Source organism: Branchiostoma belcheri, unplaced genomic scaffold (assembly GCF_001625305.1).
Source record: "Branchiostoma belcheri isolate BF01 breed outbred unplaced genomic scaffold, Haploidv18h27 scaffold55, whole genome shotgun sequence".
Lineage (NCBI taxonomy): Eukaryota > Metazoa > Chordata > Leptocardii > Amphioxiformes > Branchiostomatidae > Branchiostoma > Branchiostoma belcheri.
In genome coordinates this window covers 2,027,264-2,098,209 of record NW_017804187.1, presented here as the reverse complement: position 1 = coordinate 2,098,209, position 70,946 = coordinate 2,027,264, and the positions used below count along the sequence as shown (strand labels likewise).

Below are 70,946 nucleotides of genomic sequence, written 5' to 3'. Positions count from 1 at the left end.
TTGAATGTAGGAGTCATAATATAACGCTTCCACTCGCCACAGACACAGTCACCAAAAGGACACGAAAGAGAGGCTCTGATTTCGACACCTATTATAGGAATGCTTTAGGCTATTTCATAATATACACTTCTGTTTTTGGCATGCATGACGGAAGACCTACTAATAGTACTCAATACATACTCAATACAGTTGCTATACTAGAAATGCAGCAGCGAATAAATATACACATGCCCATAAATCCAGTACTTATATGCATTGCTTGTATAGCACTATGACGCGAAGTTTTCGAAAGACAAAGTTTATTTAGTATTAGTCGTGTCAAAAGATTATCTGTTGCCATCCTTATTAAAATGTCACTAGATGACGCACCCTTAACTCATTGCTGTTGATATCTATCACAACGCCAGTTGGCACAATCTCGGTGCAGAAACCGTTGTACTTTCGCTGTATAAACATCACGAGACCAAATCAACGGAAAGGTTCGTCAATACGGCGGTTAATGTTACCACCCAGGGACGCATTTGGCTAATTTCCAACTTGGATACTAGCCAATGCAACTGCGTACAAACATCTTTCTTTCAGAGAATGGCTGTAGTTGGTTAGACCTTTTACTTGTTGGCCAATGGCGTGTGGGCCATAGTGTGTGCACGCACTGACCACATGCACAAATTGGGGAATCCCCCACCTCCAACGGGCGCTTTTGGGGGAGTGTTGAAGGCGCGCAGCCGCAGCATGTCAGTTAGTTGAGTTACCAAAGATTAAGATTTGAACGGTTGTAACGGTCACCTAGCCTTTACCGTGTTCACCACCAGTACCATACGTCAATGGCGCGAACTAAGGTGTTCTGACACTTGCTGCGGTATAGACGACGATAAAAGGAACGCTTTCGCAGGTGTGGTCTACCTGCACAAGTAACTACAGCAGTTAAGGTGAGTACGTTTATCCAATGTTGTCTTACGAGGAACTAAACTTTGTGATTCTAAAAAAATGTTCTTTTGTTGGACTGCATGTAACTTTACAGAAGTGCGCAGCGTCGTCGTTTGTTAGTTTGTGAGAGGTCAGTCGGTCCTCCTTTTCTTCGGGTGGGTCAGCTTTTTTCCGCGTTTTCGAAAGGTTTCAAGCTATACAGCGAACTTCTGGGGTTCGGTCTTACATATTGTAATGTTCTTGATTCTTCATGTGGATATGAAGGAAAATTAGGGGGCACAAATGGCGTTTTGTTACGTTGTACGCTTACGTCCGCTTCTGGGTACGTATAGACAAGCATTGGACGACTCACATGACTCATGGCGGGTAGCATTCACAATGAATGTCGTCTAAAGTAAAGTATAGGCGCGGCGTTGTTACTTAAGATTTAGCGAGGAACTTTGTGGGCAACTGTTAAGATTTGATCCATTAAATGCGTAATGTTTTCTTAGAAGATACTGAGCTTTTTCTGAGTAGGGCGAGAGGACATTGCTTCGAGGTGACGTCATTCCTACATTGCGTTTGTTGCGTTGTAATACGACGCGGCCACATACGCGTCGTAAGTCGACGTATGATTTTGTTGACGTTAGGTTTTCAGTCAAGCTATGACAGATCAATCCACCGACAAGGATCTTAGACAGTTTCTTTCCGCAACAAGACAGACGGACGACACATTGACGATTGCTCCATGAATATCATCAATTTAATTTGCAATCGTGGGGCGGATGTGACTTGGTCATTACACGTGACCATACGTAGCCACACCTTTTTCTTATGTAGGGGAGCATGTTTAGATAACACTGGTTTATACTCGACACAAATCGTTACTTGGAAAGATAGAAGGATAGATTTAGTAGCATGTAACAGCCTCCCCTTCCAAGACTTCTGCCTTTGTTATAACGTTACTACTTGGGCAACTACTGAAAACATAATGTTCTTTTAGCTTGTAAACTCTGTAACATTTATAGTCTTGAAAAGTTGCTTAGTAAAATGGCCTTAAGTTGCTTCCTAACAGAACTGAACACAGAGACTGAGCTTGAAAACTGGAAATACTTTATTATACATGTGTATATCTTTAGGCAAGGAAAGCTCTCTGCACTTTAAGGATACGGGCCCTACAAATTGGGCACTTTCTACCTCTAGATCTCATAGAATGAGCACAGCCTTCACAGCAGCACAAATGCCCACATGGGATAAAAACCATTGTGGCGTCGTTAGACATACAGATTTTGCACATACGCTCCTCTTTCATTCGCCTGAGTCTTTGCTGTAGTTCTTCCATTGAAGCTGGGGTTTCTGCAAGAAATAGAAAATCACAATATCAATCCACATGCCAAAGAAATCATAACTATTATGCAAGTAAATGTAGTACAAAAAGGAAAAAATTTTTGCTTCATGTACAAAATGTGTCTAGGGCTGCTTCCACCTTAATTATTGACCAAATAGACAGATGGCATGCCAGGGGAGTTAGTCAACTAAAGGAGTATGGTTTTCCTCTCCTTTAGAGGCCCAACTCCCTGACATGTTATCTGTCTATTTCGCCAATTTCTACTCCAGCCACCTCTGAAGCCTGGTAGAGGATACTTTTAATGTATCATATGACTAGAGCTGGTTGGCTCTGCCAGGCAATTGGCCTGCCATAGTAGCATGAAAGTTCATCTGAGCTGATAAAATACATAATGAGAATTCAAGTCAATTTTCTTGAGTTTACTTCTCGATAGGCTGGCCATATATATAGTGCTAGTACTATAGTGTTAGTAGTAGTAACATAGTACTATATAGTGTTAGTACTCGAGTCAAACCTACCTTCTTCTGGTTCTTCTTCCATCTGCTCTGCAGCTGCCTCCTCTGCAGCTGGCTCCTGATTTCCAGTGGGTGTTGGCCCCTCTACATTTCTGTCCTCTTCATCCTCAGCATCGGGGTTGTCTCCCTGTCCATCTGGGTGTTCATCCATGGCTAGTAAAGACTCCACCAGGTCTGTCATGGTGGTGAAGGGTCCTCTACGAGCGCGAAGCCTCCTCCGTACCACTGTTTCTACGTTCTGTTGACCGAAGCCCATCTCTACCACGTTTCGCACCACTCTAGAGTCCATGGCGTCCAGCACGCGCTCTTCGAATTCGTCTTCTGGGTCGAGGTTTCCGACTTGGACTGTTACGTTTGCGGAGCCCACAATGAAGTCTTGGACAAAGTCTTGCTGTGAGTGGTGATGGGCCACCTAAAAAATACGACAAAAAAAAAAACAGATTTAAAAACAAATCATACACTTCAACTGTTCTTATCAAGTGGTATACATGTACTTGATTCATCAATGGTTAGACATCCAGGTTATGAAAACTGTTACTCAAGCAAGTGGATAGATTTTGATAATCTTGAAAAGCAAAACAGCTTCAAATGAAAGCGGTGCATGACTGGCATATAGTCTCATGAGTTAAACTTGCTATTTGTTTTGCTTCTTTGGTTGTTTCCATAACGGTTTGAAATGATGATTGTCACAACATGCATTTTCTTACTGATACTGATCATTGGCATTTGTACATTCTTGTCTATGAAATGACATTGCAATACGATTTATACATAGGAGATCATGAAATTGGAAGATTGTTTTTCCATTCGCAACACCAGGAGCTACATTGTATCATACACCATCTTTTAAACCTGTATTTTTGGAGTGCAAAGTATATACAGTCATCTTTAAAATCTGTAAAATCTGTACTTACTTGTACGAGAGAGGGGAAGGTGTTCTTAATCTGCCTGACGTAGCCGATGCCACGTTCCCGTAGCACAAACCCACACTCCTCCCCGTACCAACGCGCGTGTTCGGTCCATGGGTCATCCCCTGCCTGCCAGTCTTTCAGCCCTCCCTCACACCAATAACATTTCACCTGGTCATCTATGTCTGGGGGGAAGCAAGGGGGAACAAGGTTAGAACTCACAACTGAAACATTTAGCTGAAGATGCTTTTAGAAGACCTTCAGCTATGAAGGAATAGAATTCATTGAACTATTAGTATCCCAAAGCTTTGTGTGCTTTTTCCTGATATTCAGAAAGCCTTCAGGTGAAGTCAAATACATGTAGCATGTGTGGGATATACATTGTTTTGTACATGTATAGGGCTCTTATCATTTTATCTGCCTCTTAACCTGGATGATTTCTTGTTTCAAAAGTCTCTTTTTTGATTCAACATTTGAAAATTTTGAAGCATCAATCAATATGGGAAAGCAAAACAAAGTTAATGTCCCTCCTGTTTATGCTATTTTGCCCATGTTACTTACATGCCCACATAGAGGTAGAAACGGCCAGATAAAATAACTACTCACATGTGTAGTAAAACCCGGCCTGTGCGAGCTTGCGAGGTGAGATGGGGCTGTACAGGGGCCAGCGGAAGAATGTGGACAGACGGTCTTCTTCTGATGACAGCTCCGGATGCTTCGGACAGTCAGTACCCCCAGGAGGTGGTGGTGGTTCACTCTCTGTGTGTCCACGTCTTTAAAAAAGCAAAAATATGCTCTTAACTCTAAAAATATGCTATTAAACATACTTGTCTGTTGTTTTAGACTGCACAGTATACTTTCAGTAACTACAAACAAAAGCTTTTAAAAGAAAGAAAGAAAAAAATGCTTTTTGCTTTTAAACATACATGTATCTGTTGTTTTAGACTGCACAGCATAATTTCAGTAACTGGAAACAAAATCTGTGAGCATGCCATAGCTGAATAAAAATGACATTTTTGCATATTTATGCTTCTTCTTGGTTTGTTTAGTGGCATGCTGCAGTGTAGACCATGCTGCAGTTATGTTTCCAAACAGATTCTATGAAATTCAAAGATATCATCTTGGACTGTGCCACATATTTTCAGTTGCCGGAAATAAAAGTGTGCATCTAGCCTTTAATAATACTGTAGGTCAGAAAAATGGTTTTCTTATCACACTAAGAGGTTGGATCTCTGTTTCTGGGCTAATGCAAGTTCTGGAAGGTAAAATAGTGCATAAAGTAAAGGTGCATAAGGTAAAGAACAGCAGGAAGTGAAGACTTCAAGATACCTTTCAGATTGTCCGTCGGATGAATCTCCATCAGGTGAGTCCAGGGGTACATTAGAAGTGGCACAGTTCCGTATGAAGGGACAGTGGGGGTAATGTCTCTCATGTTCTCTCTTTGGATCATCTCCCTCTTCCCATTGGTGGAGCACCCCTCCGCAAAACGCGCACTCAACTTTATCTCGAACTCCAAGGTAGAAGAAACCAAGTTTCGCCAAGTGTTCCGGTCGAACAGGGGTGCTTTCTGGCCATCCGTAGAAGGTATGGATCCTGTGGAGCTCAGTGTTCAAGTCTTTTGGACAGTGTTCACCACAATGTTTTACATTCCTTGCAGTTGCGGCTGTGTCGTATGCGTAATAGTCAGATGCTGTGTTACTACTTGCAGTGTTAACATTACTACTACTTGTATTTACATTGTGTATGGATAATCTTTGCATTGATTGTAAGCAAGAAGAGTCAGGAGCATCGTGTCCATTGCTAGACGATTGTTGTGCAACGATGTTAGATGTTGCATTGTCTGGTACGTCAATACCTCTATGCTGCGAAGAGGTGTTGTTTTGAGATCGTTGAGCTTCATTGTCCTTCATGTACAGTTCTCTAGCAAATAGACAGTCTGAGCTTTCTTGGTGATGTCTTTGAATTGGTATGTCACCATCTAGCCATCCACTAAACGTCCTACTACATTGATAGCATTGTACCGTATCGCCTTGTCCGGTGTAGAATAGTCCAGCTTTTGCAAATTTGCGAGGGTTTATATCTGCACTTGAGCTAAGCCAATTCTGAAACGATCCTAGTCGAATGATTTCCATGCTATACATGGGATTTACACTTGGTTCTGCCTCAACCTCTGCACTACTAGTCATGAAGCAAGCACTACTAGACTCTACATGCTCTACAGCAGAAGCTTCTGTGCTGGAAGTCAGCAGTGCTGACTCCCCAACGTGCATGGGCGTGGCCGTATCCCCGGCAACCGTTTGTTGCCATGGATACTGGCCACGCCCAGGCGGTGCAGAGGTTGAAGCGGAACCTTGTGACATCGACAGACATCCACCACTGTTTAGACTTTCTATCACCTGATTTTGAACACTCATTGTTGCGATACTCATTTTTACCACTTCTGGAATGGAATTCACTTGTTGTATGTTGTTGCTGGGGTTTTTGATGTTGACCTACGAACAAAAAAGACAAAAAATGTTTTAGTAAACGTAGACTGTGTAGATATAGATACAAATACAGCACGATTTTCGTACCCTTCCACTTATCTAAATTAATGCATTTAGCCTATACTGGGCATGAATATGCAACAAAGCTTGAGCTTGATGTGCTTGTGATAGTGCATCTATTTTCTCATTCATTTTTTCATTTTCAAATAAAGTACGACTATTATATGCATATATATATATATATATAGATATGAACATTAATGTGTGGGTATGAAATATAAAATTTAGTCTTCTATCATGACAATAAATGGAATAAAAGATATTTCACCTTGATATTTCCAAGTGGGTTGTCGGCTGTCACCAAGTTCTACTTCAGCCTCTGCACCAACTAGAGTTTACGCTGTAAAAAAATGGAAAAGAAAAAAAAAGTCAGTCAGAGATCTGTCTCTTTCTGATCTGAAAAAAGGCCTTTAGTCAAGTGGACTGCATACGTATACCATGCACCATTTCCAGCAACATTCCAGAATGCATTGGCAAACAAAATTATTGATATTGTGCCAAATTTTTTATATCAGATACATGTATTCCTGTATTAGACTCCAATTTCATAGTTCAAGACTTCTAAGCAGTGTAGTGTTATAGTTAGAGGGACAAATGGTATTGCTTCTTACAAAACTAGATCATAATTTTGATCAGAACAAAGTCTTTATTAAAGGGGATCTTAATGCAAAAGCTGAGAATACAGCCATGCTAAATTCACTGCTCCAAAACTCATTATATGAGACACTTACGTCTCCTGCAGGCAATATAGAATGGAAACTGGGTTTGCAAGAAGCAGCCTTCACACAAAAATTTCCATGCAAAGACCAACTTGCGGTGGTAATTCAAAATCTAACCAGGTCGTCATAACTATGGTTCAACTTTCCCAAAAGGGTCTTGAAAAGGAGTGATCTTGTTTGTTACCCCTGTCCAGTTACATGTTCTTAAACTTTTGCAACAGAGCTGAAAAAGTACATATAATCATTATCACATTCAATGTATGACCAAAATGGACAACCAAAACTAAATAACAATTTGGATCAACACAAGATTGTCATATTCAGTCAGTTACACAAAGTGGACTCTGACAGCTGATGCCAAACTTGTCGGACAACTATTGACTTCATTTTGAAAACTGCATTTTTGTTGTCAGTTGGAAGGTGGCGCTTTTACACCATGTGTATTTTACTTACAAAGCAAACCAAAGATCGTCGTAATTATAAAGTCAATACATGTCTATACATGTCTGAAACTGTAAAAGTAACAACATCATAACATTTTTTTCAAGGTGTAGGCTTCAGATGATGATTTATTTCAGCAATGTCCTACTCAGCATTTTTAAGTACATATGGAGAAAATACTAAATTACTAAAATAGCTTTTTTTCTTTCATTTCAGATTGCCATTGTCAGTCTGGTGCCTATTTTCCGTTGAAATATCAAAATGCTGAACAGAGCCTGCAATGGAGGCTACAGGCTAAGTACATGTAAGTAATACTTGTATGGCCATACATGAGGCTTATCATTGTTGACACAACTAACAGCTTTAACGTTTGGACAAAAGATTGTAACCACGGGAATGGTGGTGACGCAAGTACATTGTACGAACAAAAGTTTAGTACATGTGCTAGTGGGGGAAAGTGACGTTTTTTGTTAGCTTAAAACTCAAAAGTACAACTAAAAGTGTAATAGACCTGGGATCCAACACATTCCAAATGGAATTTCAACCCAGACATGCCCAAACAGGACAAAACTCAGTTTATCTAGTTCTGCTAGAACTGTGGTCTATAACATAAAACTTACTTAAAGTAACATGTTGGACAGCTAACATTATGGATTATCATATGTTAATGTTATGACTAGTCAGTTAGTTTTTAAGGTCAACATAAGACATTACGACATTTATGTTACCTGAGAGCTGAGAGTTTGCCGATGTGGCTGCTTATCAGGGGAGTCCAAAGTGACTGGTAACGTTACTCAGCTGATCATGAGTCTTTCTATTATCACATGACACAGCACAAAGTACAGACAGTGATAAAATCCATAGTAAAATCTTCCGATAATCAGGTGATTAATATAATCCACTCTTCTTTTGAACAGAAGTGGAAAAAAACTTCTTAAATCTGGGTACTGGGGACGCTATTAAGTAATAGTATTACATCATTGCTGGAAAACCCCCAAAAACTTTGTCACAACAGCTTGCAATCACATGAATCATGTTTTTTAAGATACATTGTAAGAAAAATACGTGGGAGTTTCACTAGGTAACTTGTAAGTGTTGATTCTAATAACTCATAATTTGATACTAACTTCTGGACGTGACCGGAAAAGCGCACCTTTCATCTTCGCAGAACAGGTGCGGTCTTGTTTACATAATGAACATGTACCTACATGTCAAGTTACCTATGTTACAGGTACCGTGAAGCATACAACTTTTTTTGAAAACCCTTTATTGTATACAGCTTGCTAGATGGACTTTCAAACTTCCGAAGAACTTTTAAAAGTGGTCACGCAAGCAACTTGAGACGTAAGACCCACTGTCACGCTATCCAGGCTCAACGAAGCATGCATGATCTCACTGAGTAGTATGTTTGACCAACGCAGCTAGCAGCTCATGGTAACTTTAAAACACACAGAAGCTGCATTCACAAACTCGCCGGGCGAATCTGTTGTAAAATTACAAATAAAGCGAATGTTGTCGGTCTAAATCACACAAAAGACGCTGAGTCGTTACCAAGCACACAAATACACTTGGAAGACGTCGTGCAAAAAGGGCTATTCAAAATGGCGGACTGACTCACTAAACTCGACAAACAACATGTAATGGATACGTGGCGGTTGTCGACGCCATTTTGTTTCACTTTTATAAGGCGCCGCAACAGTACGACATTTTACCTTGGTTTCACTAAGTAAACATTTGTAGGATAGCGACTATATTCTCTATCTATTCCATAAAAGACATGAAATTCAAGAGAAAAGGTTCGTTGCACCACTCACCATGTTGGGGGCCGATCTCCAACGCTATGGACTATTCCATTTTTGGGAACCAGGGGGGTGTTCAGTGATTTACGGTATTGTTTTTTTAGATCAGAAAGGAAGGAAGTAGGACAAGAAAGCACTGGGTGATAAAAATTAGGATTTCAAATGTATATTTGTCGATAAAAATCATATATAACCAAATATGAAGTTGAAATTTGGCCCATAAAAAAGTCGTTTAACCCATGGAAAGTTCCACATTCACGCATCAATGCCCTTAGACATTAGACAAACACCTATTATATTGCAAAGGGGAATCCCCTGAATGCCTGCTGAATGAGTCATCGTATGAGTCATCAAATAGTCCCGGGTTTCGGACTCCTGATGATTACCAAGAAGGGCAACAGGGACCGAACATATCATGCAAAGTTCTGTCCCCTGGAATGGGTTTACGGAAAAAGGAGTCCAGTCCGATTGGCGGAAAAAGCAGTTCAGTCCGATTTTGGGGTGGAAAAAGCAGTCCGGTGGTTTCTACGAAATTTTACGAAAGACCATAGGCACAATTTTTTCTTGTGTGTGTACTTCTAGTTTCTATGGGTACTTTGAGTTTCTATGAGTACTTCGAGTTTCTATGGGTACTTCGAGTTTCTATGACTATTTAGAGTTTGTATGGGAACTTGAATTAGCATATATGTGACTCACTATATGCCGCCTTAACCCGTAATTCAGGCAGCCTTGGGTGAGGAGTAGCGGACAACCGATTTACACCTCTTGGGACCACCGAAAAGTAGTTTCTATACATACAGGTCACCTATCCACAATAAACAAAAGTTAATTATTAAGGGATTCTTTCTTACAATTGTACTTCCGGTACTTACATGCTTGTCGGTGTAATGCAAAGTCTGCCATATGTGGCTTTAGCAGGGGCCGACTGGATGTTGGGCAGCTGGCAACCGTAAAGCGATTTAATCAGGCTACTTGCAAGCAGGATCGGCCCTGGAAATCTCGTCAGTTGACCGCTTCATCTTTTGACTAATTATTATTACTTATATGTATTAAGTAATAATCCGGAGGCATGATGATGATATGTAAGTTACAAACTCTAAGTTCCCATACAAACTCTAAGTACTCATAGAAACTCTAAGTACCCATAGAAACTCGAAGTACTTATAGAAACTCGAAGTACTCATAGAAACTCAAAGTGCCCATAGAAACTAGAAGTACACACACAAGAAAAAATTGTGCCTATGGTCTTTCGTAAAATTTCGTAGAAACCACCGGACTGCTTTTTCCACCCTAAAATCGGACTGGACTGCTTTTTCCGCCAATCGGACTGGACTCCTTTTTCCGTAAACCCCCCCTGGAATAACGATCTAACGATGTATTTCTCATCATGATGAGGACAATTTTGTAACTCATAAATGATATTGTATATTATTTGAAACAACGCCTTGATATAGGTATTGCATTCCCAGTCTTGGACCAATTTGACATTGAACGGTTACGTTTTCATTAATACATGTTGCATGATCAGGTCAAGTATCAATCTACAGGATATATGGAAAGTGCAACTTTTAAACGTTATTATATCCGTTATTAGATGTCTGGTATCAAAGATATGTGCATGGTACAATTATTATTTTTCAAATACAAGTGCTGTTTCACTATCGGCGCCATGTTTCTGGTCAAAGTTCAGTGCTAGTAGCGAACCGCGTGCGGGGAAAAAAAGAATACACGGAAAATCTGTACAGATTCCGTCTCCTTACCTTCTTTATTCAGGCAATAGCCTAACGCTGGTGACAGGTGTGCGTGTGGAAGGCAAAAAGAAAGAAACTTTGTTGAAAGTGTATATATAAAGACTATGACAGTGTTTCCCCACTACCTTATCATACTATTTATAGTATGGCCAGTACCATGACTCATAGGTCATATCTGAGTGTGTTTGTGAGTAAGTAAGTGAGTCAGTGATTGTGTGTGGGCTTGAACTTCTTTCTCGATGTTTCTCAAGTTACGACATCTACCCACTACAAGTTTACCTTGCATGATTGAACTTGTAGTTGACAAGTCTCCAAGCAGTTTCAGGTTAAACAATCTGGCCTGGCCAGCCTGAGGCTGACACTTCAGAAGTAGCAGAGGATTGCAGACTTCACTAATCTCGAAGCAGATCCCTTTCGGTGGCAAAACAGTATCAAATTGTCCAGGCAGTATCCTTTTTTATTAGCCAGAGAAGGTCCGCGGCCACCGACGGGCTAAACTCCTATGGCTAATGGATACTGTCTTTTGCCACCGATAGGGATCTGCTTGGAGATTAGACTCACGGATGTCAGGCTGAAATCTCCGATCAAAAATTTCCATGATTCATAGTAAAGCGACTTTCTGTCTTTTGCGCTGGTGTTAAGGCATACGCAATTTACTAGTAGTTTTCTGCATAAAATATACAGACACTTGTTCACTGAGCACGTCGACAGAACGTACTGCACCTGCGCGAAACCCGTAATGTATTATGCATAGGACTTCGGCAGAACGTATCATATAAGGTCATATTCGCGCATATAAGGTTAACATCCCGTCTGTAGTTTCCAAATGTTGTAAGTCACGGGAAAATCGAAGATGACCGTCTGTAACAGGCAACGTTGACCAAGCATCCAACGCCCAAGAAAACGTGAAAAAACTCAGGGTTTCGCACAGGCGCAGTACGTGCTTACGTGCTTTTTCCAACGTGCTTACTGTTCAGTGTTGTGTAGTAAGTTGCCCGAACGTGCAAGGCAGACCTGTGGGTCAGTGTACTTTCTGATCTACCGGCGCCGGTGAGGCGTTACGCCAAAAAGTTCTGACTGCTTGATTGCTTTATCGGTAGTAATGAAATATGGTTCACGTCCTAAATTTTCTCGCCCTTCTGGATTGAAGTGGAAACACAAGTCTTCTAGACGAACTATAGGCTCTGGGATACTTAGGTCACACTGCAAAAGTACCGGGCGCTATATCCGCGAGTAGTGTTAGTTTTTTTTTTTTTACTTGATTCCAACAATTCATGACATGGCGACGACACACTCAAGTTATATCAACTTATTTTATGCCACCACCAACACACCAACACAGAGTACAAATACAGGACAGGACAATACTCATTCACTTGAGATAAGTAAGGAAAGTCGTGTTAAGTGCCTTTCCCAAGGGCACAAGATTGGTGGCATGTCAGGACTCGAACCCGGGACGCCTTGGTTAGTTTTTTATTACTGGGTACTGTAAGCTGCGTAGCCGGTTTCATTCGAAAGCTGTGCAGAAGTTTTTGTGAAGTCTTTTTTGTTCATGTTTGTCAACCTTATCAGAAGGAAAACATAGTGACTTTGTTCCTCTTCTTCTTTGTTCTTCCTCTTCTTCTTCCGTTCCCGATAACGTAGTAAGGTCGATAACCCAATGACCTGAACCAGACGTCTGTCACCATGGTAACTGGTGCTGTAGCAGACATCCTGTTACATCATGAGGCAAATGACAGATCAGAGTTGGAGAGGCCGGTCACCATATATACATTGTACAAATAATAAATAGAGCAGAATTTTGTTGAGCTAGACCATGTGATGGTAAACATCATGCATTTGCATTGCAAATGTTACCTTTCTACTTTGTTTTTAATCAAAGTAGTCACGGTAGAGGTGCGCTTGTGGGGAGGGCCAATATTTGACGCACCAGTATTGTCTTGTCAAGACGATATCTCAAGACTAGAATGTACCCTGGACTTGACACTTAACACTGTACAGTCGCTTTTCGTCCGTCTTTAACAAGTTATTGTCAGTCGGCGAGCGTCCCTCGCATAGTCTGATCAATAAAGTTTCATCAAGAAGTGGGAGCATATTCAACATCTAAGTGTCAGAAAAATAATAAAATGATTGATGTAATACTTTTCTTTAGAAATGAAACATAATTTTATTTTATATGTTGCACCCCAAAATCTTTTTGTACACCCAACCTTTTTAGCTTGATTCATATACTTAAGTCTTGTTTTACACAACTTTTAATCAAAGAAAGTAAAAAAAAAAATGCACAACACTATTGATGAATTACATGGGATCTAAAGATCAACTTCGTAGAATGTTAGATTGAGATCCTAATGGTTTATATGTACACATTGCAATCGAACCTTTATACACATATATACATATGGTCATTTATACACACATATATACATGTACATGCAGTATATACAACAATGATCTGATCTTACATGTGTAAGATGTACAGTGGTCTTCGATGGTCTTTGCTGCAATATACAGTGCTCGATTCAGCCAGTGATATGTATGTACATATGCCACACTAGTATACATCATATTCAACTCGTGTCAATGACAATGTAACGCTGCCGTCACAATGCAGCAAGTGTTGAAATGATCAATGATCGTCCATCTTCGTCAACTTCAGTTTTTTCAGGCTTTCTTCAGGTTTTTTTTGAGTTGGCACTCAATATCACATTTTCGTGAATGTGTTGCTATTGTCTTTGATATCTGGCAATATGTAATTGCCCTTAAAATTCCTTTAAGCCACTCTGATAGCTAAACAAGCATTAACTGCAAACACCATTGCTATGGTTTTTACTCATTTTGTACACACCATGTACAGAGTTTTCACCGAGCTTCTTGAACTTCGATGATCTTTGAGTCAATATCACGTATTGTCTCCAATTAGACAAGTGTTCAGGAGACCTTAAATGCTCATTGGTAAGTGCAATAATGTCCTTGGTAAGTGGGAGATCCTGTGTGACTTCCCGGATACTAGAATACATTGTAGCAGCGTGGTCAGTCATTTGAGCTGTCATCACACTTAAACCTCACGTTAGCTGAGGGTCGATTTTGTAACGCTGCGGAACGTTTGTCAACTTGACTTTGACGACTTGATCACGATTCTTCTGTCAACCGAGATCCGGTCCGGATCTACCCTTAGATCCTGCTTAAGTCATTTGGAATCATACCACCGTGGATTGTCAAAATAAGGCCCGGCAGAATCCTGTTCAAAATCCGATCTGCAGACCCAAGATTAATGCTGCAGTTTTTGCAGTTCCTTCCTATCTTCCCACGGCCTTTCTGTACTTTGCCTTGAAGTTCATGTCACCCGAAACAAGTACCATTTTCACTTACAAGTGGACAATTGTGGTCACCATGTTCCACTTATAAGTGGGCCAAGAGACGTCTCTTGGCTCTTGAGAGACACCGTTTCCACTTACTACTGGCCGGGAGAGATGGGCCGGGTATGGTTCATGTTCTCTATTCCTTCGAGGAATGGATGTACAATAAAGGTTTTTCATTCATTCATCTATTTTCCCATGGCACTGGTCGGCAGTCTTCGTGGACCCATGATCTGCCATCTTCTGGTTGCCAAGTTCCTGGCAAATGTGTTTGTTTCTTTACAAGCCTCCAAGCTTATTCTTGTTCTCTTGAGCCCCAAACAGGAAGCCTGAGTGGTCTCTTCTGGAGACCAGGTAGTTTATTCCATTGTAGGAAAAGTCCCAAAATTGGAAGTATAAATGTGCAAAACAAACTTTGAGGCTTGGAGTCTTTGGCGGGAGTTTGCACATGCCGGGCCCGGATGCTGACCCTGTGAACCCGGGAGTATGGCGTCTGGTCCCGACCGCGGATCCAGATATATGCGAAGCCTGTTGCGGTACAGTTGTTTTGATTTTTCCTTTGATGCCCGCGATCATCACAATGATCATTATGGCATACCCATTTTCACCTGAGCGAAGTGAGGAAAGTCGTGTAAAGTGCCGTTCCCAAGGGCACAAGGTCGGTGACTTGGCAGGATTCGAACCAGGGACCTCTATGTTCCGAGTCGAGCACTCTGCCGCTACGCCACACGACCCCACTAACTGTACACTGTCCTTGTAACTGTACACTTTGCAGTACAGTTGGTTTGGTTTTTCCTTTGATGCCCACAATCATGATAATGATCATTCTGGCATACCCATTTTTACCTGAGCGAAGTAAGGAAAGTCGTGTAAAGTGCCTTTCCCAAGGGCACAAGGTCGGTGACATGGCAGGATTCGAACTAAGGACCCCTCGGTTCTTAGGCGAAAGCTCTGCCCATTACGCCACACAACCTCACAACATTTCCACCTCGCTTCAACTTCAAACCTTTTTGAACCCGTTTTAGGCCACGCGTGGGATTAAAAAAAAGGTCTAGCACTTCCACGGCTAGACCTGAGTATGACACGTTTGACGTTTAAAAATTTGAAAAGTTTAGCTAAGGAAAGCCCGTTGGACATGCCTTATACGAGCCCTGCAAAGAGGACATGTGGATCCTCTCTTACGCATGGTGTTTGCGCAACTGTTGCAGCAGCAAAGGTGTCCACACGGGATGAACACCATGCAGGCATCGTTTGTCATGCAGATTTTGCAGGTGCGCTCCTCTTTCATTTGCTGCAGTTTTCTCCGGAGCAGTTCGACTGATTGTGGTTCTCCTGGAGATTTAAAAAAAATTGAAAGAAAAAAAAACTGTCATTGAACAATTCCGCGTGGTAGTGGTTAGTGGTAGCATTAACCCTGAAATGTTATATTGAGCACCAAGTAAAGCTAGTTGACTTGAATTTCTTTATTTTAGGTACACTGACACATAACAACACATTGCAGAGTCTGACATAAAACACAAATGCACAGAAAGGCTAATACAAAAGCGAAGTATGCTGAGTAACTTAAAGATGAAACGAAGAGATGAAACATGGTGGTCTTTAGAAGGACTCAACTCTGTCGTACCAGGTTCTTGATGTTCCTCTGGGTCGGAGTTAGGAGGTTCCTCAGCAGCTTGTGCTGACGCCTGTTCATCTTTTCCTTCATCTTTTCCTTTCTCATCTGTGCCGCGTGGTTGGTTACTGTCGTCATTGCCTCCATTCTCTTCTAGCGCTATGAGACTTTCGACAAGACTGGTCATTGTGGTGAAAGGCTGGCCATTGGACTTGAGTTGTCTATGGACAACCTTTTCTACATCTGACTGAGCAAACCCCATTTCCAGAACGTTTTGAACTACTCTGGATTCCATGGCGTCGAGGAAAAGCTTGTCGTACTGGTTCTGGTCGTTGCTGTTGTTCTGGTTCTGTTGATTCACTCCCATCGACACTGGGACGCCTCCAACGTACTGGTGTTGCCAGGACTGCTCCGATGTGTGGTGTTCAACCTACCCAATCAATGATGAGATGTTTAGTTGTCATTATACGAATTTGTCAGTTTGATTTTATCCTATAACAAGTACCATTGATTAAGGAAAAAGCTGTAGATGATTTAAGGATCTTAAATTAACAAAAAAGAGAAGCTTGCAACATCCTTGTTTATACGCCGGTGAAGGTTAGACACCCAGGTAAGAAAATACGCTAAAACAGTTACTCAAGCAACTGGATATGATTTTGGAAATTTTTCGAAAAAAAAAAAGTTTGCACGTAAAGTGAATGTGAATTAGCTGGTTCCTGCAGTGGATAGTTTGAGGTCCCAGCTATGAATATCCTTACCGCAGAACCTACCTGTGGTACGAGTGTTGGGAAACCGTCCTTGATGGAACGAACATAATGGGCACCCTTCGTGTTCAGGACGAAGTCACACTCTTCGCCATACCACCGGGCATGTTCTGTCCAAGGTTCGTCGCCTGCCATCCAGTCTTTTAGACCTCCGTCACACCAAAAGCATCTCACCTGGTCGTCTATGTCTGGGAGAAAACAGTCAATGAGAAACGTTACAACTCTTGCGATCTCAGCAAAATTAGTATCGAACCGGTCCTAACAGTGCATAGTCGATATGTCGAAACATTGGGACACACCCGTCCTTGGTGCTGAAAACCACACACCTCTCAACACACACACACACACACACCCTCCACACACACACACACACACACACACACACACACACACACACACACACACACACACATACCTGTCCTTGGTGCTGAACATCCTAACACAAATGTGACAAAGAGGACACTGCTTTTGTCGTGCTTTTGCTAGTTTTTATTTTGCCCTTCCCTGCCTTATTTTGACCTTCTAAATATTTCAAATAATATATCGCCAGTAACTACCAATAGAATTTGAAACATTCATACAATTGATAATCAAAGACCGCTATGCCAACTGTAAGATGTTGTGTCCAGCAGGAGACAAAACTTACATGTGTAGAAGAAACCGGCTTGAGCCAGCTTCCTCGGTGATATGGGGGAGTAGAGCGGCCACCTGAAGTACGTGGAGTACCTCGTCTCTTCTGATGCCAGCTCCGGGTGTTTCGGACCCTGCCGTCCTCTGGGTTCGGTGGTGACACCCTCTGACCGGCCATAGCTGGAAATGTAGTTCAGTAACAGCAACATGGTAAGGCATCCGATGCAATTTTAGGGCGGCAAAAAAAAAAAGATCGCATTCTTGCCTCACAGATATCAGTATGCTATGGGGCAGGATAGATTGAAATTACTACATTGAAAGAATGACCAAACAATTGACTTTGAAAATCCAGTTTTGCCACCCTGAAATTGCAATAGATGCCGTTGAATATATGGCCATCAATGGCACCCCCATGTATTGCTAGAACCTTTTACTTTGAAAGCTTTGGTTTAATGTTATACATAGTATTTGATACAGGAGGTCCAAGGAAGGATTATTTTGAGTCTTACGGGGCAGACACGTTTTGCTGTTGTCCATGTCCCGCAAAGTTGTTCCACTGCAGGTTGTGTTGGGTTTGGAACGGTCCGGAGCCGAGAGGCACATTGGACGTGGCCCAATTCTTCATGAGGGGGCAGTGCGGGTAGTGTCTTCTGTGTTCCACCTCAGGGTCGTCTCCCTTCTCCCATTGATGCAGCACTCCTCCACAAAATGCGCACTCCACTTTGTCTCTCACGCCCAGGTAGAAGAACCCTAGTCTAGCCAGGTGTGCAGGTGTGACAGGGACGTTGTCTGGCCACCCGAAGAAGGTGTGAATTCGGTGTATCTCAGTGTTCAAATCTTTGGGACATTTCGGCCCACAAGGCTGAATAGAAAGTTTACCTGCACCTGTCCATGTTTTCTGGCCTGATAGGTTGTTAGTGTGTATGTAGGAAACGTTCACATTATCTTGTTTGGATAGGCTAGGAGATGGTTGTACGTAGGCAGTATTATCTACAGTGTCCTGTCCATATTGCATTGACGTGCTTCGGGGATTTTCATTAAATGTGCGAATGAATTGATGATTCTTTTTGTCATCTATTGGTGGAGGAGAAACGCTTTCTCTTTCAAAAGGCGATACAGAAGAGTCGTTACAGCTAAGGTTCTCAGTACCTCGTATTACTGAATCGGTATCGTACAAAGAATCTTTATTTTCCCTCTCTTTTTCAAAAAGATTTCTGGCAAATTCACAGTCCCGGTGCTCTCGAATATGCCTTTCTGCGGGGGTCTCTGTACCATCCCAACCACTAAACTTTCCATGACAACTAAAGCACTCGACTTCATCGCTTTCTCCGCTGTAATAAAACCCAGCTTTTACTAATGTTCTCGGATTGATAGGATGATTCTCTGGCCACGAATAAAATGACCCTAACCTGACTAGCTCTACAGTATACGGGGATGGTGCGGTGTCAACTGCGTCGTAGGCTGGTGTACATTGCGTGTCGTCGGAACCTGGCACAGATGCTCTGACTAAGAGAGTATCTGCACCAGGGCTCGATGACACGCGATGCCCATCAGCCTACGACGCAGCTGACATCACACTAGCGGTTGACCCATCCTGGTCAACCGCCCGCCGGTCAGCCATCCTTTGCATCTACCTGTTTTGAGCTTTAAGTTAATTTCTTCAGAAGAGTCGACGACACCAATGTCAATTAAGGCTACAAAGCATACTACTATTAGTACAAACTTTCCGTCAGAAGTTTTCGCTCCTAAAACGATAATACATTTGGACAACTTGTGGATATAATGGAGCATTATATGCGAAAAGATGGACAGTGCAGATCTTTTTACCTATTCATTCTAAATGAATGAACAGAGAATCGTTTAGAAATGTAATACAACAGTACGGACACTGGAGAACTGGTAGCAGCGGAGCTTCCTGGAAAAAATAAAGATAAGGGACTCGTTACACAACAGTGCATCAAACCCACATCCATTCAAATTTATTTTCCATATTTGCAACATACAAATCCAACACACGCCACATACAAAACAAACATAGGCCATGGCATATGGACGCCATGTTCGTTGTGTTCGACTTTAAAAGAGATTGATACGCAAAACGATGCGAATGACATCATGATATCACAACAACATCAAAAACGCATCTATTATTCAACTCATCAGCACTAATTTTCCCCAGTCTAAAGCGCACGTAAATAGGGCTATGTAATCAAGTCTTGGCTATCATCATTCGACCGAAACTGAAACGACATCAGTTCTAGCGTGAAGTTGCTTTCACTTTTGGAGAATCAATAGGCTTCAATGTGAGCGTATTCAAGCATGCATTCAGTAAACCGTGAGTGCCAAGCTACAATGTAATCACTAATACCCCCTACCAAGGACTTTATGCCCACACCAAGCAAACAATTGACTTGACTGTGGTGGTAACCGTGGTGAACTTATCTATGCTCTGACGCACGTACATGCCACCTGTTTGCTGCTACATGCTTTGAAGCGTAATGCAGGTATTAGTTGCCAAGCAGCGTTAGGAAGTTAGAATTTCAGGCCACGTCATTAGAAAACTAAGTCTGGCATGTATTGCCTAGCTCGAGCTTACTCCCCTGCATAAAAAGTTGATTTCCAAATGATGGTAAAGCAGTGCTTTACCATCATTTATATTATAAGAGTCAACTTTGTTGTTCAGTGCCTTGGGTCCGACTCGCTTACCGTGAATACTGATTCGGCAGGTGACACCTCATATTCTTTCGACAAAACCAGAAAATGTTGCTATCTGCAATTATCTCTACTAAATAAACAATTCTTGCTCTTATTTCTCCGATCTAAGACTAAGTATAGTAAATGTGCACTTTAAAGGACCTGTGTAGTCTTTTTCGTATCCATTTCCTCATGTTTGCCATATTTTTCTGGCCATTTCCTCATGCTATGCGTGCCATATATTTTTCTTATCCATTTCCTCGTTGTCAGCGTTATTTGGAATATAGTAAATTAGGTTGCCTACTACTTGTAGGCTCTACAAAACGTGACGAAAAGACTTACCTGTCTTTTTTCGTAGAACGAAGTCCTTTTAAGTAACACTGGGTCAAAGACACACACGATTCAAACCCAGGTCATTAATGTTGACCGCAAGCTATCTTCTGTCTATGACTTAAATTTGCAAAAATACAATACTGCACAATCGTACGTTCTTGCTGCAGGCTCTAACTTGTTTTTGTCCAGATGTGCCTACCGCTGCATATATACAGCTACAGTGTTAGGCAATGGGAACCCCCAGTTGTAAATATTTAACCTATAGTCACGCGTATCAGGTACACAGGGCTCTAGAGCTTTAATACAATACATTGATTTATGGCCTGTTCCATTGTTTTCAACCCCAGTGACTTGAAATAATTTGATCTTTCAAATGTATGGCTTTAAATTTTGCAATAGTTCGGTTTACGGTTTCAAGCACGGCCTATGAAATACCTTGAAATAATCTGTAGTCACTGCCACAATACTCATCGGCTTGCGAAATGTTGAAAATAAAGGATAACAATGAGGCAACGACTATTTCACAATATAATGTTGTGTGTTCTGTTCAACACCAAATTATGCTTCCATTCAATATATATGTTTCCACGACAATGGTACACTGTTTTACTCAAAACAACAAGAATTCCAAAAGCCTGGACACCTGTTTGACCTCGACCCGTAGCATTTACTAGTAGATAACTGGACAAAAAACAAATACAGATACTGTTATCAGACAAAGTAAAAATTTACAGCTGCTGTTAATCTGTTGCGCCCAAGGGCGTCGACGTTCACCTGTCATGTTGTCTAACTAGAGTGCAACCCGCCCAGTTGAAATACTATCTATCAGCAAATATGTCACCTCCGTCTGCTGCGAAAGCTTCTTATTACTGCAGAGCCAAGGCCTACATTCAGACTGGAAACCCTGGCCATGTCTTGTTTCGTGTTTAAAACCTTATTTGTCAAACCTTTTCAGCAGGTGAACATAACATGAAAAGCACGAACAATATGGCTAATATAGTTTTGCATGCATGGCAGCCCCTTTAGAATGCCTCCCGTATACAGGCTGTTGCCATGGTCTGTTGGTCTGTTTGGTTCGTCTCAACGTCGCGACACCCTCCGGCATAGCCTCATGTACAATGTAGGGAAAATATAGTTCATGCTATCCTAGTACTCTCCTATTTATACCATGTGTGTCACTACCTTAATAGGTGGCAGTTATTATGGCGCTAACACATGGCAACAGTACCTGCCGTTGTTTACATACACTGACGTCACGTCCAGAATACATGTCGGTTACAATATTACATGTACACAATGTAGTTGTATCAAATAAGGCCTTTACGTAAGGCCTTTACATTTACATACTTATCACAGAACATAGAAAATCTTACCAATTGTGAGCTTGGGGTGCGGGCCAGGAGTTCGGTATCGGTGGCCAAGACGATTTGGAAGCTTCTAGACTGAGCTGCGAAAGTTACACGCCCTGACTTAGGGTATTCCCCGTCTGATCATGCAGTGAGCACGTGCACTTCATCTGTCAGTCATGAGACGGCCAGGTCGCGATAAAAAGCTTTTGGGATTGTTGACTTTCTTTGCTTCACTGATTATTAACATTTTTGCGTTATACTAAAAACATGACTACAACGGTGTTTTGTTTAGCTAATCCCATTTAAGCAGCTGAACTTTGCGTTTGAATCATTGCCTTCAGATTAAAATTTCAAAACAAACCATACATATAGATTACGGTTTGACAGTCAGACATTACACTTTGAAATAAAATAGACAAACAATCAATACGAATCAACCAGTCAGCAATTATGTATCTCTCAATGATCAGTTGATTCTGAGTCCCGTGATAGGTCGGTACGTGCAAAGTGGGCGTTGCTCTTGTGTTGACTGCTAGGATTTAATTCTACTACGCCAGTGGTTTGGCAACCATCCATGGTGAACTGTACATACACATGTAACCTTGTGACACTCATGCCCCCAGGCCTGCACTAGCTCGATCAATTATACGTCTAACTCTCCGAATCAACAAATTGTGGAACAGCGCTGATGTAGTGGTTAGCGTACGCGTTTGCAAAGATGTCGTTGCTTTGTGCATTTGAGACTTCCCTAAATTTACTTCTCCAGTGTGGTATGGTAATATATGGCCTTCATACAGTTGTCAATAGAAGCAGTATTTTATGTGTACATGCACTGACATTAATGTCATTAATCGTTAACCATGTAATATGTAATTTGTCAGGTCTGTGAAGTCAACACTAAGCAGACCCCCTTGTTATGTGCTTGAAAGCCTCACAAGTACGTTTATCTGAAGGCCAGACCCTACCCATCCGGTTTTTACTTCCTTTAGGCGGAACACATCAAAGTTTGGTGGGACAGGTACAAAAACACACTTACTGATAAGATTTAATGATTTATTGATTTGTTTGCACGAAACCTCAGTGATTTAACGGCAAAAAATTGTGCTTTGCCGTAAACATGTTTTCGTCGTGCTGGTCATAAAGGAGAAATGTGACACTGTTGACATTCTCAGGTGCGGATATTTGAGCAGGTACAGTCAGGGGAATCCCCTTCTACGAAAACACACAGGCTCCGAGACTGGGTATTGTACATAGTCTATAATCATGGCTTCTCTCTGTCGTCCTGATTCTTCTGTTCCACTGCACAGTGTATTTGCCTTTTTCTGCAGCTTGACAGCACACAAAACGCACTAAAGGCCTAGTCTGCTAATCTCCCAGCAGATCCTACTAGGGTGGCAAAAGACAACATCAAATTGGCCAGGCAGTATCCATTAGCCAGATCAGAGGGTCACCTAGGGTGCCGTATTGGACCCTCTCTGGCGAATGGATACTGCCTGGCCAATTTGATGCTGTATTTCGCCACCCTATAGGATCTGCTTGGAGATTTATAGTCTGGTAGGTCCTTTGGGGGAAAACCATGAATTTGGGGATTCTATAGCCAGAACAATGGTCCCCACTGGGGGATTTTTACAGGTGGAAAGTACCGTTCACGCAATGCGGGGAATAACGTGGAAGGGGAATCCCATGATCAAGCCGTCTAAGATTACAACTTGGTATTTCCCTTTCAACAATTGTGGCATTTTTATTTCTAATGCTGGGTTTCAGTAGCACTTCTCTGATCATAATACGTATTTTGAGTAGGCTTACACTTTTGTGTAAATCATGACTGAGACACTTCTCGTTTCAGCAGTCCTGTGTCTGATCGTCTTTGCACTCGGAGAGTGGGCAACACTTGTGCTAGCCGGACCAGTCGGTTTGCCTTCTCAGTGCCACCGCGGCACCTACTGGGACCAGCACACACGAGGGTGCGAGCCGTGCTCTCAGCTTTGCGACGCCGTCCGAGACAGCCAGGATGACTGCAGGCAGAAGTGCTCAGGTACCGTATAGTCCTGTAGTCAGCTAGTTTACAGAGTGGGGTGTCTCTTTTCCGTTTGACCTACCAATTCACCTTGTCTGCTTGTTTACAGATGCCTTTGTACTCAGTGAGTCACACAGGGTCGTTCACGTTTAATCGGAAAGGTTACCGTGGATTGTATCAACTTCTGCTTTCAGAAAGTAGGAAGCTTGCGTCACGAAAATATTACCTTACCTGTAATACTCCCATTATATTGTTTGCCCAGTGGTGATTCGTGATGAGACTCTATATTTGTTTTACGAATGTTGGACGTTACGAAGCCAAATAAGACTTTAAAAAATTATTACAAGAGGCAGTGAAAACTGTAACAGTAGTGGAATCCTTGATCAGTGTGTGTCACGGTGCTTAAGTGTACCCTCCGATGTTATAATACCGTGTATTTTTAAAATCAGGATCGTCCCTTCAAGGATTACAGTCTTTTCCGTTCACCTTTGAACTATATACATGTAAACAATATGGCGGCTCAGGAACAAGTGGCCAGTGCTCGATTTGCTATTCAGATTAATAATATCTTTTGATACAGGGGATGTCTAACAAAAAAGTCAAACAGAATAGTGGTTTAAAAAATCATGTCATACTTTACCTTTACTTGCCCTCCTTTTTATTGTAAAGTCACAGAATCTCATGTATGTACACTTGAACTTTATTGCTCAACAATCGTACTTGGTACAATGTGTAGCAGTAATACAACAATACTACAAAACTAAACTATCTTATTACATTTCTTACTACAAACTACTACTCGTATCTAAACAGTATATGAGATACAATATGGTCATGTATTGATGATATGGTCTCGCTTATGGAATAAAGTGTACGAGTAAGACAATACATATATAAGACAACAGTTACAACTTGACTGTATCTCTCTCTCGTTCTATCTATGCAGACTGGCTTGAAAGCAGAGCTGAGGCAAAACAGAACATTGCCGTATGGGCTGTAGGAGGAGTCGGGTGGCTGATTGCCATTATTCTGATAGTGTCACTGGCCATAGGACACTGCAAGCTGCCCATGTGTAAGAAGAAAAAGGTATGGGTACAACCTTTTCCGCTTAGAAATAATTTTCCTGCCTAATTTTGAACTTAAATGGGGAAGAATGACAAGAGGCCAAAGATGTCATAATCTGACTTGGGGGAATTCATGAAGCGGAAACTCTCTCAAAGAGATAGGGTAAATTTCACATCCATCTAGGACGCCAGAAGGTCGTTGGTGTCAATATGCACGCTTTTATTTACAGGATTATTAGCCATTTTCATTTTATGTCCACTGTACGTTTTGCTTTTGTCACCCCAACTTTGTGATTATGTTCTTCATGTTTTATGAGCAAAGGATCCTTATAAACACATTATGTGCTTTCTGTCCAATGGTCTCAAATCTATGTGAATACAATAAATTTTACAGGCCCAAAAACCCAACAAGGAACAACATAACGAGCCCAGGACACGATGTCATCCCAAGGACCTGACTGCCGACCTCCAGATGCATATGACTGGACAGCAAAATGGACCCCCCAGTCCAGTTCAAGGTATTGGACTTTCATTTCGACTCCCCACTTTGAACCCTTGATTATCGACCTTGTTTTTAAGTTAAAATTGAAAAGGGAGCTACAATGAAACAAACATGAGAGTAGCACAAATAGCACTCATGGATCAGTCAGGGCACTATTTGTGTATATTCTTGGTTTTGTGTATATCCTTGATATGAATTGTTCATATTTCATGTAAACGGCCCAGCCGGGCCCGATTTGGAAAAGTGGCCCCTACTCTTCTCGATATTAAAGTGGGTTCTTTTACGTTCAGGCGTTTGAGACTTCCCCATACCTGGTTTTATGTCGCCATCATCCAATATCCAAATCACGTGTAAAATATTTAAACAACTTTCTAATCAAGGTTCTCTTGACTCGGCAGAGACAGCGCATGACGACACGCCGTTCTCTCCATCCCGTGACATGCGGAGCATCCATGCCGATGCCACCAATACCGAGGAGACCACCAAGCCACTTCTCACCATTGATGCCGGTAACAAGACCGACGCATTCACCGACAACGGCCAGTGTGAGATGCTGGCCTCTTGAGCAAGCCGAAGTACATGTACAGTAGGCTCACTCTTCAAGCAGAGGTTTGTGTTTTGGGTTATTTTAGGCTTTTATCGGGGTTTATTTTTTGCACTGAATTTTTTTTTTGGTGTCGGGTGAAAAAAAATTCCAGTGCAAAAAAGAAACCCCGATAAAAAAGCTTAAAAACACGCCAAAATAACCACAAACCCAAACCTCTGCTTGGAGAGTACCATAGGCTATGATACACGTACTGTAGAGGACCCTGACAAGAACAGTCTCTTCAATGCTACCGTTTTGAATTAGGCTCTACCTGGAAAACAGTAGAAATTTGCTAGTGTCAGGTGTTTGCCTCTTGAGCAAGCCCATTGTACCATAGGCTATTGAGAACCCCCGAAAATAGAATCTTTCATTGTTGTGCAAACGAAAATCCCAATAGCCTAGTACTAGTGGGATATTGGAATTTTCTTTTGCACACCAAGAAAAGATTCTTACTTTGGTTACGTTTCAGTGTCTATCAGACACCTTGCTCAGAGCTTCTGACTGGAGTTCTGCTTCTTACCGCAGCATAGCCAGCGTAGATGACGATTTTGATAGACATCGAAACGTAAACAAAGTGTGTCAGCCATTCCTGGTTGTGTACAGTCTCGTGTAAAAGAAAATTTCATAATATAAAAGGCCCTGGCGATACAGAAGTCTCTCGAATACTGCCGTTTTGTATTAGACCATCTACCAGGATGCCCAGATCGCTGGAAATTTGCCAAATAGAAGACAATACAAATTTGTAAAATAGACCGAGTAGTATACCAGAGTTAGCTGGCTATGGGAGTTGGAAATCGTACTCCTCTGGCCGGCTGACTCCTTTGGAATACTAGATACTATTCAGTTTAGTTGGCTAATTTCGGTTGTTATAGCAACTCACAAGCCATATGATAATCACCCCGTCTTCTATATATAGCTAAAGCCAAAGAACAAAGTGAATGAACAAATATAAAGAATTTATTTTTAAAAGTAAACCGTGCTCTGTGTGTTCAGCTACTAGTATTTGCCAACCTTCCAGGCCACTTAGATGTTTTTTTTTATAGTGAAGGCGACTTTTTTTGCACACTCGCACCAATTTAGAGGTGCCCAGATGATGTCATCCATGGAATAAAATCAGTATACGGCTATGGTATGATACCAGAAAGCGGAACTTATACCGCCAAGTTCCTCTTTTTAGCCCCGCCCACCGAAACTGAAGCACTTCAATAATAATGTTGAGTTCCTCTTTTGTACGCTTTGGTAAATGTGTATTGACGTGTGTAGGCTAGCAGCTAGGGGTAAGGATTGTATAAACAAGTAGCTTGTAGATCTAGATGTGTATGGGGAGAGTTGCTTATGTTGCATCCAGTTGGTGATAGAATTAGCTAGTAGTTTGAAAGCTTGCTTTATTAATAATGAACGCAGTATATGATAGTCGAACAGTGTTACTTCCTCTTGTATTTTCTGAGTAGTATTATTGATAGTATATCTTTGAGGACAATGTATTGGTAGCTATATGCTTTGCAAGTAAGTACTAGAGTTATAACCAAGCCTATGGCTATGCTGCTTCATTCAAGGTCTTTACTCTGTATATTTTTGGCAAATGAAATTATTTTGGACGATGTTGTATAATTATGTAAGGGATGACACTGATTGCAAACGTAGAAATGTGTGTATGAAAAGTTTGCTCTTTATGTTTTTGAGATCTGGTAAATGAAACTATTATGGATAATATTGCATATTAACCCTCAAACACCCGAACTTTTTTTGTGACGTTAATGCCCGAACGGGGTCCAAATGGACCCATTTGGTTTCTTTCAAATTTATATTCCTTTTTGCATTCTTTCAGTGATCTTTGCACATATATTGGTTAAACATAGTAAGAGGTATATTTTGGCATGATTAAGTGTTAAAGAAATGTCCAGCTCATTATCATAATTTATGCAAAAATAGGATGAGGCCTGCAGGCATGAACATGGGGTTGACCTTTGACCTCATATGATTGTCAAATTGTCAAACCTCTGAAAACCTGATGAAATAATTCTTGAGGTTGAGGTTACTTGGCAAACTGCATAATATTAAAGCAATAATGCTTCCTTGAAGACAAATTGAGGACATCCGAACAATTTTGTGTGTAGGAAAGTGCAAATACATGGGGTCCTGGTCTTACATAAGACTTCGGTTGTTATTTTTACAAATTTGTGCCCATCTCCAAAAAAATTTAGGAGAATTATCGACAAAGTGACGGGAGGAATTTTTTTTAGAATGAAAAAATTTCAAATAGCACATAAAAATATACGCCTGGGGTCCAAATGGACCCCGTTCGGGTGTTTGAGGGTTAATCATGTAAGATATAACAATGGATGTTTACTAGAAAAATACAAAGTATATGTATATGACGCATGCACAAATTCATCTGTAATATCGTGCTTCTGTAAATTTGGTAAAAAGAAAGAAATGATCATGTCATGTTATGAAGATAGACAATGAGCATACTTAATTGATGACTTCAAACGTTCAACGTCTTTATTCGTGTACTTGTTTTTAATATGTTAATGTTAAAGATAATCGCTGCCCAATAATAATCCTTTCAAAATGACAAGGCTGTGCTTGGTATTTGTCTTTCTCACGCATATGATATACATTCCACCTACATGTATCGTCTTCCATCTTTGAACCTCATGCAGTGTTTTTATATGGATTCAGCTAAGTCAGACATTGTTCCGCCAAAGATTTGCTCGGTTGCCGCCCTCGGACTTTGGAGTGAACTTTATCTTACCTCCGCTTGCCTCAACACGTTCGGCACGATTACGTTAACAACATGTCAATCATTCTGTCAAAGACAATGGCTCCGTTCAGCCCTGCCTGGGCATGTCAGTGTTGACATTTCAGTAATCTCCAAGCAGATCTTTTGGTGGCTGTAAGATACTACCAAATTGGCCAGGCAATTTGATATTATTTTTCAAATAACTTTGTTAGCATCAACACTTTTAGTGTCTTGGGGTGGTGGGACTACGGCGCACAGATATGTCAACTTTGGGTATTTAAATGTTAATCGCACTTTTTTGTTGTGTGGCGCCGTTAATATAAGTTATACACTTGAATGCAGCGTCACACTATCATTGTAATGTTTTCATGTTTTGATGAATAAGAAAAATGGCCAGGCAGTATCCATGTGCCAGGCAGTTTACATTTGACTAGCGACAAAAAAAAAAATACCAGTACAAAACAGAAAGTCTGATAAAAAGGCCGAAAATGCATAAAAAACAAGTAAAAGCCCAAACCTCTGCTTGGAGAGTAGGGTAAGGACTTATGTTGTGTCAGCAGTGGAGCCAGTGTTATTGCAATAGTATATATGCGTCGTTATGCCGAAGTCGACCGATTGTTTTACTTAGTGTTCGTTCTCCTGTTCTAAATAAAATACTTGTTTTGAAAGCACTAATTGAGTATGGTTGTGTTTAAGTCTTCAGTTCTTTTGAACACCTGCATGAATGAATGCCAGATAGGGTCTATTAATGGTCATGTATTTGCAGGAATGCGTTATCTTCTCACGTAGGTACAACTATAGCCTGGTAGACCAGACCGTCGGGAGCTCCACGGTGTTTTTTCGGTGCTGGGAGTGTTGCCGTCCGCTCAGGCGAATTAGTGCGCGACGGGGAATTTTATGGTGCTGGTTTCAATGACTTCACTGCACACTCACTCACTCACTCACTCACTCACTCACTCACTCACTCACTCACTCACTCACTCACTCACTCGCACGCACACACACACACACACACTCACTCACTCACTCACTCACTCAATTATGCAAATGGTGACCTCATTTGCATAATTTGCATTTAATCATGAACAACTGTCACTCAGGTACCTACACACCAAAAATGATGAAAATATGTTGTTCCAATCTGGACTTATTAGCTTTGAAAGTTTTTAACAGAAACTAACCTGCAGTTCCAGAACAAGCTGCTAGAGCGACCAAACTTACCCCACTTATTCCTGACAGGATAAGCTATCTGTCACCAAAAAGTCAAGACCATAGCTTGTTCAGGACAAAAGATACAAAAACCGGAAGTTCTGCTGCAGTACCAAGGTCATCCACCAGGAGGCCCATGCTTGACCTTGACCTTTGTCTTTCTAAGACTTACCATCATACCAAATATCATCACAATCCATATAGGCGTTCTGAAGTTATGCTGACCACAAAGTTGCGGAAACACAGACAGACATACATACATACATACAGACAGACGGACACGCCAAAAACAATACCTCCATTTTTCATGGAGGTAATAAGCTTTTGTGGGGTCGTGTGGCGCAGTCGGTAGCGCGTTCGGCTCACACCCCAGAGGTTGCGGGTTCGAACCCCACCTTGTGCACCGATCTTGTGCCCTTGGGAAAGGCACTTTACACGACTTTCCTCACTTCACTCAGGTGTAAATGAGTACCTAGCTTCGGTTAGGGACGTCCCTCGGATAGGACGTAAACTGGAGGTCCCGTGTTTGAGGAGAGCCACACCTCGAGCACGTTAAAGATCCCACCACACCTTTCGCAAAGAGTAGGGGCGTGCCCCGGTGTGCGATGGTACAAACACTACTGTACCCAGTTGGTGATTCACTTCAAATCACCTGGGCGGAGGCCTGGCGACCTCCGTCTTGTATAAGCCACATGGTGATTTACATCATTCACCCGGACGGAGGCCTGGCGAACCCCGTCTGTACCAGCCAAAATCTTGGAGAGGAGATAGGCGCCGCCAAGATTATAAGCCTACTGAAACATCGTGGCAAGTCCAGACATGCTGCTGGCTGCCATGATGCCCCTACGACCGCTCACGGTTATGGGACTTACATACATTACATACATAATAAGCTTTTCCCCTCCTCCTGCACGTTTTATTTATTATTATTGTATTATGTATAATTTTTATTGCTGTTGTGCAAATAAACAAACAAAACAAAACCATAAATCAAACCTCGTTGAATTGTGCCGAAATGGACCGAGGAAAAATTTACAACAAGCAATGCGTATGGTTGCCTAACTGTGCGACCCTAGTTTCACAATGGCTACTTTATTCCATGACATTCAGAAGAGGTGTGTGGAAGAGTCGTTGTGGGCCTTCGTAGAATGGAGTCTAGTCTGTGTACACTCTTTCAGCAAATACTGGATCACATATACTCTAGTATTTCCCGGTTGAATCTTAATCATGTTGTCGTAGGCATAGCGTTACACTTACAAATGTAGCTGACTGAGAAAGTCACCTGTCACTTGCAGCGAAAACTGTTTATAAGTAACCCAATAGTAAACAATAGTGTCCTGCTTGTGAAGGTGTTCTTTGCTGATTGGCTCGCAGAGACTGGGTGAGGGAACCTGGGAAGGGGGAATTCCATTTCGTAATCCAGTCGCGAAGGGTTGATTGGGAGGGGGAATCCCATTCGTAATCCAGTCGCGAAGGGTTAGATGGGAAGGGGGAATAATGTTTAGTAATCCAGCATCGGAAGGGTTACTCAAAAGGGGGATCCCATTACAAAACACAGTATAAAAGGGTGGAAAGCACTGTGTGCTCAACGTAGTAACTGGTACTTCCCTTCAACGTGTGCTCTACTGCGCAACTCATGCAATAACTTCTTGGGTGGAATTCCCCCACTGCATTATTTACTATAACGCCGTTGTCGGAAGGGTCGTCGTGATACGTTGACCGCAACAATTTGATCATGCAAGCCCACAGCAACTTCGGAAGCGTCGTCTGCCTTTTGTGTGTCATTCCAGCAGTGCTGTCTCGTTCGGTGAGGCACAGGCTGGAATGTAGGTCGGACGAGTACTACAGCCGCGCCACACACCACTGTGAGGCGTGTAAGGACCTCTGTCATCCTCAAAGGGACACGCTTGGGCAGTGCAGCGAGCTTTGTCCTGGTAGGTGTACATAACTTTACATTCTTTAGAATAAGAGAACTTTAGATTCCTTAGCATAAGATAAAAGAGAATTTTAAATTCCTTAGAATAAGAGGCATGGCCTTGTAGCTGCGCTTTTGTGCGATCCATCGTGTACATGTGCAGAAAAAAGGGCGATGACATACAACATAGTTATTGCCATGGCAACGACGCTCGCCCTTTCTACTGAGTGGTTTACGCCCAAACACCGCTACTTTTGGTAGCTTTGTGCTTTTGCAGGCTGAAACAAGCTGGCTGGCAGACGATTACTGAATACCTGAGGGAATTTTTCTCTTTTGTGTAGAACATACATGTGTGCTAGATCATGTTTATAAAACACCTAGTATTTATCAAATTCAGGGGGGTAAAAAAGGGAATTAGCCTCCTTGCCAACATGTAAAAAGTATATGTTTCGTACACGTTTGGGCCAGTTAACCGAAAATCCATACCTTTAAAAGGTCATGAAAGTTCGTCCTTTAGGTCGTCCTTTAATTTACCACCTGTTGACGTCATCTTTAACCGGAAGTGACTAACGGGTTATACCACTCATCTGCAGAGGGGTGGACCGGAAATACAGGAAGGGTAGAAGGGCGGTGGGTACTTTCCAGCCGATATGTGCAGTACGCATGTCTGTCATTGATCTTTAGCCTAACGTCAATAACAATCTTGTCACTGATCGTTTGAGGTATGCAAAACAACGCCCTAGACAAATAGGGTGAACTCGTGATACTTTGATCACGTTGGCGGCTCATTTTGGTCACGCGATCAGGCTAGGGCCAAGTAGCACGTCGGCAAAACGTACTGCGCCCGCGTAAAACTCGGATTTTTCACGGTTTTCGTTGGATGTTTAGTCAACGCTGCATCAGAATTCTGCCTGTTGCAGACTATACATAACATTTGGAAACTACAAACGGGATGTTAAAAGCCTTCTATACGCGAATACGACCTAATATGAGACATTATACCTAGGTGCTATACACAATACAGGATTCTGTTCTGCTGACGTGCTGGACCAAGTCACACAGAGATACGGTAATGATAAACATGGGCAAGTCTAAACTGGTGCAACGTTTAAGAAGTTCTCGTAAGACACCATTAAGTTTTCCAAGGCGCCTGTAATTTGAAATAGCGATTGGGTTGTAGAACATTTTGAATTCCTTGATAATTGAAACATCATCCTCAACACCATCACGCACCTAATGAATTTGGTTATATTTTGTTTGTGTTAATATGTGTGACTGCCGGGACGTGTTGTTGCTATGTCAATATGGGAACAAAAGAACGTTGGCAGCTCTCCAAGCTGTGGCAAACAGGTGCCGCGTTACGTGACACCATAGGCGTACCTGATGCCTAACTTCCCCTTTTTGCTCCGCCCATGGAAACTGTCGACTTTGCAACAGGGTCGGTGCCCCAATATGTCTGTTTTTCAATCCTTCAGGGCCTACACACTGTCAAATTTCGGCGGAATTTGTTGATCGCCCGAAGATAACCGAATTCTCCAAGTCGCCAAATCGCGTATTTTTGCCTGAAAGGACCATCAGGGGTTTTTCTAGAAAAATTTGGCATGAGGGAGCAGTATCATGGCGAGGGAGCGAAGCGACCGAGGTGGGGTTGGTGTGGAAGGGGGTACTCCCCCTTCCAGCATGTGAAGCCTTTGAAAATTTGAAGTTGAAATGGGACATTTTGAGGCTACTTGAGGGGGGAAATTTGAACTCTTAACCTCAGTATACCTTTCCCAAATTTCTATTCATGCATTGCATATTTCAAGTACAATCAACAGTACACACACAATCTGCAAATCACCCTTTATACACTTACACAATTAGTGATCAATGTTACTAGTAGCTCCAGATGACAACATTGGGTTTGCCACAAGCTGAAACCTTTAATCCCATGGCACAATTGCAACACATTCATCCAAGCTGCTACAAACTCAGGTCTCATGTTTCACTTCAGAGCCTGTTCTATAGTATGCAAATGAAGGAGGTCTAGCTACATGTCTTGAGCAAGTTCTCAATGAACATTGTTTATTCCATTCAAACTTTTACTACTAGAGCTAAATTTTCAAGTTTGTGGTAAGATTTTGGAATTTTTATGAGAGTAACATAGTTTGTAATGCTAGAATGTATTGTTATGTGGTGTTGTTTTTGTATTTTTACTGGAAAAAGATGATTTTGAAAAAGACTTAGGCTTCAATCTGAAAATTGATATGAGGGCGCTGGTTTGTTACATGAGGGCGCAGCGCCCTTGTTCCCCTGTTCAGAAAAACCCCTGACCATCTTCCTTGTTTAGATATCACGGGGCTCTTTGGTCTACCAACTTGGCGGATCCCTATTATAAGAAAATGTACAGTGATCGAGAGGACACTGATCGTTTTGCTGTGAAGAATGTCATTAACTTAGAGCTCGCAGAACGTACGTGCCGCCGCACACTATAAACAAGAGTTCCACGATCTAATACCTTCGCCAAATGAAGTTAACCCTTCCGGTTGACGAATTATACAATTTTAATCATTGATTTTGCAAATAAGAGCCTCATTTGCATGATTACATCAGTTGATCATATTCTTCACCCGATGACAGCCTTATCTTAACAAAAAATGCTATTCTAGCACTTCCTCATACATTATGCAAATGAATTCATAATTTGAATAAATTATCTTTATTGATGTTTTTGAGGCAACTTCGGGCAATTAATTGACCAATTTTTTATCATCATCATAAAGTATAATTTCTTTCCGTCCCCAGCCTACCAACCCCCCACAGCAGTGGTGATATCTCTTCATGGTGACGACGAAAATGAGCCGACGACCTCTCCTGGAACAACGATTCATCCAGTGACACCAACACAGGAGCTGAACCGACATCACGAGGAAGACAAACAAGGTTAGTGCAGTTTACACACATGGATTACGTTCAGACCAGAACACAACACAACACAACACAACACAACACAACACAACACAACAAACAAGGTTAGTGCACATATGGATTACGTTCAGACCAGAACACAACAAACAGGTCTGGCGACTTCACAACATATATGTGCTGGAACAGTTGACAGAAGGTCCAGGAAGGCAAAACTGTTTTACCAATCGTCCTCACCCGAAGAACCAACTTAGAGAGACAGTCTCTGAACAAAACCGCGTTCTTGTGGTCTTCTAAATTATTCGCTGAACGTCAGTTCAAATTAGCGAGATTACTTGCAGTATTTTGCGATACTGGCGAGACACGTGGCACATTCACATTCCTCTCATCACGCATAGTCACGTTTAGCATAGTTTGTCAAGTATGTAATGCAACGTTTTTGACCAACTGATCTCATATGAAGCTTGAAATATCTATATTCATTTTGATGCAGAAGAGTCCATCTTCTGGAGGTATGGGACAGTGGCCGGGGTCTCTGTTAATCTCTGCATCACAGTGATATTGGCCTTCGTTGTCCATCAACAGCAAAGGGAGGTAGGCAGTGGTTGGTTACTTTTATTTGCTGTGAACCAAAATACATTTTAACCAAAGATCAGAAGTAGATTCTGAGTCACTTATGATTTTGTTTCATTTCCGCAAATCATCTTCCCGTGTTCACATAAGAAAGAAGGACCGAGCTTATAAAAAATTAAGAGGAAAAAAATCATTTTCATTTATAACATAACTTGCAGATACGGAAGTTGTGGAGGCTTCAAAGCTTAAGCCCACTCCAGCACCAGGTACAGATCCAGCCTCCCCGTGGACTACCCAACAACCCACCACAGCTGCAGGTTGTGCCTGTACCGCCCTTGGGAAGGACTGCGCCTGTATTCCCAGGCAGTATGGATTCCCGGCGGCAAGCTCGAGAGGAGGAGCCGCTACTGGCACAGGCAATGCAACCTAGCCTGAATCAGAGAGGTAGGTTTCTCACTTGCCTCTATCTATAACAACAATCAGAAATTTCAGATTTCCCGGATAATTTTTTTTCTAACAAGAAAGGTAACATATGCAAAGCAAATGCATAATGTTTACCTTCACAATTGGTCTGCTCTGTTCAATCTTACTCAAACAAATGCATATATATGGTGACAACAGCCTAAATCCCTCCTGCTATAAAATTGCAGCATGATGTAACCCACGACTAGTTGCCATGGTGACAGACGTCTGGTTCAGGTCATTGAGTTTACTGGTTTGGAGAAGGAGAGAAAACATAGCAAAAACCACATGTTTTCCTTGGGTAAATACAGTGACTGTCAAGTTCACAGAGAAAGTGTTTTGGGTTTTGGTGACGTTCAAATTCAAAGACCTTTGACAAGTGTTTGAAGATTTTGAACGATGATTTCTTTTTCCCGTACAGATGGTTCTACCGACGTCCCAACCGCCCCGTCCAACCGTGTTCCCATCTACACCACGGACACCAAGCCGCACACCACCAGCGACCACACCGACCTTCTACGGCAGGATCAGTCCGCCACGCGGACTCCATTTGAAACGGAGATCTAAATTGTATATCCTAAGGCCTCACTGATATGTTTGTATAACGTTAGATGCACCCCAAAACTGTCGTGAGCGTTCGAAAGAAGAAAAAAAGTTGGGCAAAAAAAGTTGCCTTCATTAGAAAATGTAAGTGGTCAAAAAGGTTAAACAAACTGGGCTGTTACAAACTGGCAGGGCTGTTTCGATTAACGAAAAATCGATGTTTTATATCAATAGTATACGCAAATAGTTCCCATTTTAATTTTTTTTTCAACTTTTCTATCGTACTTTTCGCTTTTCGTCACATTTCCAAACCCGGACGGGATTGGAAATGTGACCTCAGCATAACATGATAAAATCAGTGTGGCCTAACCCCGTTTTGTTTTCACGTTGTAGATCGATGGGCCATACCGTTGGAACTGTTGCCATAATGCATTAATGCTGTCGAATTTAAGGTTTTTACATTAATATGTATATAAGGGGTAATTTACACTAGTACTGACTGTACACACACTTGTTACGGGTAGAGAAGCATGGTATTGACATGGTTTCGTTTGAAAACTATGGAGCATATGAATATGTGGTTTCAAACATTAGACAACAAACCTAATTTTTTAAACTGGTGGAGTGGTAATATTTAATGTTTTGTAGACAAGTAGCTTTTGATATTTTCCAGTATAACGGCCTCCAAGATCAATGTTTATTTTGTCGTAGAACTGACGGTTGCCTTAGACTCCTTATACCATGACTGTATCTCGAATTTATGTTTGCAGTAGATGATGATCATACACCAGCAAAAGTTGATGGCAATATTCCAAATATCCCGATCTGGTGCCCTTGGGAAAGGCACTTCACACGACTTTCCTCTCTTAGTAAATGGGTCTGTCATGTATTTGTCCCCTGTGTTGGTGGCGGCATTAATATAAGTTGAAGAAACTTGAGTGTGTCGTCACCACGTCTGGTGATTAAATGTTGGAATAAATAAAAAAAAAATATTCCAAAGCGTGCTCTGAAGGAAGTGTAGAGTATTGATTACACTGGAGAATTGGTGTATTGAAGGCTTTGTTTGTGAAATTCAGTCCTCATCCAGACACGGACTATCCAACATGATACAAAAAAGCAGATCTAGACTTGGCCATTAGATCAAACCTCCTTGCTTTTTGTTTACGTATGCGCAGAACTTACGGTACGTAGAAGTAAGCAATTTGTAATATGAAAAAGCGATGCATATATATATTGTAGCATACGGCATTTTCATATGTCTAATACCTTTTTCTGATAGCTTTTGCTACTTAAACTATGTACTATAGGCGAAGAAATTTAAATAGTTTGGCAAATGTAAGGGAATACTGTATGTCCAAAAGGTGTGAAGAAAATATCTTGTGTGCATAGTCATGTTGATTGAACAGGATATTAATTGTTTATAGATACACCTGTGCAACAGGCCAAACGTCCGGATCATGTAACGTGTAAGGTTGCCTAACATTGCGACCTGAGTTTCACAGTTACAAGAAAGCTGGTACTAAGTATTCTTAGCAGTATTTAGTACCTTTGGAAAGTCTTTAATCGACATCAATAAAAAAAGTACCTTCATGTAAAGCTGTAATGAATTGGATGCCTCAAATATTCTTTTCACTGTAATTGAACAAGTACCCACTATATAGATTCTTCCTTTCTTTCTAGATAATAAAGATACCAGAAATCCTTCAGCAAAGCATCAAAATTTTAATCGAATAAAATGCCTCATACATCTAAGCTCTCTAGAATATCCCGACATGATGTATAATGACTATTCCACAGACAATGCTTAACAACCGAGTATATGTAGTTAATTACATACCACCAAACATAGATGCTTACAAATGATACCTGAATCTAGTTATTGGGAAGGTACATCTTGATATCTTGTTACTCCACAGCAAAAATCTAGAACTAACGTTATGTATAGTAAAGCACAGTAAATGATGCCGTCCACACTACATTCCTGGAACAGCCATTGCTGATCTTCACAAGAGAAAAATGTTGACAATATACACAGCCACACATATACAGATGCTAAGAATAGATTGGTTGACTGTATTGTAAGCTAACACAGGTACAATACTAGTATGTGTGTCAAATACAGATACTACAGTTGGTCACACATGAAAATATGTAGCATATAAAAGTCCACGAATACAAAATACACATCAAGGCACCTCAAACTCATCTAGACAGTTACTGAATGTTTATAAAATTCAAATCACACAGCTAACCATCACACTGACACCAATTACTTGATACAGTAACAGTCAGGTTCAAGACTTGAGAGTTGAGATGATTACTTCAGTAACTATTGCATAGTCCAAATCCAAGTTGGAGTATTTTCGTCGCCTGGACATCAATCAAATGTTTTTTAATCAATCCAATTCATAAAAACGTGGACTTTGAAGCCAACGGCTGAATTACGCCCAGTTGTACATCCAAACTCGTTACACATTTATTTACACAGGCATTAACACAAATATCCACATCATTATTCATAAAGTCTTTGACATACTGTGTCTAAGGCAAACAATGACTGTTCAAGAGATAGATCGTACATGGGACGCTACTCTGTTTGTACCGCTCCGTTCTACATTTGGTAAGAGTCAGTTTATTACTGGAACAAGTGGTGCGCGCGGTGGTGGTGCCTCTCCTGGGCGGTAGCCAGTGCTGGACACCATGTTGATGCTAAGAGGTGTTTAGGGGTCCTTGGATAATTTGTATCGTTCTCTGGTGGGTGTAGTTCTAGATCTGTCCATGATTGTTAGATGGCAGGCCAAGGCTCCCCGGGGGTTACCCAACCTTACGGGTCAGGATACCCCAGCTACCTTGTAGACAGACCATCTCTCTTTGATAATGTTCACGGATTCAACCTGCTTTCTCTGGGCAGTCTTCCTTGAAGTGTCCTATTCCGTGACAGTCGACACAGATGGCATCAGCATCTCCATGTGCGAAGTCGCATCCGTCTCCATTGGCGCATATGCCCTCCTTGGCATAGTAGTAGCACATCGTAGTCTTATAACCTTGAGGAAACTCCCCTCTGATCTGTTGCGCTTCACTGAAGAATTGCATTTCAGCATCAGAGTGTGCATAGTTACAGTCGAGACCATGCATGCAGTTGAATTTGTATTGGCATTGGTTCACCATAAATGGCCATGGCTCCTCAAAATCGCCTTCATTCCCCAAACTGTCGTCATATTCAATGTCATCTCTAAACGCAGAGAAAAGCAGCGTTTCTTGCGCGTTAAGTTTTAGATCAGGACTGTGCTGGATTTTTGCTAGTAAGTCTACTAGCACGTTACTGTCGAGCGGCCAGATGTAAAATACCACAACTACTAGCTTGTCATTAGTACTTGGTAGAGAAGCTCCGTGGTACCAGAAGGGATACCGGCATTCCTCATCCATTTTCTTCCTCCACTGCCGTAGATCATCAACCACTTGCCATTGTGGGTTGACCAGCACGACGGCAGTTTTACAAAGTAAATTGAAATCAGTACTTTTATTAACGTTAAAACGGTAGTTGATAAATGCTATCTTATCAAAATAATAATCAAGTGTAGCTGTGATCATGTGGCCTGGCATTTCGCTTGCTCTGACTTTAAAGTCTCCTGCCAAGCCACCCTTCCACATCTTTACCTCCACATTCCATTGTGGTCTGGCCAATACCTTCTCCACAGCCGGCATAATGTCGGCATCTCCAGTGATGATAATGACTGTGTTGCCTTTCTGGAGATTGTCCTTGTCACACACTAGCTCCACGATGTCAGCAACAATCTGAGTGTCAACTTTCTTCTCTTTCCCCGTTATTTCGCTCCTCTTGTGTTTGATGACCTCCCATTCTTTGCTGTCGATCTTGGCCTTGACCGAGTCTTGAGGTGGAGGCTTAGAGCCGTATAGAGTGCCCTTGATGACGGGACGCCCGGCCCGGACAACAGTCTCCAGCTCACCAATGTCGACTCTGACGCGTGGGTCCTCCTCCGTCTCAATGCCGCTCAGACGCGCAGCCAGCTTCTTTGCCTCAATCCAAATGTTGGAATCATCTACAAAGATCCACACACCTCCGCCATTGTGTGGTCCAGATGATGATGCCTGAAGGAGATTAAATAATCGCCAATTTACACCCATATCTTAAATGATACTTGGGGTCGTGTGGCGTAGTGGCAGAGTGGGCGACTCGGAGTCGAGAGGTCCCGGGTTCGAGTCCTAACATGCCACCGACCTTGTGCCCTTGGGAAAGGCACTGAACACGACTTTCCTCACTTCGTTCAGGTGAAAATGAGTATTGTCCTGTCATGTATTTGTCTCCTGTGTTGGTGGCGGCATTAATATAAGTTGAAAAAAACTTGAGTGTGCCGTCACCACGTATGGTGATTACATGTTGGAATAAAAAAAATGATGCTTACCTTTACGGATGGCGTATTTCTTTGATTATGAGACTACGGTCCTCACTTGTTCTCATTCGCAGTTAAGGAGATGTAATCCACCCATAATACTAATCTTGGGTTATGCTGCTACAGCACATCCAAACATCAAAAAGTATCTCAAACATAACCTTCTACAAGTATACTTACAGCTCCTCCAGAAGCCATCGTTGTTAGCTATCTCTCCCTCAAATTGAAACGTGAAATGTTGGATGTGTGCTGCGGTCTAAACAGACGCAGTGGCCTTCAGAGTGTCAATCTAGAAATGGTGAAGAAGGAAAACCCTTAAGTCCCCAACTCACTTAGAAAACCCGACCCGTCCGTGCCATATCTTTGCTTAGTCGAAAATGAAAGCAAAAATTCCTTCACTGTCTGCTGTCTCAACACATACACATGTCCTCAAAACTGTCTCGATGTGCTTCCATCTCTTAGGAAAACGTCTGTACAATCGAAACGGTTAAAATTCTTACCTTCTGACTTTTGGGTGGGGGGACGGCGGCACCGCGCAGGTGGTACTCAGTCTTCAAAATGGTGGCCCCACGTCGCACAGGCGAGTTAACTAGTTGAGCCTCGTTATTCGTAATCCGAAGGCCTCGTCTTTCTCAGGTTCACGTCGGATGCTAGCCTTTGAGATCAAACTTTTATGCAAGATTTTTATGTCCAGCCAACGCGGGCGCATTCACCCTGCCAATACCAGAACATCGCCTGGAAGTAGAAAATATAAGACTGAATCAACTGCTTTTTGGCTCCGCCCAACGACTAAGTAATTAAGCAGAGACTACTTTGAACCTGAGGCATTCTATTCACCTGCGTCAATGCCTCGACCCGAAATAGTCATTGCACTTAGCAACAAAGAACGGTTATGTTTGAATAGGACAGTGTCACCAAATTAACGCAAACATGCGTGTGTTTTTCGTCTACACCTACCTAATATGTAACTATAAATCAAAACCTCATTGAGTTGCGCCGAAATGAATCGAAGAAAAATTTACAACAAGCAATGCGCATGGTTGCCTAACTGTGCGACCCTAGTTTCACACAAAGTTACGTATGCTCATATGCTCAATATTAAAAGAAAGCCACTTACTAGTGACGAGGTATTTCAGCAGTGGCTACTTTATTTCATGACGTTCGTCTACCATGACATCACATCATTAATACATTCATGTTCATATTCAATGAATAATGAGGAATTGCAACATTAGACAGCATCTCTCTTCGACACATGAATAGAAAAGTATCAAATGTCGTACCAGGAACATGTATCCTTATTGTTGATTTTCGATACAACAACTAATGTTACTACTGTAGGTCTACAATTTTTATAATACTACATTACATATCTCATTTTACACATTGCTATTTTGCTATTTGTAATTATGAGTGTATTGGCAAGAAGAAGACCCTGATGAAACCCTACCATTGCATCCTTGTACGATTAAAGTGATCCAATATTAAAACATAAGCAGCACAATTCTACTGACCGACCTACGATGACTATATCCAAGTCTATCATCTACTATACCAGAATAACTCTTGTATCCTATGCTTACCATAGGATTTGGAAATAACATTCCACCCAGCTATGTAGACGCTTGCGTTACCTGTCTGGTATGTTGTTTGCTTTTCAGGGGAATCCCCAAACCTATGACTACCTCGTGATGTATGACGTGCCCTTTAAATACAATGGTTTCAACAGGTAACGTTACATTGTATGTATTCTTTACGGTATGAAATTGAAACATCATATGACTTTGTGTAAACATTGTGAGACCGACAAGCGGAAAGAAGGCTAAGTTTTTGTTGCCACTTGTGTGTGTGTGCGTGTCTGTGTTTAAAATGGTAATGAAGTGGGGGAGCGGGGGGATAAGCAATCTATACGTTTACCCCAATCTATACGTTCATCCACAACAGGCGATGCATGAAGACATCCTGAACCACGGCGCATACTCCATCGTCTCAAGAGACGAAAGGATGCCAACAACAACGTTTACCCTATAATATGAGGTTGATTCAGATTCAAGTACTGAGTTAGACCATGGAAGAATTGTTTCTCAGTGTCTAAGCGGAAGGTGTGGGCTCTGGAATTAGTCTGTCATTCAGGCTAAAGTGAGCATCGAGTTAAGAACAAAGTCAAAGAAGGCGTTTTCCGTGAACATCAGATCCCATCTAACCCTGAAACAACACACAACCCTGACACATGGCCCATGTCAATCGTCTTGCTTCATGTACAGTATGAAACATGTACATGTAAGAAAACAGTCTACTGAGGAAGACCAGAGTGACTGGGTGAGAGAACGTTATTGTGTTGGATCAAACGTTTTAACTTTAAACATGTAAGAAAACAGTTACTATAAGTACTCGTTGCATGAGAATCATTAGTATATAGATCTGTTTTCTTGTGTATCTCATTACTTAGATGCCTTATTACATAGACATCAATGTACAATTACTTAGACATCAATGTCTCTGACGTCACGTTCCAAGAGTAGACGGGTCCATTCCGTGAACAAGGTTGATGGAGTCAACCGAAAATTTGGGGTAAGTCCCAATTCTGTATCTAGTGTTGGAAGTTAAAGTTCAGTCTTTATTTCATAATGATTTGTACCAACACAGATGAACTTTCATGCTACATCAATGTACCTGTTTATATCACAGCTAGTTAGGTTCATTCCCCGATGATGGCGGAGGCTCTTGTCAAAGGTAAAGATAAGGACATCAGAAGCTCTTTGTCGGCATTGTACAACAGTCATGCCGAAAATCGAATACACAAGATCGTTTACATCAAGATTTGGCAAGAGAGAGCAAAAATATCATCGTAGGAGGGAGGTAGAGGAAAATGAAACGATTTGTAAGCCTGCTTTCCCTAATTACAGAATTGAATAGAAATGTTTTTTTTTATTCGCAAAAACTTAGTTATCAGGAACCGATGTTTCGATGACCGTCTGTCATCTTCATCAGGGCAATTGTGAGTGATCTACTAGTGCACTGGAGCTAGGTGTTACTGCTAACACCTGCTTAAACTGAAAATAAACAAAGATACAAACACCTAGCTTCAATGCACAGTGTCATTGCTAACATCTTACTTCAGTGCACAGTGAATCAGTCACAACTGCTCTAATGAAGATGACAGACGGTCATCATCGAAACGTCAGATCTTGCTATCAAACAAACGGTTGTGAATAAAGAACCTTTGATATTCAATCGTACACCAATCTGATAAAATCATTCACTGATAAATTAATTACCGGTTTCTTCTGACCCAATCAGAGTGTATTCTAGCCTGGGGTTGCATCTCACGTTGCTAGGCATGATTTTCACTTCTCTTGACTCAAATTTCACAAATAGCCCACCCCCACTGGGACCCTCCGGCGCTCTTCGGAGGTACTTAGTTGGCGTAGTTACTGCGCAGGAAACGCGGAAGTGGGTCTGCATGGGGGGATCTTGACAACGCTTTGGGATTTTTAGGAGAGTCGGCAACGCTTAACGGTAAATTTTAGGAGAGTCGACAACGCTTAACGGTAAATTTTAGGAGAGTCGGCAACGCTTAACGGTAAATTTTAGGAGAGTCGGCAACGCTTAACGGTAAATTTTAGGAGAGTCGACAACGCTTAACGGTAAATTCAGGAAAGTCGGCAACGCTTAACTGTGAATTTTAGGAGAGTCGACAACGCTTAATGGTAAATTCAGGAAGGCTGACAACGCTGAAAGGCTGATAACGTTGTTCTTGGGTAAGGCTTTGGAGAAAATACTTTTTTTATTGTTCTCTGTATTCATATGGTCTCTGGCAAAACTAGTATGCTGGACGTGTTATTGTGATTTTGGGGCAATTTGGCGTTCGACTACGATATACGAAGGCTTTTCAATAACGTCTAATGATGAATTCAGGATAACAAATAACGCGCTAATTATATAGTTCTATTATATAATTCTATTCATATAAGTGGAATTTCAGCCACTAATTTCGCATTCACGAATACAATTTCTTGACAACGCTATTCAAGCGGCCACCTACGATTAACGGTGAATTAAAACGGCTCACTCCGCCTCACAGAAACTGACATACAGACCCTCGTGAGAGATTCTATTATAGTCATAAACACAAGAAGACACGCTTCCAGAAAGATCTAGACCAGACAACAAGCAAGAAAGGATCTCACTGGGAACGTAAGGAGCATCTCTTAAGAGCCGGTCACAAAACGGCGCAAACTGTGGGTATATTTGGGATAGTGGTGCACGTGGCCAGCGAAAGCTGTGTTGTTACGGAAAAAGGCTGGACTGGAACATTGCCAGTGGTTGATCAAAATCGAACGGCGATCCACGGCGAATGCGGCCGCATCGTTAACGCTAGAGCTGAAGTAGACTTCCACACATTGCATCCAAGCTAGACCAGGACAGCCCAAGATTTTGTTGGAGACTTCGACAGATTTTCAACGTTTGCCAGCGAAAAGCATTTGGTAAGTCTTTATTTCTATTCATTTATTCATTGATCTTAAAACAGTTGGGTAGTACCTTCAGTTTAGAGCAACTGATTTCCGAGGAACCCCAACAAAACAAGTTACAAAGGTAATAATAGGCATAAATTTAATGTTTTTTAAATGTTTTTCCTCTGTTTAAAGAGCAGGAATTGACCAAAACTGCACTGTTGAACCATATTTAAAGGTACCAATATACGTATGGTATGTTTTAGCCAGGTTGACCGTTTGGGCACCATACATGTACTAGGTACTCTTTGTTAACAACTTTTCTCCAAACCTTCTCTGTTTTCTACTATAATTCTACATTCTTAAAACCATGTAAAAGTACGTGGATGATGATCTATTAAAATAGAAATAGGGATATCTTGCCAAGACGGTTATGTTCTCGTGCCATTTGTAGGTTTGTGTGTTTGCTTGTTTGTTTGTTACTTCTTAGTACTCATTTTACATGAATCAGTGAGCACATTGGTGTTCAGTGCCTTTTCCAAGTGCACAACAGTGCGGCCTGCTATGCACCAGGATTCGAACCCAAAACCTTCAGATTCTGAGTCAACAACCTTAAGCACAAGACCGACTTGTCGCCGAACCCTGACGTAATTGAAATACTCAGATGTCTTACGTCCCATCCGAAAAGCTAGAGCACCTGAGGTAACAGGTGTCAAGTACCTTCCCCAGGACACAACAGTGGGGCCTGCTATGCACCAGGATTTGAACCCAGAACCTTCAGATTCTGAGTCAATAACTCTAACCAGAAGACCACCTTGCTAATTACGTCCTAGCACTCATTGTTACCAGAGCGGCGAAATGCATGTAGGCGTCAAGCGCATTTCCTACGGGCACAACACTGGGACCTGTCAGTAATTTGAACCCAGAACCTTTAGATTCTCAGTCAATAACCTTTGCCACAAGACCGCCTTGTCTCCGTACCTTGACGTCATTGAAATACTCAGATGTCCTATCCGAAAGGCTAGAGCACCTGAGGTAACAGGTGTCAAGTACCTTTCCCAAGCTTAAGGACACAACAGTGAGGCTTGCTATGCACCAAGCTTCAGATTCTCAGTCAATAACCTTTGTCACAAGACGTCGTCTCCTTACCCTGACGTAATTGACGTCCACAGATGTAGGCCTTCTCTGTTTTCGCCTGACGTGCAAGCTTTTTGCTCTCGGCGGTGGAAAACTACGTGAAGTCGCGGTTACCATGATGCTTTAAAGCTGGTGGAACTATCCCTTTGATCATGAAGCAACATGTGTCCATGGCACAGGTCTTTAATCTCATATTGCATGAAAGGCCGGAGTTTACCACATATGGCGACTGATATATTCCGATGATAAAGACAGATAATTAGATATGGAGACAGATTCGTGATATGTCAGGGTTACCTGAAGAAGAGAAACAACAGTGGAGAAACGTGAGTGCATGTTGCCTTGGATAAATAAAATGAAATGTCAATATGCTTGCATCGTGCTCTGTGTGTTTGGTTCATACTTCATAATTATGTAGGCCAATTTTACACAACTCTCAATTGTATACATTCACACAGCATACAGGTATTGTCATTTTGTTAACGAGTTGCTATTCTAACTATCATAATTAGAGTGTCGTCACTGTTATCTGAAAAGTAGTTTTACAATTGACATTGTTGTTATTCTATCGAGGGACATTCTCATAGTCCCAACGCAACACGCAGCAGTTATCATAAATTTATTCCCATCTATAATAATGGTCCCTTAATGCCTGATCTCTGCCATTTCAGCTACCAGTGTAAAAAAAAAACAACAACTGAAAACGACGTGGGAGTTGAGCCATCGGGAAGGTAGCTCCAAGCCTGACTACATCCGGCCTCCAATAGCCACCCAACGATCAGACTCCAGGTAAGAACAAGCTGGTGTGTTATGCCGAAGGGCTGTACTCTCCAAGCAGATGTTGTGGGGAAATGATCGTTAGCTTTTTAGATATGGCCTTTTTTTTGTGGTCACTAATCCCGTCGGTGGCCGGCGACCTTCTCTGGCTAATGGATACTGCCTGGCCAATTTGATACTGTGTTTTTGCAACCGAAAGGGATCTGCTTGGAGATTAGGAGGGCGATACAGATACAGAAGAAGAAGTCAAATAAGCCCCTGACGTACAGCGAGGATGTAAAAAAAAACAAATCAACAACTGAAAAACAACTTAATCTGGAAGGTGCCTCCAAGCCTGACTACGTCCTGCTTCCAATAGCCACCCACTGGTCAGACGTCAGGTAAGATGAAGCTGGTGCGTTATGCCAAAGGGATAAACAGATACAGAGGAGGAAGCCCAACCAGCCCCTTACAGTGTGGCAGTGTGTACTTAGTCTCCTGTGCAGGCTCCGGGGCGGGTGGGAATTTTTTATAGCGTTTTGTAGAGTTTTTTAACGCGTTATTTTAATAGCCGGCCATCCTACAACCAGCCGCTGAGAGAAGGTCCCATTCCACCGGTCAGACCCCAGGTAAGATGAAGCTGGTGCGTTATGCCGAAGGGCTATACAGATACAGAAGAGGAAATCAAATCGGCCCCTGACAGCGAGGAAGTGAAAAAAACAAATCAACAAGTGTAAAAAAAACAAATCAACAACTGAAAAACAACTTAATAATCTTGAAAAACAAATTAATCAGGAAGGTAGCTCCTAGCCTGACTACATCCTGCTTCCAATAGCCACCCACTGGTCAGGCCTCAGGTAAGAGGAAGCTGGTGCGTTAAGGGCAATACAGATACAGAGGAGGCACCTGACAGTGTGGCAGTTTATACCACAGTCTGTGGGAGGAGGCCCAAATCAACCCCTAACAGTGTGACAGTTTGCACCTAGTCTCATGTGCAGGCTCCGGGGCGGGTGGGAATTTTGAAACAGCGTCTTGTAGAGTTTTTAACGCGTTATTTTAATAGCCGGCCATCCTACGACCAGCCGCCGAGAGAAGGTTCGGGCTATACAGATACAGAGGAGGAAATCAAATCGGCCCCTGACAGCGAGGAGGTGAAAAAACAAATAACAAGTGTAAAAAAGAATCAACAACTGAAAAACAACTTAATCTGGAAGGTAGCTCCTAGCCTGACTACATCCTGCTTTCAATAGCCACCCACTGGTCAGACGTCAGGTAAGATGAAGCTGGTGTGTTATGCCGAAGGGCTGTACAGATACAGATATAGCTACAGAAGAGGAAATCATATCAGCCACTGGCAGCGAGAAAGTGTAAAAAAACAAGTCAACAGGTGTAAAAAAAATCAACAACTGAAAAACAACTTAATTTGGAAGGTAGCTCCTAGCCTGACTACATCCGGCTTCCAATAACCACCCACTGGTAAGATGAAGCTGGTGCGTTACGCCGAAGGGCTATACAGATACAGAGGAGGACGTCCAATTAGCCCCTGACAGCGAGACAGTGTGTATCAGCGAGAACTTAATTGTGTATAGTAAGCTACAGCAGGAGTCTCTCGGTGTTAGGAGAAACAGCCTCGGGTTAGTTTTTCTGCGCATAAAAACAAATCATTTTGTTTATATGCAGGAGCAACCTAGGAGACACCAGAAACAGCCATGTTTAATCGAGCTAGGGGTTCTCTTAATTGGAATTACTTACTTCAACACAAATACTGACCATTAAAATACACATGATTGTCACATGCACATACGTATATAAGATCAAAAAAGAAAAGAAGAAAGCAGATCATATTATATGCATACGAAAACAAGGAAATCCAACGGATAACTAAGTACATGTAACTGATAAAATGAAAATCACATCTAACGGAAATCATTTCAGGTAAGTAGGAATAACAAACATTATAACACACATACATAAGTAAATAAGATCAAAAAGAAAGACAAAAAAGCAAATCATTATACATTCACAGGAAAATAAGGAAACCCAACAGATAAATAACTAATTTATGAAATAATACAATGAAATGCCAATCAAATCTAACAGAAATCATTTCTGATATAGACAAGGTAGACCAAACATGGCGATTGAAACCAGCGGAAACATCTCAAACGTCTCAGACGACTTCAACCACACCTGGAACGAAGAACAGTTCATCTACGACAAGCATAAGCAGAGTGCGGCTGTCATCGCAGTTTTCGCCCTGGCCTATCTCTCTATCTTCCTGCTGTGTGTTGTCGGTACGTATACCTATTCCCCTATTTCATACACTTTTCTACAGTACTTAAAAGTGTGGATATGTAAATATTGTACATTTGGAAAATGTAGCAGCGACACCTGTGCTGCAGTGCAATGTGAACCAGTCAGAATTGTCCTGAGGAAGGTGACAGACGGTCACCGAAACATCGGCTGAATAAAAGACTTGGTTGTGTAAAAAGAGTCTCTTTACTCAGCGTCTTACCAACATGATGAAACTATTCACGGATGTACTTAGCCAAGTGTTGCAAAAATGTGCAATAAAGGTCTTCATTCATAAGGTCTTGATTCATTCATTCATTCATACTCAGTGTACGTTGGAAAATTCATATTTGAATCACTACAAAAGCGACACCATATTGTAAATAGCTGATATATTCCCTGAATTACAGAATGTAATAATACTCTTCCTAAGAAAACACAATAGATTAGCTTTAGTATCATTATGGACTAGCTCGTTAGAATTATATTTTAGTATTAGTTTATGTATGTACCATTGTTGTTTCTTTGCCATACATTGTACCAGCTACAATTGTTGAGCAATAAAGTTGATTTGATTTATAAGGTAACGTGCTAGTGCTACTGGTGGTGGCGCTAAACAGGAACATGCGGACGGTGACCAACTTCTTCCTGGCTAACCTAGCAGCGGCGGACCTTCTGGTGGGGGTGTTCTGTCTACCGTTCAGCCTGGCGGATAGCATCTTGATGAGTACGTTGTTTGTTTGTTTATTTGTTTATCGTACAGCATCATGACAAGTAAGTTTCAGTCTTCATGCATAGCCGTGCATTTGATTAGTGCAAAGCCGATTGACCGCTTCTACGTTCTAGGCACTGAGCAAGGTGTCAAACCAAACAAAGATCACTGTAACATGTTTTTGTAAGGCCCCATTCCCACTAGGGCCGAATTGATTCGCTTTGATCCGGCTTCGATACGGCTTGAAGACGAATTAATTCGGCTGGATCCTGACAATTTTATCCTAGTGGAAATGGGGCCTAATTGACCTTAAAATATTTCATATTCAGGTGCCTGTTTGTCTGACATGTTCCGTATTCCTGTTCGCAGGCTGGGCGTTCGGTGACGTCATGTGCAAGACGTTTCTGACCGTGCAGGTGTTGTCTGTGTCGGCCTCCGTCTTCACACTCATCGCCATAGCTGTGGACAGGTGAGGACCCTGGCACTCATAGCCGAGTATGGCTAAATAGACAGATAGACACATAGCCGCATATGGCCGGTTGGGCACATAGACACATAGCCGCATATGGCCGGTTGGGCACATAGACACATAGCCGCATATGGCCGGTTGGGCACATAGACACATAACCGAATATGGCCAGTTGGATACATAGACACATAGCCGCATATGGCCAGTTGGATACATAGACACATAGCCGCATATGGCCAGTTGGATACATAGACACATAGCCGCATATGGCCAGTTGGATACATAGACACATAGCCGCATATGGCCAGCTGGACACATAGACACATAGCCGAATATGGCCAGTTGGAGGCATTAGACACATAGAAACATACACACCTTCTTCAAGTCCTTGTTGACACCAAGCACAGTTGGGGCATCATCACGAATAACGACTAACCAAGAATTGAGCTCGAGGTGTTCAAATCCTCCCAGAGGTATTTTCCAAGATCTATCGTAGAGTGGAACTCGTTGCCACCAAGTCCTTGCTGCCACCGTTGGGGCATAATGACAAGAAAGTTTTAAACAACTTCTAGGTTAGGACACACCAAACTTACTCACATGTTCCCCCTTCCCTTTAGATACTACGCAGTTGTCCTCCCCACCGCCTCGGGTGTGACCATGGCGAGGATGCGGTACATCCTGCTCAGCGTCTGGGTCCTGGCGGCGGCGACATGCGTGCCTCAGGGACTGGTCCTAACCAGCACTACATACCCAGGTTGGTAGAAGGCATTATGTAGGTTTAATCTGTAATTTCCAACACAAGGAATTGGACTTACCTAAATGTACGACTGCACAACTCCAGTCTTTGTGTCAAGTTGGACCTGCAAGTGGTGCAATACTTGGCTAAATTACAACATACAATTCCATGCAATATATTCTGAAAACAAAAACAATCCAGATCCAGATTACTTCATCATAAATAATTTCATCAGTTGGTGAATGATTAAATGGCAAAGTTCTTGTTCTTGTTTACCAAGAGCTTATCAGATTTTTCGATGAACGTCTGCCATCATAACTGCCCTGATGAAGATGACAGACAGTCACCAAAACATCGACTCTTGTTAAGCAAGTGGTTGTAGAGAACTTTGATATTCTCTGCAGCTGATTTCTTGTTAGACATAGAACCAGAAAGAGAAATAAACATTTGTATCCTCAAGTGTGTACAGGTCGGACGGCAAGGAATAAACACGGCCCGAGGACGGATCACTGGGGTACTCCCGACCTGACACTCAACATGTCAGAAAAATGTTGACGTGTTAATATACCTATGAGCACAATATTACACTCAATGATGTCCATCAACAACGACAGCTTGGCGGCGATCGTTCAAGAAGTTGGCAATCCATGCTAGAGTTTGTCCGTTGTAGATCAGTAAGCTATGATTGATTGGAACGTTCGAATTGATGTTACATTTTTGGGGAAATAAACCGTGTTGCATTATTCTGTACGTATCGCCAGGTGTGTACACGTCTGACGGCCAGGAGGTGACGGCCTGTGAGGAGGTGTGGCCGGGACAGCCTCACCGGGCCGGGTACGTGCTGGGCCTGTTGGCCACCAGTTACCTAGAAACTACTGTTCTATGTGTATCGCCAGGAGTGTACACGTCAGACGGCCAGGAGGTGACGGCCTGTGAAGAGGTGTGGCCTGGACAGCCTCACCGGGCCGGGTACGTGCTGGGCCTGTTCGCCACCAGTTACCTAGTAACTACTGTTCTATGTGTATCGCCAGGTGTGTACACGTCAGACGGGCAGGTGGTGACCGCCTGTGAAGAGGTGTGGCCGGGTCAGCCTCACCGGGCCGGGTACGTGCTGGGCCTGTTCGCCACCAGCTACGTCCTGCCTCTCGCCGTCATCGCAGCCATGTACGTACGGATCAGCATGCGGATCTGGTACAGGCCTAATCCTGGAGCAAACCAGCCCAGCTCTTCAACACTGCAAGGTATCTTCATCTAGTTGTTCTCAAACGTATTGAAAGTTTTAAACTTTAATATCAATTAACAATAATATTGCAAGTTCCTGCCCGTAAGCTTATTGCAAGTAACATGAAAATAAAGGATGGACAACAGGATGGGTAATAATATAGTAGTATGTGACTACTCTAACTAATAAACACTAAATTGTAAATTATTATTTTGGTTTGACTTCTTTTTCTGAGACAGTGGAAGACGAATGATCTAATTCCAGTATGACCTTTGATTTCACTTGGATTTATGTTTACTTTCTACTATGTTTCAATCATGCGACTTCTTTACTGGTGTCATATGGGATGGGCGACAATGTCGCAAGACACAAGAATAACACACATTCATTCATGTATCCATTCATTCATTCTATCTCTAAGGTACGGAGCCAGTCGTGACGTACAACACCCAAGTCGACGCCGTCACCATCCACCTGCCCACCCCTGCACAGAGCCAGGCCTTGCAGAAGAAACTGCACGTCATCAGGATGCTGCTGGTTGTGGTTGTGGTGTTCGCGCTGTCCTGGCTTCCCCTGCATGTCTTCACTATTGTCTCTCTCTTTGCTGACTTAACGGACGACACGATAGTCGTTCTGTATCACTATGTTTTCCCTATAGTACAGTGTATGGCGTTTCTCAACTGTGGGATCAACCCCATCATATACGGGTATTATAATAAGAACCTCAGGAAGGGATTCTATCAGCTTGTCAGATCATCATCTTCATCATCAACATGAATCCAAACTGTATCTATATCTGTATAGCCGGTATAAAAGCACTTCGGCGTAACACACCAGCTTTTTGCCATGTATCAGACAACAGCATCATGATAGAACTTGGAAGAAGAACTTTATTGCACAACAATTGTACGTGTTAATGGTCTTGATTTGTCAGTGGCTACAGTGTAGTAAGTAATAGTTAAGCAGGCTTATATTAAGTCAGATGATTTTAAGATTTCAAAACACAGGATAGTTCAGACAATGTACGTACACCACGGTGAAAATGTAACTTGTAAAGAAAGGAAAATACACATAGACCTGTTTTGGTTCAATAAAAATGTTAAGAACATGAAGTGTTGAATATCTGAATTTTTTTTTTAGATCGTTTAGACAACTGATGTCTTGAACTGTACTCCTACCTAGTAATCATCATCAATTTATAATTTTATTTATTTATACAGGGTTAGCATATCGCCAATGGCGCTTTTCAATTCTCCCTGTGACATACATAACACAATAAAAGGTAACTTAAGTACAATCAAAGGGTAGTTATAAACGGAACAGACTAATAAACACTAGAATAACGCCTATTATTTGCTCTGATTTTCCTCACGACAATGTACGAGATGAGCACGAGTGCGACCATCGCGGTAAGAACAACCCCGATCACAATCGGTACAGTAGTGTTCTTCTCTAAGTCCTCCTGACATTCCTCGGCCGTCGAAAACTGTCCGGACTTGACCCCGAACGGTTGGACCTGAACCTGACTGGCGAGGATGCTCACATTTTCGGTAACGGTGATGTTTACGTCGGATTTACACATGTAAGACTTGTCGGCGGTGGTGGAGAAGATATTCAGCGTGGTGTTTGAGACTTGTCTACGGGTGTTTGGGTTCTTAGTCCCGGGGAAGATTGAGGGAAGCTCGGTGTACGAAATGTCGAACTGGGACAAGTGGAAGTGATCGTTAGCTCTGACGAAGTCAAACGTCACGCTGAAGATGTCGTCATGGAAAGTCAAGGTCAAATTGGAGCGGTCAGGACCACAGGAGCCTGTAGCGTTTGCAGTTGTCGGTAAGTTCAAAATGGCGGCACCAGTTTCGCTCTCAACTTTCGCGTAGATGATTTTGAACTGCAGGCCCATATCAGCCATCAGACAGACGTGACCTTCTGTGTCCTTGACCTCGTAATGACCTTGAGGTGGTTCTGGAGGTGGCGTCAGAGGTCGAGGGGTCGTCATAATAGTTGTGAGGTTCTTGACCGGGACTGTAGTTGGTTTGGCGGTGGACACATTGCCTATGGGCAGGGTAGTAGCTGAAGTAGTGGTATGTAGGATAGTAGTAACCTCGCCAATAGGCATTGCAGTTGCAGTAATACTAGTAGATGGGATGGTAGTGATGTTGCCAATAGGCATTACGGTTGCAGTAGCAGTGGTACTAGTAGATGGTATAGTAGTAACGTTGCCAATAGGAATTGTAGTTACAGTTACAGTAGTACTAGTAAAGGGGATGGTAGTCCCGTTGCCAATAGGCATTGCGGTAGCAGCAGTAGTAGTAGTGGATGGAATGGTAGTAATGTTGCCAATAGGTAAGATCGTGGGCGAGTGATCCTTAGTTGTGGTAGGATACGGTTTGGTCGTTTTCGATGGGGAGGGTGTGGGTTTAGAGTCACTACAAGCCGTTGCCTTCGAGAAGTCTCCACTGGTCGGAACGTGGAAGGGTTGAACATGGATGGTGTGTATAGTCAGAGTAGAGACAGGTCTGTCAGGGTCAGTAAAGGTAAACACTTGCTCTCTGTCGCACAGGTACGAATGGGGAAAGTAAAAACTTGAAGACGTTGAAAAGTCTTGAAGACCAGACAGAACAGACGATACCTTCTCATTCGCGTTCTTCGCTCCTGGAAACACGTCAGGGTGCAGGGTGTAGTATATGGACGCGTTGGTGAGCCAAAACATGTCCCTTGTTCTGACAAACGCCAAGCGTAAGCCGAATGCACCGTCCGATTCCATGGTGTTACCTGTGTTGAATCTCAGATCTATGTGAGAATGGTAGTCGTTATCAAAATGAGAACAGTGTCCGCTGGCGCTGCTGTCTGCTGGGAGAGAAAAGGACACAGTGGACGCGGTGTTGTCAGTCTTCGTGTAGCCAACGTGAAACATGGCGACGACGTCAAGTAGCAAACATACGTCGCTGTAGACATCGCTCAGCACAAAGTGGCCCTCGGCTGGCGGGGAAAAACTGCCATATGAGCTGGCCCGTACCCCGACTGTTAGGGCCAGTAGGAAAACTGCCTTATGGAACACGTTCATGGTCTTCTGATGAACAGAATGTGGTGTTCCAGAAATGGCAGGAGAAAGCAATAAGAGTTATCTAGGGCACTCATTGTTTGTGTTTGTTGACTTGATTTAGGGGAAAGATCAATGATTTCAGTATCAGTCAAGGGGAAAATCGTGATCCCTTCCCAGCGTTGTTCTCAATCTCAAATGTGTAAACTTTCTACCTGTCTTTAGAGGTACCATGATATAGCTGAAGTTACATCTTTTGCCAAAACTTGGTCCCCCTGGGTGTTATATTATTGGTAGATCGGTCGTAATAAGAAATGGTACATCCCTACATCAGTTGAACTATGAACCCAAGAGTAGGTCGGAGGGAGTTGACGTGACTACACGTGTTTGGGCGAAGGCACGAGGCCGGAAGTGTGAGGAACATTGCGCAATAATAATAATGACCCTTTTCCTTTTGCTTAATCTTTTACAGGGTCTTTTCCAGTCTGAAAGTTCTACAAGGCTTGAGAAGTAATCTCCCAACAGATCCTAGGGTGGCCATAGACAGAATTTTAGACTAGGAAAGACGCTGTTGTTGAGGTTCGGTCACGAAGACGGAAGTGTGACCAACATTGCACAATAATAATAAAAATGACCCTTTTTCTTTTTTATACTCCAACATGTAATCACAAGACGTGGTGACGGCACACTTAAGTTTTATCAACTTATACATGTATTAATGCCGCCACCAACACAGGGGACAGTACAATACTCATTTTCACCTGAGCGAAGTGAGGAAAGTTGTGTAACGTGCCTTTCCCAAGGGCACAAGATCGGTGGCATGTCAGGACTCGAACCCGGGACCTCTTGGTCCATTCCTTTTACAGCGTCGTCCCCAGTCTAGAAATTCTACTCGGCCTAAGAAGTAATCTCCAACAGATCCTAGGGTGGTCAAAGACAGTATCAAATTGGCCAGGCAGTATCCATTCACCAAAGAGGGTAACCTTGGGTGGCGTATGGACCCTCTCTGGCGAATGGATACTGCCTGGCCAATTTGATACTGTCCATGGCCACCCCAGGATCTGCTTAGAGATTACCTATAAGACGCTCAATGTCTCTAAAAGACACCAACCACCGAAAAGGATCTGAGACAGCTTTTTCCGCAACAAGAAGGGTGACACATGCACAAATGTCGCAAGAATGTCCTCAGTTTGCGACCGCACGACGTTTGCGACTGGGCCTTAAAAATGACATCCCTCGCTTGGGTAATAAGGATTCAAGCTGTGTATGATACAACTTTAATACAGAAGTTGATTTCACCTGAAAAAAACTGGCCAGTAAACTACATTTGCACCTTTACGCTGTGGAAAATTTACGAAGAACGCAAAAACGTATCGCCATGTTTTTCGGCAGGTGATTACAATAGGTTCGGACTTTGCCAGGTCAATGACCTCTGGTCGATAAGGTGTAGGGCGTCCAGACAGGGCTACTTGCCCTTACTCTCCAAGCAGAGGTGATGCGTGTTTTTGGGCGTTTTCCAAAGGCACGATAAGTCTAGAATGTGTGGGTTGATTGTCTTCAGTTGATATTTAGTATGTGGGTAGGTGTTGGCGAAGGTAACGTCAAGTTTGACTATTGGCTCCCAAGCATCTTGTTATGGTGCTGCAACATTTTGTCGGGCCATATGTGATGCGTGTTTTTGTACATTTTCCAAAGGCACGATAACTCTAGAATGTGTGGGTGGATTGTCTTGATATTTAGTAGGTGGGTAGGTGTTGGCGAAGGCAAGGTCAAGTTTGAATATTGGCCCCCAAGCATCTTGTTATGGTACTGTAACATTTTATCTGACCATGATCCTCATCCAAAAAAGCCAACAAAATAGAAATAACGAAACACAATACACAAGAAAAGCAATCATTGGTGAAGCTGTATCTTAGAACATTTCGTTAATATTCAAAACATGCCTGTGTCAAAAAGCGAAGGCATCCAAATAGAGGTACAGATACCGTTGATTATACTTATACTTTTATAGATATTGTCGACATATACATGTAATTCTATTGAAAGGAGAACGTCGTCGTACAGATTTGTGTATTGTGGTGATAAAGATTGATACTATTCGGAAATAGTTTTAACTAGTTGTAAATCAAATAAAATCCAACCTGTACAAGTGACTACCTCTACACAAGGCCTACCTGGCCATCTGACCCCTTGGATATTTCTTTCTTTCAAATGCAACAGTACATTATACTGACTTACAGGCAGCTATACTGGTGTTCACAAGTCAACAATTATATAGACAATTGCCCCTTTGATAATCTTCCCCATTGATACAGTCCTGTCTATAACGACCACCTGCCTATATAGACCAGATTTTATCGGTTCTCTGGTTGGTCTTCTTGGACAGTTTTTACTGTAAACCATTGTACGGTTTATCAGTTCTCTTGGTGGTCGTCTTGGGCAGTTTTGACTGTATATCAATATGCACCAATACCAGTACCTTAATCATTAATGCTGGCATAGCTTCGACGCTTTCTTTCGCTCAGAATCACGTAAGCAAAAACCCCACCAAGCACCACCACGCCAGCAATGACACCGATCACTATGGCCGCTGTGTTGAGGCTTGTCTTGTTTCCCGTGTCCTGAGAACATATCTGAGCCGTAGAAAACTGTCCTGACTTCACCCCAAACGGTTGGACCTGAACTTGACTTGTAACGACGGACACATCTTTGGCAACGGTGACGTTCACGTCTGATTCACACATGTAAGACTTGTCGGTGGCGGCAGAGAAGACGTTCAGCGTGTTGTTGGAGACTTGTCTGCTGGTGTTTGGGTTCTTAGTGCCGGGGAAGATGGCAGGCAGCTCGGTGTAGGAGATCTTGATGGCGGACGCGTGGAAGCGACCGACGCCGCCCCCTTTTCCTGTTTTGACGAAGTCGAACGTCACGCTAAAGGTGTCACCGTGAAACGTTAGCGTTAAACTGGAGTTGTCCGTACCACAGGACCCCGTAGCGTTGGCGGTTTGCGGTAGGTTGAAGACAGCGTAGTCGACTCTGTCGTCAGTTGTTGTGTAGAGGATCTTGAACTGTAGGCCCATGTCGGCTATTAGACAAACGGCACCCGTGGTTTTGTCTCTCACTTTGAAGTGGCCTTCTGAAGGTGACGAACCGGCATTCTCTCGGCTAGACGTTGCTCCAATGAAGACAGCAATCACGAAGAACACGGTTGTAGTCATCAGCCACGTCATTTTGAGCATCGGTAACGACAGACCAATGCTGCACTGTAGGTCGCTTTGAACTAGTTAACAGACACTGAACTAAGGCCAACCTAGGCCGGGGGCCACGGAGTTATGTTTGCCTGTAGAATGGACCATGAACTTTGAGCAGATTTGCTGGCAAAAACATGTTCGTCTCGCCTCCACCTTTGCAGCTTTACCTTTCATCGTCGGGTTGCCTGGTGTTGGGCAAATATGTACTGTTTACATTATCGCTGAAGATGACCTTACCAGCGGCCTACGTGCCCTTGTAAGGGCCATACTTGTTTGTTTGTTTGTTTACTTGCACAAATAAGAAAACAATACAGGTTGGTGAATGATAGAAAACAAAGTTCTTTATTCACTACCACTTATTATGAGCCGACGTTTCTATGACGTTTTGGTTTGTCAACTACTGACCTCACAACTGTCTATACCTCTTACGTTCGACCAGCCCTTGAGTACGCGGCACCAGTATGGCACTCGTCTCTGACTGTACAACAAACCACAAGCCTGGAGCGTGTCCAAAAGAGGGCCTGTAAGATCATTCTTGGCCCTCTCTACAACAACTATGACTCGGCAATGGAGACCTTGAAACTAACAACATTATCAGATCGACGAGTCCACATCTGCAGAGCGTTTGCGAGTTCCTTGCTGAACCCAGAGTTCCGGGACTGGCTCCCCCCAACCAGACTGTCTGTGACGGGAAGACAAACTCGTAACTCGCACAAACTGGACACCCCGTACTGTCGCACCACTCGGTATAGAAACTCACCGATCCCCTACATGTGCCATCTGCTGAACAATTGACGGACACTAATTATTCCTACCTTAGCGTCCTCACTTATCACCATGAACTTTAGAAACAATTGTTAACAGACCATCCAGTTATTAGGAATATTTGAAATATTTGTATCACATGGGCCTACCTTTTAATCGTTCTTCTGCTCGTAATTTTTAACTGTTGTGGTGTGGTTGTAGTATGTGTAATTATTGTGGTCTATGTAGTCTTTCTAATGATACTATATTTTAACTTCCTAATGACTTTGTATTTTAACTTCCTAATGACTCTGAATTTTTAACTTAATTAATATGCAATACTATAAACTCTCGATTTTAAAATAATGAAATGTACATTGATTTGCAATTCAGTGACTTGTATCAAGTTTACTGCCATTGATCAATAAACAATTCTTGAGTCTTGAGTCTTGAGTCTATGACCGTCTGAAGCCTATACGTGCCCCTTTAGGGTCTTTGTTTGTTTGTTTGTTTGTTTGTTTATTCACACAAATACGACAACACATACTCGTAAATAATTTTAACAAGTTGGTGAATGATTGAACAAAGTTCTTAATTCACTACCACTTATTATGAGCCGACGTTTCTACGACCGTCTGAAGCCTACGTGCCCTTGTGAGGGTCATGTTTGTTTGTTTGTTTACTTGCAGAAATAAGAAAACATATACTCGTAAATAATTTCAACAGGTAGATGAATGATTGAATAGCAAAGTCTTTTATTCACAACCACTTGTTCAACAAGAGACCACGTTTCTATGACCACTTGAAGCTTTCTTGTCAGTTTTTAAATTAAAGACGTCGACTGTAGTCCTGCTTTGTACAGAAAATAGCACAACGGACCTCACAATCTTGTCAACAAGTTCAAAATAAGCACATAAGTTTGAGACTAATATACACCTCGCTCGATAACACTGATTATGTCGTTATCTTGCACAATGTTAATATTGATTGTTTTGCCTAAGATTAAAATGCACTTTAGACCCAAATGCACAGACTGCATCGACCATCTGAGAATGCATAAAGTACATGTCTGATTAATCTCTAATACAAACATCAAATACATGATATCAGGCTGCTTAGAATTAAAAATGTTACAGACATTACATGTGGATCTAACATATTCTACTGCTGGGCAATGTCAGTCTTGTAGCATCCCTACACAGTTACTTCTAACCCTCAAACTAGATGCAAATTATTCTGATTACAAGTTGGTACAGTGCAGAAAATAATGAAAAAATACTCTCAAATGGATTGTGTTTAGCCTACTCCAAACAGTTGCTTACATCTAAGAATTAAGTAGTTGCTAACTAAAGATTTAAGACTTAAGTGTGACAAGATTTCTACATCATGGAAGCAGCGCCATCTTGAACAGCCAAAAAAAACAATAACAACTAGTCATGGACGATAAGACAACTTGTACAAGTTGTCGCAAAGCCTAATTCACGATTGTAAACTTTTGGGACGCACCTTCCTTTTGCATTTCTAACCCTAAAATTAAATACAAACTATTCTGATTATGTTTTGGTACTATGTAAAAATACTGGACAAACTCTCAAATGGATCATGTTCAAACTACTCCAAAAAGTAGCAAGAATAACAACTCATGTACAAGTTGTCGCAAAGACTAATTCACAATTGTAAACTTTTGTGGGCGCGCCTTCGACCTCTTCACGACAATATACGCGACGAAGACGACGACGACAATCACTCCGACAATCACACCAATGATGACAGGGACAGTGTTGCTACCTGTGGTGTCCTGCGAACATTCTTCAGCGGAAGAAAACTTTCCAGACTTGACTCCAAACGGTTGGAGCTGAACTTGACTGGCCATGATGGTCACATCTTTGGAAACGGTGATGTTCACTTCGGACTTACACATGTAAGACTTGTCGGAGGCTGCGGAGAACATGTTCAGCGTGTTGTTGGAGACATGTTTACGGGCGTCAGGGCTACTAGTCCCGGGGAACATTGAAGGAAGCTCGGTGTACATGACCTCGATGCTAGACATGTTAAAGCGACTGGCGCTGTCCCCTGTAACTTTCTTGTCCGTGACGAAGCCGAATGTTACGCTGAAGAGGCCATCGTGGAACGTTAGAGTCAAACTGGAGTTGTCGGAACTGCAGAAACCTGTAGCGTGGGCGGTTTTGGGTAAGTCGAATAGTCCGATGTGCTTTTTCTTGTCGGCCTTTGTGTAAGAGACACTGAACTGTAGACTCATGTTGGCTAGCAGACAGACGTGACCTTTTGTGTCCTTGACCTCGAAGTGACCTTGAGGTGGTTCCTTTGGCGGTGTGGTGGGCTTGGGAGTCTTCATGGGAGTGGTCATTATGGTCGCATTGCCAATAGGTAAGAATGTGGCCGCCGTGGTGTTGGGGGCAAGAACTGTGGTCGCGTTGCCGATTGGCGACATGGTTGCCGTCGTGGTGTTAACAGGGGGAACGGTTGTCGCGTTATGTATGGGCATCATTGTGGTTGTAAACGGTAGGTCTTGGGCGCACTCGGAAACCTCGCTAAAGTTTCTGCCCTTGACAGCGAAGGGTTGGACCTGCAGGTCCACGACTTCGAGTTTGACCGTGCTGCCAACGTCGAAGTACTGCAGTGACTTGCACAGGTACGATTTGCCGAGGTCCGTCTCAAAAAGGGACGCGTCTTGCTCGACTTCCTTCACGGCTCTGCCCGGCATGGACGCGTTCGGGAAGAGATCTGGCGTCCGGACGTACCCGACCGACGCGCCGACTAGTTCGAAGCTCTTGTTCCCCGTCGTCTTGAAGGTCGCGGTCAAGTTGAACCCCTTGGAAAAGGAGAGAGCGATGGTTGCCTTAGACTCGTCGCAGCCGCCTCCGACAGTGCTGTCCTGCGGGAGAACGTAGGTGGCGTTGCGGGTGATGTTTTGTTTCGCGTCGTCGTACTCGACACGGAACATCACGCCAACGGTGAGCAGAATACATAGGTTCCCCTTGGTGTCATTGAGAGCAAAGTGTCCGACAGGGATTACTGGCGTAGGGGTAGGAGTGGGGGTGGGCTGGGGGGTGGTAACGTTCGGGCCTGGGGTAGTCGTGATGTCTTCCGGGCAAGTTTCGGGACGAGAGAACTTTCCACTACTGGGTACGTAGAAGGGCTGAACTTGAACATGGTGGATGGACAGAGTGGACTTGGGTGCGTTTAGGCTAGGGATGTCGAAGTCTATGCTCTGGGTTTTGTCACACAGGTACGAGTGGGGCTCGAAGGCGTTCGAATGCGTGTAGAAGAACTGTTTTCCCGACATTTTGGCCTTCCCCGATACGGTGGCGTTTGCGTTCTTCGCGTCGGGGAACAATTCAGGTACAAGCGTGTACTTCATCGTGGCCTCCGATAGCGAGAAGTGGGTGAAGATAATGTTCCTTTCAAACGTGAGATTCAAACCAAACACTCCTTCCGTCCCGTTGTTGAGATTGAACTTGAGGTTGAGATGCGAGTGCGTCTCGTCGGTAAGGTGACTACAGTCGCCACTGACCACGCTGGTTGTGGGTAGAGGAAAAGACACCATCCCGCGAGTGTTGTTGTGCGCTTTGATGTACCCCACGTGAAACATGGCGGATATATCCAGAAGCAGGCAAGGTTCGGGCTTTCCGATCAGCGGCTTCTTGTTCACCACGAAGTGGCCTACAGGAGGAGAGAGGTCGTCTGCCGCGTAACCAACAGTCGCCCTAACAGACGCCACACACAGTAAGACCAGGAGTATTGGAAGGATCGCCATCTTTGGACAGTTCGAGAAGAAGTGAAGACGTATTTTTTCGCGTGGCTCTCACAAAAGGAGGGGTCTGCGGGGGCGTTATCGATTTTCCTGTTGACTCAAAGTTTCGGGGGGCAGGTCGACAAAAGTTGACTGTTCTGGCGAGCAGCAAAACAAGTGTTTTACTCTCAAAAATTCCTTAGCTCTAAGCTGTCATTGAGAGCACAAAGACCCACCAAGCTAGTGCTATTTCAGAAAGGCAATCAAGAAGAGACTTTTAGCAGAAGGTGTCTGGCAATTAACGACTATATTTCCATCCCTACCTACCTTTCTGATAATGGTTAAGCCTTAACAAATGTCCCATCCGAGGACAACGACCTTTGGACATTAAGTCATAGTCTCACGTGGTGCGTCTGGGCCTCACCTTTGCTGTGTACACATACTGTTAGTCTCTACCAGACTAACTACGCTGGCTATATATATAGGAGAATATTTGCCAGGGGAGTTTGGCCGCCTTGTAGGTTTGACTGGGCCGCGCAGTTCGGAGGGAAAGAAACTACCTCCCGCGGCCGGACTCCCTTGGCCAATTTTACTCTCTTTTTTGCCGAATTCTACGATCCGTATTCCCGTAGAAAGGCCTGGTGGAGGCTAACATACTGTATACATACATGATCACGGGTTCGAATGGCGGTTGGCCAACTTCGGAAGTTGTTTATCAAATTGTAACAGTTATGTTCCGGCCACTTTTACGCTATATGTACAGTGGATCGCAGGGAGAGAATTTTACGCGCGTGTGTGTCTCTCTCTCTCTCTGTATGTGTGTGCGTGTGTGTTCGTGTGTATGTGCTTGCTCGACTCTTCATTTCAAAGCTGGAATAATAACCCTAACCACAAGGCCTCTTTACCACCTATAAAAACTATCAGAAAAAAATCTACGGTACTATAACTTAGACGCAAATATGCACATGTTGGCACATTGGCAACACCAAATCTGCCTGTGTCCTCATCAGTGTTTGGACACAGAATCAACGATTAGCCGAAAGGCACAGTGGGCGTCACTTTACCATACAGTGAGGAAAGTCTTGTAAAGTGCCTTTCCCAAGGGCACTGCAGCGGGCATGTCAGGGAATCGAACCCGGGACCTCTTGGTTCTGAGCCGAACCATTACGCACCACCTTGCCACGTACATCTAAAACTGTCAGAAAACCTGCCACGAATGTTTCGGAACTCGCTCTTGTTTAGTTAACTGAGCCTAGAGATCCCCCCAATACATGTATGCTCATCTGATGCTCGCAAACTGCCTCTCTGCGTGACGTCATGTTACCATGGTAACTAATTCCCGCCCGATTCTCGGGATTAACCCAGAATCTCTGTTTTACCGCCAGAAAAGTGGACTGTGTTTTCTCAGAGTCGTATACAAAAAAAATCACACGCAATCAAAAGAAACACGCCGAATTACACACACGTCTGTAGAAACAGTTCCACCATCAATCTAGAATGTTGATGCAACGTAACGAATTGGTTGTAACAAGATCTATGTGTGTACTTTTGTGGAAGGTTGGTAAGAGCTAGTCTCTACCAGACTAACTACGCTGGCTATATATAGGAGAATATTTACCAGGGGAGTTTGGCCGCCTTGTAGGTTTGATAGGCTTCGGAGGGAATGAAACTACCTCCCCGCGGCCGGACTCCCCTGGCCAATTTTACTCTCTTTTTTGCCGAATTTTGCGATCCGTATTCCCGTAGAAAGGCCTGGTGGAGGCTAGGTAAAAGGCCAGCGATCCTTTGTAGGTATTCGTGTATTTAGACACACCTGCACAGCTGACCCAAGATTGTCCACAGTTTATGATCGTGAGACGGTCGTGCGATGATCGTAGGAAGATCGTAGGACGATCGCACGACAGATGTGACCAGGCGCTGACTATTGACTTATTGATTATTACTACATATCGGCCTGACCCCGTTTCTACTTCAGCGATCAATACATTACCTGACGTCATGGTCACGTGACGCCGCCTGACCTAGCGTACCGGTGCCCTGATTGTTCCTAAATTACTCCTTTCCAAAATGTTTTGTAATAGTCTATACCCCATGCAGACAAAAAGAAGATCAAATTATCAATAAGAAGAAAACCATAATGCAAAGAGAGGATCGATGATTATTTCATTACGTTCCCGATATTCACCATTTAAAAGTATATCACGAGGCAGCTTCATTCCGCGTAAGGCCACACCGACTTAATTTTATGGATGACATCCTCTGAAGACCCCCAAACTAGTGCGCGCGGGTGAATAAAAAAAATTCCGGCCAAAAATAAAAATGCTACTAAACCATAGGAATACAAAGCTGGTATTGTGTATCTGAGGCAGTACATAGCGACGTATACGATAAGCCGGCACATGAGGGATATTTGCGGAATTTATGAATAGGCACTGTACGTATGTACTGAGATCTTGAGTCGTGGAGCTTCGGTAGCCTGGTGCCATCCTCCAGAGTTACCACCGGCTCCCTATTGTCGCTAACTGCCATGGACTACCCAGGCCTAGAGCCAGGCCAGAGACTCGGAGGACGATCCTTTTTTTTTTTGAGAACAGGCGAAAATCAATGCGCGCGCGGATGTCATCCATAACATTACGTCGGTGTGGCCTTAGTAGGTTGTCACTTTGGTTCTTCCGACTCACATTACGCTAGGTTTTACTGTTATGACTTCGGAGATAAGATATTGACTGAGAAACACAGAACACATTTCTGTAGATCGTTTCCCAGTAGTCTCTATCGTCACATCGCTACATTTGTTGCCACATTTGTTGCGCTTGTGGCGACCAATTTCCGACACACATTACTGAAGATATATCCTAGCCTCAGCTTCAGAGACCCCAAGATAATAGCTATAGATAAAAACCAAGTGAATATTCGGGATACAAATTGAATGAGGGACCATCCACTAGTGTGGTGGCTGGGTTTGGTCTGAGATGATACACTATTAGAAAGAAGTTTTTCCACCTTTACAAAAGACTTAGAGCAATGTACCTTTTCTTATGGAAAACGATCATGTAACATATGTATATCTATTCAAAGCGACTTTCTAAAAGCCTTGTCTACATTCATCCAGTATCCTGTAAACTATACAATGGTAAATCCCTTCCGTACTTAACGTACAGTCCAATACGACGTCTTATTGATTCTAGATACGAGGGGAGGTCCATTTCTATGACAGGGGGTTCTTGATAACAAGAAGCTGCTGTGTTAAAACCGGGACAACGATACTCTTCTTCATTTCTTCACAAAACAGTGTGCATCTAAACATACAATCCATTCAGGCTTGCTACGGTACATGGTATAGAACATAATAGTTACAGGTATCCTAGAAGAATTAAGGTGCGACCCCCGGTGCCATGCAGTGGTAGCTGTACTGCCGAAAGAGGCCGGCCTCGCAGTGCGGTACCGGTACCATGGATCAGTAAACCACGGCTGCCAGGACACAGGTATGAGATAGCAGGTACGTGAACACCTTTTCTCAGGTTTGTGCATTTACTTAACTTACATCACTACGGTGCTACTTGTTGGTTTAGATGACGGTATAGTCTCTACCAATGCGGATTCAATTCAAGAGCAGTCAAATTTAGCTAAGTAGGGAGAATAATTGGCCATGGGAATTTGGCTGCCGCAACCACGGACTGATTCTCCTGGACAATCATTCTTCCCTTTTTTCTATACGGAATTCTACGGTCCGTACCCCCGTAGAAAAGCCAGCTAAAGGCTAGATAACGTCTGAATTTTCCAAAGATGTTGCAATATTTAGTGATGTAGGTTTTATGATGGAAACTAGAAGAACGGATTCAGTATTGGTAAAAGGGGCGGGGCGATTTTTCTCCATCTAGCGTGACATAGAAGAAAGCAAGAAACGCATATATATTAATCTTTCTCTGAGTTCTATTCAATTTGCTCTATGCAAAATGCTTCTTGTAGCACGAAAACTGATTCTTATGCCATGTGCTTGGATAGAATTCTGCGAGGTATCTCGAGGTACATACGTGGATTTAGGTCAATTTTGTTTCGGCTATCCAAGCTTTCTCCCTAGTTGTATACATGCATACGGCTGAATATTTAGTGTAGAAGTAGAAGTAGAATTCAGACAGGTCTGCTGAAGCCCTGAATTGCATCTCAGTGAAGTGTGGTTTCTTAAGATTTGAGACATCGTGCAATCTTGGGTGAAGGAAATGTGCTCGCCAAATATTTCAGCAATGCCCGTGCCTTAGTTTCTGTGTATCATTGTTTTACTCCCACTTTCAAATTACGACTACATAAAAGCTGTCCCTGTGCCAGTCAGTTGTGCATGTACTAAAATATAACAGATTATAACAGATAATGTTCTATTGCATGGATAGAAATTTGTGAGTTGCTAAAAGTCTAAATAACAGATTATATTCTACACATTTGCTAGAAAATTTCGAATGCCGCGAATTCTAAATAACGAATAACACTTACTGAGAAAAGTCCCCTTTTCCTAAGGGTGTGGAAAGTGAAGTATAAAATATATTTTAAATTCTTCCTTCAGAACTTAATCATACCTAATATATTGCCACGGATTTTAAAGTCTATTACTGTTCGCTTTTCAAATCCCTGTGCAAAGTTATTGTGTAATGCAAGAGATTTAATGTCCAACGGGGGCCATTCCCAATTTTAAATTATTGATCGCTCTGTCTTTTCTCTCAGTCAATAGAATAAGTGTTAATGGCAAAATAATGTGGGCGTTAAATATACCAATTGTCACATTTTGCACAGAGACGTTGAGCAAGAAAATAATTTGCAAAAGAAGTAGAATATTAGCCTAAAAATATAGGAAATTGGTGAAATTTGAAACACAGACTACTATATTAATGCGGCATGGTAGGCCAGAGGCACTGGTAGGGTTATATGTGTATGTTCGTACCTGTTACGGGTTTACCGATAAAACCAGTAGTAATACCGGGCCTGGCATTACGACGTGTCGGCAGAAATACCTCAAAATCGTTTCATTGTGCAAATAATGGCCACAGATGACTATTGTGGCTTTTTTGCCATCATTCTAGCCATTTATGCCGGCTAGGTTACTGAAATTTCTTATCAGGAGATATCAAGAGTGGATTTTTCTGGGTGAGAAAGCCATCTGCCTGTGAAATTAAGCTGGTGTGCTACGCCGAAGGGCCGTTATACCGGCTATACTGATACAGAAATTAATGTTTCGAAAATATGGGTGTTAAAATGATTGTATAAAATATAATAGCAGAGTGTCCTCATGTCACCCTCTTTAAAATGTAAGTCTGGGGCAACCGTTATGACTTCTGACGCAACTCCCGACGCCGTCCGGCACGTGTATCGACCCGTGTGCTCCCTAAGGACCGGTTTGTATCGGACATGTGGAGATTCATCGACTCACCGTCATGACAACCGTCTAGTCCTACTGCCATGCCGGTATACTAGCTAGTAGTAACATCCCCTTTACACTAGAGCGTACGACCTCTAAGCGGCCAAAGATTTAACAGATCGTTCAGCAAATTTCAGGGATAAAAGAACATGTTCTTAAACTTTAAAAGGATCTGGTTGTGCTGCAGGGTTAGTGTAAATGACCACAGGTGACCCCAAATGGAAACACGCGTTCTGTTCGAATTTACCCAGATCGAACGTGATTCGATCGAACGTAGTTAGGGTTCTAAAACAGGTGGCAGCCCGGATTTGACCAATGGGGAGGGTCAAATCGACTGAACATCTATTGATGCTGCCTTCATTGGCCTTGCGGTTACTATGGAAACCTTGCTCGTTACCATGGATACTCTTCAGTTTACTGTTACCATGGAAACTCCTGTCATAGAGAAACATAGAGACCAGGAGATTGACGTGTCGGCTCAGAACGGTTATTTATTTCAGTAGCAACAGTTCTCAGTGGAAATGCTTTCAAAACGATTACATCTATAAGACTATAAAAAGCCTGGTATGCCAGCTTTTGGCAAGGGATTTAGAGGATGATACTGTAGACAGTAGTAAAAAATGCTGGATGGAATAGTTCAGTTTTTTTCTTGGTTCAAACATTTCTGTGTTTAAATAGTCGATAAAAATCAGATATGAAGATAATGAGATGCGCAAGTAAACAGTTATTCATTGACAAGCAACTGCTTAAATTTTACTTAATATATCTAGATTCTTGCATAACAGTTTCATTGTGTGATTTGAATCCTTCGTGACTAACTTGGTCGTCAAACGTCGCGGTGCATTTCCTTTTTTTTACTTCTTAAAATATTCATGATAACGGTGAGCGAAAATTATCGATTTTTATCCCGCCTTCACGAATGAATCGCTGAGAGAAAACGTTCATCTGTCGGCCCGAGTGAAGTGAAACGTTCCCACTCCGCCCCTGGCAGGAGACATATGTCAGTTCGAATCCCATTTACTCCGCGAGGTTTCGCTAAGCGCAGCAATTTTAACTCGGCTTCGGGTGACTTGGGGCAAAACTCCATTAAGTACACTTCGCTTTGCCGGTGTGTTACGTCGAAGGAGCAACCATAGATTTGATAGATCGCCCAACAAATTTTATTTCGAATTTCAGAACGTATGTTTTTTTTACGTTGTGTGTTTTGTGTGTCTATCTGTGCTGTGCTAATCTTAAGTGCCAAAATTCACTATGAAATCGCAGAAAGTTTCACTCGGCTTCGGATGAGTTGGGGCAAAACTACATTAAATCCACGTCGCTTTGCCAGTGTGTTACGCCGAAGGATTTGATAGATCGCCCAACAAATTTATTTCTAATTTCAGAGCGGACTTTTTTACGTTGTGTATGTTGTGTTGCTTCTTAATAAGGTGAGCTATTGGTGCAAAAATGTTACATAATGCCTCTTTAATGGTTAATGGAACATCAAGTACTAGTACCTGTAAGTAAGACCGTAAGTGAACCCAGGTAGTCCTTTAAAGGCATCCAATGCGATTTCAGGGCAGCAAAACTGGAAATCTTCTGAACAAGGCAAGTTTTGGGATATTGACACATACTCCTTCACATTAGAACATTTGAGTCAGTATTTCATACTTTGGGCTTTTAATAGGCAGAAACAAGCCCCAGGACCTTTATTTTCTGGGTGGTACCCTAAAAATCAGCCTTTCCAGTAACCAAATCCGTCAGAATTTTGGAAATATTTGCTCCATGAGGGTCAATAAACGTTGGGACAGTGTGGTTTCAACTCAATATGTAGATGAATGGCTAGAATATTGGCTTTGAAAAATCGGGTTTCCAAACCCTAAAAACTGCACTGGATGCCTTTAAGTAACTTTTACCGCACAAGATTGAGTGTTTGGTGCTAACAGGTTCGTACCAGTGACATGTGGCCTACCCTGGGTGCAGTAATTCAATATGCAATCCCCAGGCCCGCATATAAAGCTGTGATCAGAATTATTCCAACTCCAGTATATTGTTTTATCGGGTTTGGGTACCGATATGGGACGAGGTTTTTATAGATTTTTCCGTAAATAGCGCGGAGACATTAATTATGTAAGACCTGCACGTGCGTATTGAACTGTAGCGATGCCACTGTGGATTATAGCATATGTTTTATATATTAAATCATAGCCCATGATATCGCTATTTCTATGGGCTTCTCGGAGGTTCGTCGGTTTAGCAAGATACTTGAAAATCAAATGAAAGCAAGCTGTAACATGTATACATATCCTTATACGTTCCCAACATTGAGCTATACATACATTGGTTGTATTTACGTTATGTTGAACGTTGCTATACTAGTAATATGTAA

General features: G+C 42.5%; 8 protein-coding genes across 8 annotated transcripts in view; 3 read left to right on the top strand and 5 right to left on the bottom strand.

The window, feature by feature from the left end:
- LOC109481332 overlaps positions 1-11,025 on the bottom strand; it is a 16,252-nt gene extending 5,227 nt beyond the window's left edge. The window contains exons 1-7 of the mRNA XM_019783864.1: positions 10,943-11,025; positions 6,492-6,563; positions 5,007-6,169; positions 4,284-4,450; positions 3,684-3,862; positions 2,773-3,181; positions 2,048-2,262 (exon numbers count right to left, since the gene is read on the bottom strand). Coding sequence (XP_019639423.1) covers positions 2,048-2,262; positions 2,773-3,181; positions 3,684-3,862; positions 4,284-4,450; positions 5,007-6,106 — 2,070 coding nt within the window. The 5' untranslated portion in view covers positions 6,107-6,169; positions 6,492-6,563; positions 10,943-11,025. The remainder of the gene's footprint in view (positions 1-2,047; positions 2,263-2,772; positions 3,182-3,683; positions 3,863-4,283; positions 4,451-5,006; positions 6,170-6,491; positions 6,564-10,942) is intronic.
- A 4,025-nt stretch (positions 11,026-15,050) lies between these two features.
- LOC109481340 (baculoviral IAP repeat-containing protein 7-like) lies at positions 15,051-18,749 on the bottom strand. Its single transcript, XM_019783871.1, has 5 exons — positions 17,808-18,749; positions 17,315-17,478; positions 16,675-16,856; positions 16,034-16,334; positions 15,051-15,624 (listed from the first exon to the last, which is right to left on the bottom strand). Exons 1-5 carry the CDS (start codon positions 18,311-18,313, stop codon positions 15,404-15,406), a joined length of 1,374 nt encoding a protein of 457 aa, XP_019639430.1. The 5' UTR covers positions 18,314-18,749; the 3' UTR covers positions 15,051-15,403.
- Positions 18,750-23,404: 4,655 nt separating this feature from the next.
- LOC109481330 lies at positions 23,405-25,822 on the top strand. The gene is made up of 4 exons (XM_019783863.1): positions 23,405-23,709; positions 24,638-24,777; positions 25,150-25,273; positions 25,656-25,822. Exons 1-4 carry the CDS (start codon positions 23,496-23,498, stop codon positions 25,820-25,822), a joined length of 645 nt encoding a protein of 214 aa, XP_019639422.1. The 5' UTR covers positions 23,405-23,495.
- Positions 25,823-31,533: 5,711 nt separating this feature from the next.
- LOC109481329 lies at positions 31,534-36,430 on the top strand. The gene is made up of 5 exons (XM_019783862.1): positions 31,534-31,732; positions 34,498-34,635; positions 35,111-35,211; positions 35,409-35,634; positions 36,074-36,430. Exons 1-5 carry the CDS (start codon positions 31,534-31,536, stop codon positions 36,217-36,219), a joined length of 810 nt encoding a protein of 269 aa, XP_019639421.1. The 3' UTR covers positions 36,220-36,430.
- A 12,658-nt stretch (positions 36,431-49,088) lies between these two features.
- On the top strand, positions 49,089-53,162 carry LOC109481328 (neuropeptide FF receptor 2-like). The gene is made up of 7 exons (XM_019783861.1): positions 49,089-49,248; positions 49,830-49,973; positions 50,328-50,427; positions 51,045-51,181; positions 51,601-51,612; positions 52,195-52,354; positions 52,832-53,162. Exons 1-7 carry the CDS (start codon positions 49,089-49,091, stop codon positions 53,160-53,162), a joined length of 1,044 nt encoding a protein of 347 aa, XP_019639420.1.
- Positions 53,163-53,709: 547 nt separating this feature from the next.
- Positions 53,710-54,381, bottom strand: LOC109481327 (lysosome-associated membrane glycoprotein 1-like). Its single transcript, XM_019783860.1, has one exon. It carries the CDS (start codon positions 54,379-54,381, stop codon positions 53,710-53,712), a length of 672 nt encoding a protein of 223 aa, XP_019639419.1.
- Positions 54,382-57,417: 3,036 nt separating this feature from the next.
- Positions 57,418-58,568, bottom strand: LOC109481414 (lysosome-associated membrane glycoprotein 2-like). Its single transcript, XM_019783969.1, has one exon. The coding sequence runs from the start codon at positions 58,500-58,502 to the stop codon at positions 57,906-57,908; it is 597 nt and encodes a 198-aa protein (XP_019639528.1). The 5' UTR covers positions 58,503-58,568; the 3' UTR covers positions 57,418-57,905.
- Positions 58,569-60,304: 1,736 nt separating this feature from the next.
- On the bottom strand, positions 60,305-63,300 carry LOC109481434 (lysosome-associated membrane glycoprotein 1-like). Its single transcript, XM_019784011.1, has one exon. The coding sequence runs from the start codon at positions 63,193-63,195 to the stop codon at positions 61,081-61,083; it is 2,115 nt and encodes a 704-aa protein (XP_019639570.1). The 5' UTR covers positions 63,196-63,300; the 3' UTR covers positions 60,305-61,080.
- Between the last annotated feature and the right edge of the window lie 7,646 nt (positions 63,301-70,946).

Excerpts from the sequence above, each read along its gene's own strand:
- LOC109481340 (XM_019783871.1), bottom strand. The coding sequence starts at position 18,313 with ATGCAATATGGACAGGACACTGTAGATAATACTGCCTACGTACAACCA. Across the intron at positions 17,479-17,807 it reads CAGCAAAACGTGTCTGCCCC|CTATGGCCGGTCAGAGGGTG; the intron begins GTAAGACTCAAA and ends CTACATTTCCAG. Across the intron at positions 16,335-16,674 it reads TCCCAACACTCGTACCACAG|GTTGAACACCACACATCGGA; the intron begins GTAGGTTCTGCG and ends TTGATTGGGTAG.
- LOC109481330 (XM_019783863.1), top strand. The coding sequence starts at position 23,496 with ATGACTGAGACACTTCTCGTTTCAGCAGTCCTGTGTCTGATCGTCTTT. Across the intron at positions 23,710-24,637 it reads CTGCAGGCAGAAGTGCTCAG|ACTGGCTTGAAAGCAGAGCT; the intron begins GTACCGTATAGT and ends CTATCTATGCAG. Across the intron at positions 25,274-25,655 it reads ACCCCCCAGTCCAGTTCAAG|AGACAGCGCATGACGACACG; the intron begins GTATTGGACTTT and ends TTGACTCGGCAG.
- LOC109481329 (XM_019783862.1), top strand. The coding sequence starts at position 31,534 with ATGCAAGCCCACAGCAACTTCGGAAGCGTCGTCTGCCTTTTGTGTGTC. Across the intron at positions 34,636-35,110 it reads TCACGAGGAAGACAAACAAG|AAGAGTCCATCTTCTGGAGG; the intron begins GTTAGTGCAGTT and ends ATTTTGATGCAG. Across the intron at positions 35,212-35,408 it reads TCCATCAACAGCAAAGGGAG|ATACGGAAGTTGTGGAGGCT; the intron begins GTAGGCAGTGGT and ends CATAACTTGCAG.
- LOC109481328 (XM_019783861.1), top strand. The coding sequence starts at position 49,089 with ATGGCGATTGAAACCAGCGGAAACATCTCAAACGTCTCAGACGACTTC. Across the intron at positions 49,974-50,327 it reads GGCGGATAGCATCTTGATGA|GCTGGGCGTTCGGTGACGTC; the intron begins GTACGTTGTTTG and ends TCCTGTTCGCAG. Across the intron at positions 52,355-52,831 it reads CGGATCAGCATGCGGATCTG|CACCCAAGTCGACGCCGTCA; the intron begins GTACAGGCCTAA and ends CGTGACGTACAA.
- LOC109481327 (XM_019783860.1), bottom strand. The coding sequence starts at position 54,381 with ATGACGACCCCTCGACCTCTGACGCCACCTCCAGAACCACCTCAAGGT.
- LOC109481414 (XM_019783969.1), bottom strand. The coding sequence starts at position 58,502 with ATGGGCCTACAGTTCAAGATCCTCTACACAACAACTGACGACAGAGTC.
- LOC109481434 (XM_019784011.1), bottom strand. The coding sequence starts at position 63,195 with ATGGCGATCCTTCCAATACTCCTGGTCTTACTGTGTGTGGCGTCTGTT.